This window comes from Protopterus annectens, chromosome 14.part0 (assembly GCF_019279795.1).
Source record: "Protopterus annectens isolate FY-2018-M chromosome 14.part0, PAN1.0, whole genome shotgun sequence".
Taxonomy (NCBI): Eukaryota; Metazoa; Chordata; order Ceratodontiformes; family Protopteridae; genus Protopterus; species Protopterus annectens.
In genome coordinates, this window is record NC_056748.1 from 216,401,567 (window position 1) to 216,473,655 (window position 72,089).

Consider the following 72,089-nt stretch of genomic DNA (forward strand, 5'->3'; position numbering starts at 1 on the left):
GATGTCCGTTTTTGTGTGGGAACAAAAGTGAAGCCTTTAGAAAATAAATCGAACCAACTCTTGTTGATGCTGACACTAGAATAATTGTAAATGTTAAATCCATTGAATGTCCAGGTGTTGAGAATGTTGGTGATACCATCTTCTAATTCCAACCCTGCCTCGTAGATCTGGAAAGGCCTCCCCTTCCCCTGTAGTTTTTGAATTGTAATAAACCTTCCCTTGTTGCATGAGTCTCTCTGATCTCCTTAATGGGGCATATTCTTCTGGCCCTGGGGCTTGTTCCTGTTGTTCATCAATTTCCACTTCCCCCCATTCACATTCGTGTGTCTCTTGCCTCCCCTGGTTCACATAACTATTTCTGTAAGTAGTTCTTGGTTTGGGGTAGTGTGTTTTGTTTTTGTACTCATCTTGGTCCCTTTTGATTTTCCCTATTTTCCTAGTCTGAACCTCCTTGCATTTAGCATCTACTTTGTGAAACACATTTTGGTATTTTAATTTATTGGCTTCAATAGAATACAACAAATCGTTTGTAATAGCTTTGTTGGTTTTTTCAATGTCTAATTGTAGCTTTTCCATAACCCTTTCATTATTATTAATAATAGCTTTCATTATATTCATGCCACAGTTATCAAAAATAGAAATGAGCTCGTTACAAAATTCAGACCCATCAACAACATTGTTAGGGTATTTGCAGACCCTTAAACCCTTTGGTACAATGCTCAAGGAAATACAGTACTTTAAATAATCATTGTCAATTTCTAAAGTTTTGTATTTAATCAAAAGAATTCTAAATCATTAAGTAGTGTAGAAAAATTAGAGTTAGTTTGCACAGTTGGACTGCGTGCTAAATCAAAGCTATATTTAGCTTTAAAACAGTCTGAAAACAGTTTCTGTGTACCTGTGGAAGCGTTAGATATGTCCGTGCACTCTTGGTGCCGTTTCCTCTGACTTTTCGGTCTCACCGATATATCATCACCGCCATTACTGTTAGCGTTCCCTTGATCAATCGTGATGTGTGGGAACCCATCCAGACTGTTTCCACTGTCTAAATCCTCTCTGTTTGAAAAATTGTTTCCTTCTTCATCGCGAATATTACAGTCTGTCACAGTCTGCTTCCGATTCACTTCCTGGTTCCCCGGGAGTTGTGAAAGCATTGCAATGGAGGCAAATGACTGGCTGAGCGGTGTCAGCAAGGCAACCAACCGCGTGAGTTGCCCGATCAACTTCCTTAGTTCCCCAGTCTCGGAGCTCCTAGGAGCTAGATCTGTGCTCGGCAGTGGCTCCATAACACAAACCAATAAAAATAGTGAGCCAAACAGCCAAATAAACTGAGAAAAGTAGAATGAAGTATCCACCAAGCACAAATAAATCGATGCTCAAAGGAAAAATGCTTTAATAAGCACTGTAAAAACACTCCAATACAAAGACCGGGTCTAGAAATACAAAAGCAATAACGCATTATCCACTATCACGTTTATTAAGCCAACTTCATCAGTTAAACATCCATCTTTAAAAGTTAAATGCTTTTATATGTTTTTCAAATTACATCACAGTACTGAAAGCCAATCATGTTGGACCATTTACTAAGGTTAATTGTTGGAACTGATTGGTTCATACAGTCTTCACAAGCCAAAGTTAAAACCACATCTCTGAATAAAATAAATCCACACTTTAATTACAATAATAATTTAAAACTTCTTTAAAAGTTGATTAAAAACATTATTTTGTAACACCATTTAAAATAATTTAAAATGCTTTCTACATTAAATGTGAATGAAGCATGTGAATCTGGGTTTAAAATGACACCATCTTGTGGCCATAGTGTATAATTACAACTGAACCAACAGCTGGTAATATAAAATCCTGAGAAGGGTATGTTTCTTGTAATTCGCAACAAAAGAACATAACAAAAAGTTTTTGAACATTGTTTTAGCTCTTTGTATTAGAGTTTTGCAGCTCTCAACTTCAATACTGGAGCTAATGATACCATGTCATTCAGCCCTAAGTTACGGTTAGCATCTAAAAAGTTGCCAATACAGTTCCTTGTATTCAATAAGTGTTTCCCACATCCCACCTCTTGGGTTAGTGGGGACAACTTCAAGTATAAAAAGAATAACCTGATGTGTTACATTTGGCTGAATGCTTGCTAAGTGCGTTTTTCTCATTCATCACCTTGACATCGTATAAGTGCTCATATATTCTCTGTCTGAGCTTTCTTCGCTCTTCCCTACGTAGAAGGAGGGACATTTTTACAAACAGCCAGATATATGATGCCTTTGGTGTCACAGTTAGCAAATGTATTCAATTGCAAGGTCATATTTCTTGCTTCTAAAAAATTGTTTCACCACAATGCAAATGTGTGCAGTATTTACATCTCCCACATTTGTATAATCCTTTCTTGGTTCTATTGCTACTGTTCTGTGTGTTGACATTTGTCCTTCCTTCCAAGTAGTTTTTGATGCTCTTCCCTTTCCGATAGACATGGGACAACTCTTTATCGAAAATATGTTCAAGGTCTGAAAATTTCGAAAAACTATGCCATTCCCTTGAAAAAATGTTCCTAACAAAGGCTGATTGTTCATTGAAGGTTGTAATTAACCCTGTTTCTTTTGCCCCAAAATTACTTGCTTGTCCTTTATTGTGGGTTAATTGTTCTTCTTCACCTAAAATAGGTGCAAATACATCTGTTCTTTTTGTGTTGACTTCTTCTAGTATTTTGTTGAACATTTCCAAAGGATACCCTCTCTGGGTAAAAAGGCCCCTTAAGAAGTTGGTTTCTTCAGAGAAGACTTTGCTGTTGGTTCAGTTGTAATTATACACTATGGCCACAAGATGGTGTCATTTTTAAACCCAGATTCACATGCTTCATTCACATTTAATGTAGAAAGCATTTTAAATTATTTTAAATGGTGTTACAAAATAATGTTTTTAATCAACTTTTTAAAGAAGTTTTTAAATTATTATTGTAATTAAAGTGTGGATTTATTTTATTCAGAGATGTGGTTTTAACTTTGGCTTGTGAAGACTGTATGAACCAATCAGTTCCAACAATTAACCTTAGTAAATGGTCCAACATGATTGGCTTTCAGTACTGTGATGTAATTTGAAAAACATATAAAAGCATTTAACTTTTAAAGATGGATGTTTAACTGATGAAGTTGGCGACGAAAACGTGATAGTGGATACGTTATTGCTTTTGTATTTCTAGACCCGGTCTTTGTATTGGAGTGTTTTTTACAGTGCTTATTAAAGCATTTTTTCCTTTGAGCATCGATTTATTTGTGCTTGGTGGATACTTCAAAATTAAAAAAAATGAAAATTTTTCACTAGCAGAACTACTGATATAGCTGAATGAACTATTCTTACCAATTACTTTTCCTTGGTTTGCACTGAGTTACGTATAGATTCTTCAGCCTTGTCATAAGTCTGACCATCAAATTCTACATGATAGAGCTACCATAGCTACCATTCTTGTGTAGTCAACACTTCATATGAAGTAATACTTTCATGGCTGAAATGTAAAAATCAATTGCTAATCTCAATGGAAGTTTCTTTAATATTAAAGGCACTGGACATTAGGTGACCTTTTATCAGTGAATATCAGACAGGCCACTTCTATAACTAATTTCAAGACCTTGTTAGACAACGGAGAGGGAGAAAGGGCCTATAGGCTGTCTTTAATTGGATGCAGATTCCTCTATTTTCTATAACTGGTGCTCACATCGATTAATACAACTAGATTATAACTCTGAGATAATGCATGTTGACTGCTCAGACCATTATTGCTCACCTCAGGATTCCGAGTGTTCAAATAAAGTATACAATATTATGGTGCAGGTTTGCTCTTAAACCAGTTTTTCAAAATGTCTTATCTTGCATTCTAATGAATTGCCTAAGTTATGCTTTGCAACTTCTGTTTTGTCTGTTGGACATGGAAGTTACTCTATAGGAGCTTAGATACGTTTAATGAATCGAGTGTTGTTCAGTCGCAGTAAATTAATGTCCTTCTGAAAGTCCAGTATGACAGACAGCATTGCAAAGTCTTCTACTAGTTTGAGTGAAGGTAACACAGCCTTTGGTGCAGATCCTTTTAGAAATATAAGCACTGATTTGTAACTGCCATTGTTCGACAGGATCTCTTGATCTTTATGATAGCAGATAATGAGTTTCTTTATCCAGAGCACATGCTGAATTTAGTTTATACAAGGTTACTGGAGCATTTGTTGCAGAACTTTGTCCTTCTCTGGTAAATGCTAAGGCCACTGAATGTGACCATTTATTCAGTGAGACTGCAGTGATATTACTGTCTGCTTCTGTGACTTCATTGAATAGTTGTCTTCTTGGATATCCAAATATGTAGATTTATCAGCTAGTTACAGTGAATTAATTATGTCGAATATATCTGCTCTGACACTGTAATTCTGAATGTTTTGGTAAATAAGCTGCAGTGATTCAGAATATGGAAGTTCTGTTAGTGATTTGATAAAGAGTACTGTGCTTAGAAAAATACATATTCTTTACATGGAACTGAGAAATGTATGCTTCTTTATGTTGAGAGGGTTTTTTCTTTTTAGTGGGTTTAGTATCACATGCTTTTGAAATTGCTTTATATTGAGCCTGTCTGTCCTTTTCAAAAAGATTTAATGAAACAGAAACAAAGCTGGAATAATGTTTTCCATTAATAATCCATTTTATATATCAAGCATTGTATCATTTCAAATGTACAACAAAAGGACATAAACTGATAAGCCATGCTGACTTGTGTTTTAGAAAATTGTGAGTTGTACACCTTTAATAACTTAGGTAATTTATTTTGCTATTTAGGTATTGAAGTTCAAAAGCATTTTTTTTTTTGCTGAGGTAATCCATTGCATGATGCTGGAAAAAAAATGTCAGAGCAAAGTCTGTTGTGCTTGCATTTTCAACCTACAGCTTACAGTAGTGAAGAAGCAGAAAGTTGCAGCTTAATACAGACTTTATAACACTGTATTTTTTCAAAAAAAAAGTTTTAACGGTTTCTTAAAGTCAACGCTGGAATGCAAAATATTAAGCGCATGATATGAAAAAGCAGCAAGCATGGTGATGGTAGCACAGTTCTGTCATAAAATTGAAACAACAGTGTATTCTTCTAGTGGAAAGTGTTTTTGTCAATGAAACTAGCTAAATTGGTTTGCAGATGAACTAAATAACTGGAGAGTGTAAAATGAGTCTCAATGTGTTGTGCTTCTATAAAATGTTAAATACCAATGCAAAAACTAGCTGGTTTCAAGTAATGCATTCTGAGGGCTATTATTAAGTTAATCCAGTCCCATCAGTTTTCTTCCTCAGAAATTAAATGGTTTCTGAATTTTGCCAAATTAAGGTGAAGACAATGTTTAGTTTTGAACAGTTACTTAGAAATATGTTGTTATAGCTTCGTCTGTGTTCTGACAGATTTACAGATTTGGTTTGAATTGTCAAGCATGAAATAATACAAATGAGAAAGTGAAATAAAAATTTTTAAAATAAAATGCATTTTGAATTTCAAGCCATTTTAGTCTTCTAAGAAGGCAAACAAACAGATCCTACTTCAACAATTCCCCCATCTGGAATGTCATGAGGGATCCCCTCCTCCTCCTGATGGTGGTTCTTTTGACAGACTGCACCTCCAGGTAGATAAAGGATAAATCTCGTTGCTAACAATAAAAAAAGGGATAATAGCCAGAAGAAGATAGGAAGGGAGCATCAAAATGAACTTTAGTCTAAACAGCTTAGACGCAAAGGTGACAGCTTAGATTCAGTTTGATGAAATGCAGATCGCTGTAACATGAAACAGACAAGTTTGGAAAGAAGTAATGTGAAGCTTCAAGCATCAAGATCAATGACGCAGAATAAGAAACACACGAGATCATGATTACTGAAGGAATTATCCACCAATAGTAGGATAGCATCTAAAGCTAACATAATGCTGTATCGTGTGAAATAAAGTCTAAAGAGAAAAAGTTGTAATCAGTCACTTGTGAGACCTCATCATGGGTTGTTTGCCTAGTTCTTGAGACTATACAGAGACACACAGGTCTAGAAGACAAAAGAAGCAAAGCTTTACAAAAAGGAAGAATAGATGTAAAGGGGGCTCAACTTGACAGGATTCAAGAATAACATAAAAGTAGACTCTACAGCTACTGTAATATTTCAGGGTTTATTAATTTCAGACCATAAACAAAACTCTAGTGCACAGACACACACAAGCATACTCATGTGTGCAAGTGTTTAAGCGTATGTATTCATTAGCTCAATCAAAATAAATAAAATATTAATAAGTTTATAAAACTAAATGATTCTAAGTCCAGTTAGTATTTTCTGTATCAAATAACATTACATTCACCATGTATATTGCCTCATTCTGTTGTCAATAACTTTTTGTAAAAGACAGAATTCGACTTACATTCCTACATATGTGAATTCAAGTAAAAAACATATATGTTGGCAAACAAATTACTTTTGCATCTAGGAAATGTGATACTGCACTACTGATCCCATTCAGAAGTATATAGCCTGTAGTGTTCATGTATATAGACACATACACCTGTCATTTATTTAAAAGTATAAAAAAGGTTTGAAAAGATGTTATAAACACTCATGTTAATGCTGCAAGTGTACAGTTTAATTAAATAATTCATTTAATGATATAAACATTCATACTGTTAATATGCAGTTAATTACATATCAACAAATATTTCAGGCAGGCAATAATCCTACCACTGAACCACCAGGGAGTTAGGCGATACAGTGGTGTCATGGATAGCAATATCACTTCAGAAAAAGAAGTTCCTGGATTTGATTCTTGGCATGCCCTCCCTGTGTTTGAGCTGGCTTTCTGTAGGTGGTCTGGTTTCCTCCCACTATTCAAATACATGCAGTAGGTGGATTGGACACTCTAAATTGGCCAAAGGTGTGATGAATGTGTGATTGTAGAACTACGACAGCAGGGCTAGCCACCCATCAGTGTAAACCTTGGTTCTAGGTGATTATCACTGTTGAAGTGACACCCTGACCCCATGTGAAAAAAAGGGTTTTGGATGCATGGATAAAAATACCACAGGTTCCATGGGAAAAAAAATCCTTTTTTTGTGGAGAATGCAGCAGAAATAATGAATACTTCATAAAAATAACTCTTCTCTTCTCTTTTGAAGGTGCTAAGTTATAACTGCATCCCAAGTACAAAATTAGGCACACATTCTCCCTGACTATATAGCACTGGAAATTTATAAATAGGCACAATATAAGACCTATGATTTTTGGTTCTCTGCTATAGTGTTTCATGATCTCTGCTCAATGTTTGGAAGCTAGCATGTTAAAAGCCATGTATCTGCTACCATTAGTTACATTGTTCAATAAATCAACACTTTAACACTACTAATTTTTAAATAAACATTATTATTTCTAACAAAATGATTCACACTCAAATACAAACTATCATATGAGCAATTTCTGCTCAAAGGCACAGATATACTGTTTGTGTTCATATTCTCATAAACCATATATGCAGTAATGGTTACCTTTTTGGCATGAATAAATCAACCATAAAGAAATTAATTATTTATGTTAGGTAACTGATTACAACTAGCATATAGAAGGACATGTGTCAAGATATGTATTTCATTTGTTTGTATTTTAGTCACATATTCTGAATTCCTGTTAAGGTTGCATATGTCCAATAGCTTAAAAATTATCGGCCATACATTTTGCATTAATACAGAAATCATTTTGCTAAAAAATATATAGGAAGTTATTAATCTGAATTATACCATGATCCCCCCAAAACGTGCACGCTGATTGGCCAGCGTGCCCGTTGTAAATCGAGTTATACTAATGGAAAAGGTCCGTCGCCGGACTTTTTCCATTAGTATAACTTGTTTTTTTTAAACACTGTCTCGCTATGTTAAATGGGTTTAACATAGCGAGACAGCTTTAAAATAAGCAACGGAGATCTCCGTTGCTTATTTTAAAGCTGTCTCGCTATGTTAAACCCATTTAACACAGCGAGGCAGTGTTAACCGGAGAAAGCAAGATCTCCGTTGCTTTTATGTCTCGCTATGTTAAATGAGTTTAACATGCGAGACAGTTTTAAAATAGCAACGGAGATGTCCGTTGCTTATTTTAAAACTGTCTCGCTATGTTAAACTCATTTAACATAGCGAGACATAAAAGCAACGGAGATCTTGCTTTCTCCGTTGCTTTTTACAACTCTGATGTACCGCGCAGCGCAGTACATCAGAACTGCCGGATGCCAGACATCTGCGGAAGGGCAGTAAACAGGCATTATACTATGCCATTATTTAAGAAAAGTAACAGTTTCTTTTCTTAAATAATGTCATATAATAGCAATAACCACTTCTGGTGTGGTAATGCTAAATTTACCCACGGTTGGCTTTGTTTGGTCCGGGCCCTCGGGACCAAACCACGCCAACCGTGGGTAAATTTAGCATTACCCACACCCAGGCGTGGGTTATTGCTATAATAAATGTTCTTGCCTTTCAAAAAGCCATGGTAAAACAGAAACAGAAAATTAATTTTCTCTGAAAACATTTTGAAAAATATATTAGCATTCAAACTGATTCTTAAGCATGATGGTATACAAGCCAATGTACCATCCATACCTTTCTATTAATATAAATGTAAATAAATACATACTTTTGATGGAGCTTTTCTCCCTGGGCCTCTTCTGAAAATGTGCTTTGCCCATTTGGACTATCCTGGTAAACAAAGACAAATAAATACATTATGGTTAAAAAGAAAACAAAACGCTATATATACTATAGCTTTGTATGTATGTACACATCTATCTGTCTATCTATATATAGTTACAGAGGGATTCACTTTATAATCTTGAAATACTGAAATATCGAATTTCATTATCTTGAAATCATAAAGCCGAATCCACAAAATACTGACAACCCAAAACCGCAAAATTTTAAATCCCAAACATTCAGCATACACCACACCACACATACACCACAATACCCACAGTACAAAACAAAGAAACACACAAAAACATAACACCACACATCCACAAACCTACCCTACAAATAAGCAGGCACCCCTGCACCCCCCATGTATGGGGTGCAACCTCCACTTATATATATTAACTCTGAGATCGCACAAACAGAAAAAGAAAGTAAACTCACACCCAGACATTCTACAGTCCCTCGCATACACACACACACACACACACACACACACACACACACACACACACACACACACACACACACACACACACACACACACACACACACACACACATATACAAACATCAACACATCCAACACTTACACAATCATACTTTCACCTGCCTACCGTAACCCACATGTGCAACTTACAAACACACTCACATACACTCAAACTCCCACCCAAAACCATTACAAAACACTCACTTACCTTAAATTCCTCCTAAATCCACACATGACATCGGACACCAGATATTCAAATTCGCGATTATGCATTTTCACTATTTTAAAAATTTGCCTTTATGTTCTCAAAAGACTGAAGTTCGAGCTTTCACCATTTCGAGATTATAAAGGGGAACCTCATGGAAATAGAGTCAGTTATATGACATAGGCTCTTTGTTTGTGAACATTCACTTTTGCCAATGTCTGCCTTGCCAAAAAAGGTATGTGGGTATCTGTTAGTGTAGGGAGTGTGTGTGTGTGTGTGTGTGTGTGTGTGTGTGTGTGTGTGTGTGTGTGTGTGTGTGTGTGTGTGTGCATGCAAGCTCGTGCACATGCAAGCACATGTATGTGTGTGTTTGCAGATTAGGGTTAGGGATAAGGTTAGGTAAGAAGATAGCATTGTGTAGGTGGGTTTGGTGTGTGTGTGTGTGTGTGTGTGTGTGTGTGTGTGTGTGTGTGTGTGTGTGTGCACTTGCGTGTGTAGGTGCACGTGTGTATACATGCATGCATGCGCACATGCTCACACACAAGTGTTTGTTGCTTAAATTTAGAAGTAGGGTAGTTTAGGGCATAACTTTATTGCTTTGTGAGAGTGTGTGTGTGTGTGTGTGTGTGTGTGTGTGTGTGTGTGTGTGTGTGTGTGTGTGTGTGTGTGTGTGTGTGTGTGTTTGCGTGTGTGTGTGTGTGAAGGGGGTCTATGTCTGAGTGTCTTGATTAGTAAGTGACACTGTTAGGAAAAGTGTTTTTCCTAACGTAATGTGCAAGGTTAGGGTTAGGAATAACATATATGAGTAAATTGCTATGGGGTGGGGGAAATGAAGCATAATAGCCTTATGCCGTAGTGCAAATCTTTAGCGCTAACACTTGAAGTGCTTAAGAGATGTTAAATTAAACAGTATTTTAAATTATTACTAATGCTTCTAGTAGTAGCAGTAATAGGTTGGCATAATGTTTAAGGTGTTTGTCTCACAAACAAAAGGTACAGAGCTTGATTCTCATGAAGGGGAATTGGCTAGGCTTACAATGGACCACAAGCACAGTTAGCCTAGTACTTATGTATGAACCTATAAGCAGCGTTCACCCATTACATTCTGGAGAATTAATTCACAAACTTCTATAGAAAACAGTCTCATCAGTCCTACAGGTGAAGACCTACACATACATAGAACTAAGTTTAAAGTATTCACTATTGTAAAAAAATATTGACTTAAGATGGTGTTTTCTATACACTGACACACCCCTTGCTTATGTTCTATAGCATTATGGTAGGCTACACAGTCTCATAGACAGCTTGATTGTGGCATCTCAGTAAGCTATGTTTCAGGAATGATGCCTATGTCAATTTAATTTGCACATAGCTATTTCAAAGAGTTCTGTTTTCTTACTTGCACTTCTGGCATTACACTGAGAGTATTTTAACTTTTTGTCCTTACAATGTTTCCTCATACTACAGTGAGCTGGATTTCTTAAAAAAAAAAAAGATTTGGTCAGTCTTTAGTGCCAATTCATTTATTGCCTATGTGGGTTAAGTTGAGCTAGTGCTTTTCAGAATATTCATAACTTCCTGTTATATATTCCCTTGAGGTGATATGCTAGTTCTCTGTTGGACCAAACCACAAAAGGAGGGGGAGTATCAATATTCGTCAAAGATACCCACACCTCCAGGTTGGTGGCACCGCACGAAGCATCAGAGACTATCCATGTGCAACTAACTGTGGGTAAAACTGCCTTCCAGTTTATAGCCTGCTACAGACCACCCTCCCAAACACAGGAACCCCACTTGGCCTTCCTGAGAATACTGGAAAATATGAAGGTCTCTCCAAACACCATTATATTGGGCGACTTCAACTACCCAAACATAGACTGGGAGCATTACTCTAGCTCCAACACCCTAGCCCAAAGGTTCCTAGAATTTATAAACTCAAATGCTATGGAACAACTTGTTACCACTCCCACAAGAGGGGAAAACATACTGGACCTGATCATCACCAACATGGGGACACTATGCTCCAGACCAGAAGTGTATCACTCACTGGTAAGATCAGACCATAAACTAATCTCACTGGATATTCATATCCCGACCCCACCCCCTGCCCAGAAAACCACAGTGAAAAACTTCTCTAAAGCAAATTTCACATGCCTCAAAACCGAGGCGAAATCCTTCAAAGCCTCCAGGCCTGTGGAAAATACGGCCCAGACCGCAGAATCCTTTATAAACGCATTCTATGAACACCTTCAGGAATGCATGGATCATGCAATCCCAAATAAAACCAAGACCCAATCCTCCAAAGGCAGACGTCCTGTCTGGTGGACCCCAGCCATAAACAAACTATACAATAGAAGGAGGAAGCTACTACATGATAGAGCAAAATCCCAAAAAGGGAAGGCATCTCTGATCAGTATTAACAAAAAACTACGGGCACTCATAAAATCGTCTAAGGCCAGCTTCGGGAGAAAAATTGCACAGGACACTAAGGATAATCACAAGGCTTTCTTTAGTTATGTTAGGAACCTGGGTGGAAATTCCCAGATATGCTCAGAATTAGTCCAAAATGACAAAAAATACACCAAACCCAAAGACATTGCCAACATCCTAGCTGATAGGTTCAGCGCAAACTTCTCCCCCCCCCCTCCCCACCAAAAGGGCAAATATCTATCCCAGCAGAGTGCTGCCCCTCTGACATCTCAGATGCTCAGGTAAGAGCCGCCCTCTCCAAAGCAAAAAACACAGCATCAATGGGACCAGACGGAGTCCCGGGCTGCATCCTACATGAACTCCAAGAAGAGCTAAACCCAAACATAAAACTACTGTTCAATCTCACCCTTACTACAGGATATGTACCCAAAGAGTGGTGTACAGCAACAGTGGACCCTCTCCACAAAGGTGGTGCCTCAATGGATCCTGGAAACTATCGCCCCATAAGCCTGACTAGCTTGGTCTGCAAAGCTATGGAAAGGATCATCATAGATCTCATAAATAAAGATATTGGGGACCTTCAGACACTGGATCCTACCCAGTTTGGCTTTGTTAAGGGCAGATCCTGCCTCTTAAACCTGGTCGATTTCTTTGAAACAATCACCAAGGCCATTGACGAGGGGAATGTGGTCCACACAGCCTACCTGGACCTCGCAAAAGCCTTCGATACAATACCCCACTCGGGCATTATAGATAAGCTCACCAGCTTAAATATAAACCCCTATGTTACTAGATGGGTTGCAAACTGGCTCAAGGATAGAACCCACATGGTTAGAATTGCTGGAGCCATGTCAGACTCCAAACCAGTTACAAGTGGCATCCCACAAGGCTCAGTCCTGGGCCCTCTCTTGTTCGGTATATATTTCTCGGTGGTACAGGCCAACACGGAAGGATTGTGGCTGACCAAGTTCGCAGATGACTGCAAACTGGGCGCCATAATCAACTCTCCAGCCGACACAAGCATCCTCCAAAAGGGCCTCATAGAAACAGACAACTGGTGCCAGAGCCATGGCCTCAAGCTAAACACCAAAAAGTGTATAGTCATCCCCTTTGGCAAAAACAAAGTGCCCACAAATTACCACATAGGTGGTAATCCATTAAGTACAGAAGAAGTCATTAGGGACCTGGGGACCCAAGTTGATAGCAATCTCTCATTTGACAACCACGTGGCCAAAGTGGTTAGAAAAACATTTTATATAGCCCACCTAATCATGAAGGGATTCACATCTAGATCAGGGGAGGTCATCGTACCTCTTTACTCATCCCTCATCAGGCCCATAATTGAGTACAATGCCCCTTTTGGGATGTACCTTACCAGACACCTGCAGCAACTGGAAAGACCCCAAAAGTACCTCACCAAGAGGATCAAAGGGCTCAAACAGATGCCATATGCTGCCCGGTTAAAGACACTCCAGCTCTATTCAGTGGCATACCGCCTGCTCAGAGGCGATCTGTGTCTGACGTATAAAGCCATGTCCAACCCGGAATTAATGGACATGCTGCACCTCAGAAAATCCAAATCCCATCGAGCTACGTGCTCGAGAGACTTGAACCTCAGCACTGAAATAAATAGGACATGCTGGAGGAACAGATTCATAACCCAGAGGCTCCCTTCACTCTGGAATAAAATCCCAGTCCGGGTTAGGCAGAGTCCCACATTGACTCTCTTCAAGAGGAATCTTGATGAGTGGATGGGAGATCGTAGGTTTACCCCGGCTATCACTTCTGTGTCACTGTTAGACAGAGGCACAGTATACTAACCTCAAAAAAGGCATAGTAAAATTAATTTAAAATGGGTGGCGAAAGCCAAACACACTCTGGCTAGGCTTATAAATGCCCTAGGGCAGATAGCCTAGTATGAACCTACGAACCTATATACCTTATATCACCTAATCTTACTAAGTTTTTCACTTGCTACTTTTGCTAGACAATTATTATCTGCATTCAAACTGGAACCTTAGTTTGAGAGACAGCCTTACAGAACTATCTGCAAATATATAGAGCTGAGTATATTTTTCTGTATTATTCTGTATTATAGAGCTAAATAGTTTTTTTAGATATCTGTTGTCTTACTGCTCTGCAAATATATAGAGCACATTATATATTTTTTGGCTTTATAATTTGCACATTCCTCACATCTGTGTTGAAACTGTTTTTCCCCACCCCCCTCATTGCCTACCTTGTCTTCAGCTATATAATTGAGCTAGTGTTGTGTGTCCTGTTAATTAACAATCTGCATTCAAACTGGAACCTTTGTTTGAGAGACAGCCTTACAGAACTATCTGCAAATATATAGAGCTGAGTATATTTTTCTGTATTATTCTGTATTATAGAGCTAAATTGTTTGCTTAGATATCTGTTGTCTTACTGCTCTGCAAATATATAGAGAACAGTATATATTTTTTGCTTTATAATTTGCACATTCCTCACATCTGTGTTGAAACTGTTTTTCCCTACCCCCCTCATTTCCTGCCTTGTCTTCAGCTATATAATTGAGCTAGTGTTGTGTGTCCTGTTAATTAACAATCTACATTCAAACTGGAACCTTAGTTTGAGAGACAGACTTACAGAACTATCTGCAAATATATAGAGCTGAGTATATTTTTCTGTATTATTCTGTATTATAGAGATAAATTGTTTGTTTAGATATCTGTTGTCTTACTGCTCTGCAAATATATAGAGAACAGTATATATTTTCTGGCTTTATAATTTGCACATTCCTCACATCTGTGTTGAAACTGTTTTTCCCCACCCCCCCCCTCATTTCCTGCCTTGTCTTCAGCTATATAATTGAGTTAGTGTTGTGTGTCCTGTTAATTAACAATCTGCATTCAAACTGGAACCTTAGTTTTAGAAACAGCCTTACAGAACTATCTGCAAATATATAGAGCTGAGTATATTTTTCTTTATTATTCTGTATTATAGAGCTAAATTGTTTGCTTAGATATCTGTTGTCTTACTGCTCTGCAAATATATAGAGAACGGTATATATTTTTTGGCTTTATAATTTGCACATTCCTCACATCTGTGTTGAAACTGTTTTTTCCCCACCCCCCCCTCATTTCCTGCCTTGTCTTCAGCTATATAATTGAGCTAGTGTTGTGTGTCCTGTTAATTAACAATCTGCATTCAAACTGGAACCTTAGTTTGAGGGACAGCCTTACAGAACTATCTGCAAATATATAGAGCTGGGTATATTTTTCTGTATTATTCTGTATTATAGAGCTAAATTGTTTGCTTAGATATCTGTTGTCTTACTGCTCTGCAAATATATAGAGAACAGTATATATTTTTTGGCTTTATAATTTGCACATTCCTCACATCTGTGTTGAAACTGTTTTCTCCACCCCCCTCATTTCCTCCCTTGTCTTCAGCTATATAATTGAGCTAGTGTTGTGTGTCCTGTTAATTAACAATCTGCATTCAAACTGGAACCTTAGTTTGAGAGACAGCCTTACAGAACTATCTGCAAATATATAGAGCTGAGTATATTTTTCTGTATTATTCTATATTATAGAGCTAAATTGTTTGCTTAGATATCTGTTGTCTTACTGCTCTGCAAATATATAGAGAACAGTATATATTTTTTGGCTTTATAATTTGCACATTCCTCACATCTGTGTTGAAACTGTTTTCCCCACCCCTCCCAGTTCTTGGTTGTAGTTTAAATTTGGTGGCTTTTGCAGTGCCCGCCCCACTGTAGATTTGATCTAAGACACTCCCCCAGGCCCATCTCTTTACCATATTCTACCTAATAAACCCTTTCTGCACTTGCTTTTAGTCCTTTTTAATTTAATTACATTTGTTCACACTGTGGGTGGACTAATATTGCTACATATTCAAGTGTGCCAGCTTGCACTGCATGAGAATTGTATTTACTACTGCTTTTGCTACTTTTCTGAAAAAAAAAATTCATCTGCTTTTACTGTACTTGTGTTTCTTCCTACTTTATTTTGCTTTTGCGTCATCTTAAAAGTACTCAATTGTATTTATTACTGCTTGGTGTAACTCATTCTAAGCCTTTTCGTTTAAACACTTGGGCTTCAGACCACTTGTTTTACATTAAGAGGGTTTGTGGTCTGCACTGTAGTCGCAGAACAGGCAGCTTACATCCTTCTAAGTTGGGAACTGCTAATTGAGGGCACAGTGTCTGTTATTCTAAAAGTGTATTAATTCTGTTTTAAGCACTTGGGCTTTCAGGCTAGTTATTTTATATTAAGGGGGTTCGTGGTCTGCACTCTTGTGGGAGGAGAGGCTGGACTCTGCCCTTCTGAGCTGGGAATTTCTGGTTAAAGGCTTATAGTGCATGCATATCTGAACTGCTTCTTACTGAAATTGGTACACCTTGTTTGCTTTAGCATAGACTAGATCCAGGCCTGCTGAATCTAGCTTTGTTTGTATAACATGAGCACTAATCCAGGCATTATTTAAAGTATTAAATTGTATTTATTACTGCTTGGTAGTAACTTTATTAAAGTGTAGCTATCATTCTAAGTCTTTTGGATTAAGCACTTGGGCTTCAGACCAGTTGTTTTACATTAGGAAGGTTTGTGACATGCACTGTGGTAGCAAGACAGGTAGCTTTCATCCTTCTAAGTTGGGAACTGCTGATTGAGAGCTCAGTGTCTGTTATTCTTAAAGTGTATTAGTTCTGGTTTATGCACTTGGGCTTCAGGCCAGTTATTTTACATTAAAGGAGTACTGCACCCACAGACTCAAAAAACATGTTTAAAACATAATGGCATGATGTTTCCTACACTTTAACAGCACTCTGGGATTATTTACAGGATTTTAAATATTTTTATATCTAATTCCAGACTCTGACCACCTGGAGGCTGGCATATTGACATGGTGTGGATAAATCAGGTTGCCATCCAGTATCCCAGAAATCATTGTTTGGCTCAAAAATGTTACATCATGCAGGCCTCCATTTGCCTAAAGTTCCTGTCATTTCATAGATGTTGCATGCATACAAAGTACTGAGTAAAACAGAAAATTGTAACATTCCCTGCTGCTGAATGACTACTTAAAGCAGAAATAGTGCAAATGCCACAGAACACACTCAAAGTGCTGTTTACTGCTGCCTTTTTTTTCTAATTTAGTTTAAAATGGCACTAATTTGTGAGACAATGAATTCCAGTCCATTTACTTCTCCCCTCCCCCATAACACTTAGCTTCCCTAGCTGTCAAAGTCCTGAGGGTAATTTGACCTGGTAATTCTATTGATTGGCAGATCTCAGCAGGGTGCTTGACTCATGTAATTTAATCTTTGCTCTAGCATTTCCGTTGTTAGAGGGGACATTTTTTTGCTGCACTATAGCCATGGCCTTACTTGACTACAATCACATCCAGTAAGGTCTTGCACCAAGGAGCTAAAGAATAAAACATTTATACTATTAACCAGTTTAGATCTTTATTAATTTAAGTGTTAAGGTATCACTTCATGCTTCCACCTTGTTAAAAATTGAGATTTACATGTGCAAAGTGTGTTGTTGTACAGTGTTTGCCTTCAAATGTTTTTTCTCCACTGGTTGGTTTGCAAAAAAAAAAAAAAACATTTTGCAGTGTCCCTGGATTTGTCTTTGTACATACAAACCACGTTGCTATATTTTCCCCTTCCTTTTTCTTGTGTCCAAAAGTCACTTATAACAAAGTATATTTTTTATTGATTTTTTTTTTAAATAAAGGACATCAAGGTTAACTTACCTTGAATCAGATAATGGATGCCACTGCAAAGAATCACTGTTGAAATATTTGTGCATGGACAAAATCCCTTACTAAATCTATTTGCCAGCCTCCAGTTCAATTGGTGCTATGGCTTTAATATACTGGTGTGTTTGCTCATGCCTTCCAAATATCTCCACCATTACATACCAGTTTTGCAGTGTAGTAACCACCCGACATGCACATACACCTTTAGCCATCAATATGCAGCTACTGCTGTTTATGTGAGTATGTGAATTCATTTTAAGACTTAAGGTGTGGAAGCTGCACTGAAAAATTCTAGGTGCTTGTTCAGGTTTCACATGGTACTTGCTTAGAGCTACTCTTATGATAAGCCACTATGAATATGTTGCACTGCCACCTCTGATACCAGGGTAATCTTTTAATCTTTCTATTCCCACACTGCACACTGGCAGTATCTGGTGCAAATACAACAGAGAAGTATGCAAGCGATACACAACCTAAGCATCATTTGCCATGCAGAATGTACAAGTATGCATACCAAATTTCTGTGTTTCCAAACATCGGTGTTACTACACTACTACTGAATAAAATGAACATATTGAAATGTAACATGACCTGTTACCAGATGTAATTAAGATTTTTTCCTGTTTAAACAAATTTCCACGATTCTCTGGCTGTTTGGTTTGATTCACTTTACTGGCTACCTGTAGAGGTTTGCTCTTTCTTAGCAAGTTGCAGTAAATATTTTGTTATCCAGTTGTTTACCTGGTTAGTTTGACTGGGCATACTATGAACGTTTCCAGTGGCATCCCGGAGTAAAAGCTCAAAATGGTGCCATCTCAATGGTCTGACCTTGTACTGTAGTCCCTTAACTGCTGCCTTGCATATCTTGCATAAGGCAGATCTGAATTATCCATTGCAATGTCCAATTCAGTGTTTCATCTACAGATTGTGTGCCTACTGCCTTTGATGAATACATTGCCTAGGTTACAGTAAAAAAATAACATTGCAATAGGCAATGGATGGCAAACCAAAGAAACTAAGACAGTCACGACTACAACACCCAATATTAGAGTACAACTTATGATTTCCTATCCATCTACAGGTTGCGGTTGTAGAACCCACAGCCATATGCATAAAAAGCAAATATACTCACCGATGTGCTGCTACCACTGCTTTTAAGTGCTGTAGCACAATCACTGATGACCATATGCTAAACAAAACAATTACACATTGAAAACAGATTTCACATCAAGACAGTGACAAAAATAATGGCAATGCAAATACAATCAGAAGGAATTCAGAAGAAACTGCACAACCTACAAGCTCTGTAGAGAATACAGAAACATCGGATTTGTGACATTACACAGACATGGTTTAAAGCCACAGAATGTACTGTCAGTGCAAGGCTAAATTGCCTTGCACACATGTAGACCATGAGGCACAAGAGAATGGGACACAAGGTGGAAATGTGTCTCAGTCTTGATTAGCAGTAAGTATTCTTCGATATTTTTCAAACTGGATGACACCCAGGCATTTACCCACATGCAAATAACTTGAGAGTGTCCCTTACCATATCTGAGCAAGCTACAGGTCATCATCTGTGGCACAAGAAATCACAGCTCAATATAGGAATGAATGCTGATTATCATCTGCTGTTAAAATCAAGTAAAAACACTAACACCCTATGCAAAAACTCAGAATAAGTTTTGCAAGGATCTGCCAATGCACACATAATAATATGCTGATTATTAGTCAGAGAAAATCAAATGTAATGTTCTTTGGCACCCCGTAATAGCTTGCTAAAACTCTGCACCTGACAATAACTGACACATCAGGCAATATGCTGCCTGTAGTAACAGAGCAAAAAATATCCAGGATCACATTGGACCCTACTCTCTAATTAACAAACCATACAGATAATATTAGCAGAACCTTAAATAACTAAATTTATGCTACAAGCTCTCATACCTTCTCACCTCCAGCATGTGCACAACCAAAGCTATAAACATACTTATCCCAAAAACTGAGCATGGGCTCCCTTTAATAGCTCTTCACTCTACCACAAATACAAATAACACTTGTACTGTTACTTTTACAAAGATCTGTAGATTTGAATTACTTGCAGGACCAAATATGCATCTTTGCTATTTCCGCCAATGCTTCAGGTAGCTACCCATCAATGAAAGAACAACCTTTCTACTTGGTTCAAAGATATAGAAATTATTAAAATGGGACTTTGTCTACCTCTAAAATCCAAACTACATACTAACCAAACTCTTATCTGAGAGACAGTCAGGAAGATGGCTTAATACTTATCAGACCATGTTTCAAGACAACCACAGGAAAACATGCATTCTCAAAGCTGGATTCAGCAGGCTGGTATAATCTCCCAGGAGTAGCTAGGGAGCAAAGCAATCTGGAAGCATTCAATACTAAATTAATAGAACTGCTGTGGGATACCAGATGCCTGTGCTATTGTGACAATGGCTAGTCAGTTCTTGATGTTGGAGTGAATGGCTAGCCATTGCATACCATGCCTATGCCAAAACACACCTACACTATGACTGTAGTATTGATATATGTATGGTAAATAAAGCAATCCTGAGGGAAAGCACTTTGGATGACATTATCATTATGTTGAATGGTGCTACTGTTTTTAGCAAAATGGATGTGAAGGCAGGTTACTACCAAATGGAGGTGAATCCTAAGAACAGAATAACAAATACATTTTTAATCACAAAGGTCTTAGAAGATACAGGAGTTTAATTTGAGTTGTAAGATCGTTTGCAGAAATTTTCAGATGTATAATATATTTTATCCCAGGCATTCTGAATGTTAACATTTTCTTTGACAATGCAGCCTGTGGCAAAACACAGAAACAATGATTCTATAAGCCAAGTTTTACAAATATGCAAATAATTTTGACATTAAAGTGAAATGCAAATTTAATACATAATTTCTCAAGTTTTATGGTAATATATGTTCAAGGAAGAAAGGGTCACCAAATCTAAATAAAGTTAAGGCAATATACAACATGTCACCATACTGAAATGCAAAAGTAGTAAGATGTTTCCCAGGCATGATAAATTACAATCCCTTGTATGGGTAGCTCTTTAAATCATAACTGCCTTTCTAAGGGTTTTAAGATTAGTAATTTAAAAAGTGTTAGTATGCCGCGGTGGTACGGCGGTAGCATTGTTACCTCACAGCAAGAGGGGCGCCCGTTCGATTCTCGGCTTGGCTTGGGACTGCCTTCTGTGGAGTCTGCATGTCCTCCCCGGTTGGGTAGCGTTTGACAGACATGCGTGTAAATGGTGCCTTCGTTGAAGATTGGGCGTTGAGCTGACACCTTGGCATTTTGTAAAAATCTACTGCCAATCATTAGCAGACCTGAGTTGCACTGTGTCGACCCCTTACCCTTTTCAGCTTAAAAGCGAAAGACAAACAACAACATGTAAATAAAAAGTGTTAATATGGTGCCTTTTATTTTTTATTAACAGGAGTTTCTTACTTTACTGGTCACTCTCTCTCACACACACAGGCACTTCAAAGTCATACACACACTCCATGCATTCCTTTACTGTTCGCTCTCACACACACGCAGGCACTTCAAAAGTCATACACACTCTCCATGTATTCCTTTACTGATCACTCTCTCATCACACACGCAGGCACTTTTACATTCATACACACACTCTCCATGCATTCCCTTACTGTTCGTTCTGTCATACACACACGCAGGCACTCCTACATTCATACACACACACACACACACACACACACACACACACACACACACACACACACACACACACACACACACTTCATTCTCTCCCCACGCACTTGCAATCACTGCCCAAACAACACAAGAATCAAACCCACTACCCTTATGTCTGCAGAGAGACATATTTTAGATAAAAAAAATTCGTAGGTGGCAAATAACTGATGGAAGAAGAACAGCAACATAATCGAGTGTTTGTCAGTGTTAGCGTGCAGCTACGATTTAACAAGCCATTACTTTACACACGCTAAGCTGTTTAGCGAGTATAAAATAAGAAAAAAAAGTAAACAGCTAAGTGAGTATAAAATAATGGCTTGGAAGTTCGTAATCGCACAGTCATGCACACACAAAACTTCAGACATCACAGGGCCATAAAGAAAAACGGTTGCTATTGGCAACCAAGACCACATGGAACAGCTGGCAAAGGAATGCCACAGGAATAGAAATTACATAAAAAAAAAAGAAGTACAGGGCATTAAAGGAGTAAAACAGTGCCAATTTGCAGATTGAAGTGGGACTAATGCATCAGACAATGGACAGCAAGTTTTTTTCAATACACCTTCTCACTGAACAGATTACAAGACGGCACAACCACTACCCATATTGAACAGGAAATCTTTAAGGTAGTCAGTGGTACTGCTTTTAGGAAAGTTAGAGAAAATAACTTCAGAAAGAAGACAACTTTATAGTAATAATTGCCACTGGCAACCAACACCATGCGGGACAGCTGGAATGCTGCAGCAAAGGCAAATAAATATAAAAAAAGTACAGTACTAAAGTGCCACAGTTCAATACCAAGTGCATACATGTATCCACAACAGTTGTTTGGTCAGCAGGACCTAAACAGGCAATGTTTAAACATTTTTGGATGCATGTGTGAACTTATGCAGCACAGCGACCGAAAAGCCAGGAGAAATGAAGATGCCACATTAAAGAGATACTGATACTTTGCTGTCAAATAATGTATTTCTACAAAAAATGTCATACTCACCAGTATAAATCCACGAGGAAAGCTGATGCAGAAAGAGACTGACACAAGGTTCCAATAGGGAAATACAGCGTACTGGAAACACAATGCTAAAAAGAAGTACCCTACCTCCTGCACTTGTATTTGAGCACTCAGGCTGGGGGAAGGACAAGGGAGCTATGACGTCACAGAATGGGTGGGTCTTATTATTTTAGTTAGAATAAGATGACGGCTGTGGTGATGTCACTTTGGGGGAGGGAACTGATTAAAAAAAAAAAAAAAAGTACCTGCACTGCCTGGCCTCAATGATGTCAGTAATTGGGCGACTCCAGCAAGCTTTATTCAAACGTGAGAGAATCATTTTGTAAGTGAAACCATCACAATATGAGAAGGTAGGCTTCTGTTACAGAAGTAATGGGAATTATAAAAATTGTAAATGCTTTATTGTTGTTGCTTTACAGAGGACAATGTAAATAGGGAGGAAAAGGGCCGTGAAGTTGAGGAATACATTACAGAAACCTGTTGTACTCCTTTAAGAAGGTTTGTGGTCTGCACTCTTGTGGGAGGAGAGGCTGGACTCTGCCCTTCTGAGCTGGGAATTTCTGGTTAAAGGTTTATAGTGCCTGCATATTTGAACTGTTTCTTACTGAAATTGGTACACCTTGTTTGCTGTAGCATAGACTAGATCCAGGACTGCTGAATCTAGCTTTGTTTGTATGCTTGTTTGTTTGCTTGTTATTTCCCTGGAACGCTAATTCCACCTAAAACACGGCTTCTCAGCGCTTCTGTGGATCCCTAGTGATATCTGCATTGCTTGTTGTACTTATTTCCTTGTGTCACTTGAAAGAAATTTACTGTTTGTCATTTTTGCATTTAAGTTACCTGTAACACATTGCACTTAAGTTACCTGGCACTTGCTCACTAAAGCAATTATATAAGTCAGCACTTGTAACCCCCCATTGCACATTCAATATGCCCTTTACCTGGAACTTGCTTACAAGCTCAGACAAAAATAATGGGAATGCAAATACAATCAGAAGGAATTCAAAAGAAACTGCACAACCTATAAGCTCTGTAGAGAATACAGAAACATCGGATTTGTGACATTACACAGACATGGTTTAAAGCCACAGAATATACTCTGTCAGTGCAAGGCTAAATTGCCTTGCACACATGTAGACCATGAGGCACAAGAGAATGGGACACAAGGTGGAAATGTGTCTCAGTCTTGATTAGCAGTAAGTATTCTTCGATATTTTTCAAACCGGATGACACCCAGGCATTTACCCACATGCAAATAACTTGAGAGTGTCCCTTACCATATCCGAGCAAGCTACAGGTCATCATCTGTGGCAGAAGAAATCACAGCTCAATATAGGAATGAATGCTGATTATCATCTGCTGTTAAAATCAAGTAAAAACATTAACACCCTATGCAAAAACTCAGAATAAGTTTTGCAAGGATCTGCCAATGCACACATAATAATATGCTGATTATTAGTCAGATAAAATTAAATGTAATGTTCTTTGGCACCCCATAATAGCTTGCTAAAACTCTGCACCTGACAATAACTGACACATCAGGCAATATGCTGCCTGTAGTAACAGAGCAAAAAATAACCAGGATCACATTGGACCCTACTCTCTAATTAACAAACCATACAGATAATATTAGCGGAACCTTAAATAACTAAATTTATGCTACAAGCTCTCATGCCTTCTCACCTCCAGCATGTGCACAACCAAAGCTATAAACATACTCTATCCCAAAACTGAGCATCGGCTCCCTTTAATAGCTCTTCACTCTACCACAAATACAAATAACACTTGTACTGTTACTTTTACAAAGATCTGTAGATTTGAATTACTTGCAGAACCAAATATGCATCTTTGCTATTTCCGCCAATGCTTCAGGTAGCTACCCATCAATGAAAGAACAACCTTTCTACTTGGTTCAAAGATATAGAAATTATTAAATGGGACTTTGTCTATCTCTAAAATCCAAACTACATACTAACCAAACTCTTATCTGAGAGACAGTCAGGAAGATGGCTTAATACTTATCAAACCATGTTTCAGACAACCACAGGAAAACATGCATTCTCAAAGCTGGATTCAGCAGGCTGGTATAATCTTCCAGGAGTAGCTAGGGAGCAAAGCAATCTGGAAGCATTCAATACTAAATTAATAGAACTGCTGTGGGATACCAGATGCCTGTGCTATTGTGACAATGGCTAGTCAGTTCTTGATGTTGGAGTGAATGGCTAGCCATTGCATACCATGCCTATGCCAAAACACACCTACACTATGACTGTAGTATTGATATATGTATGGTAAATAAAGCAATCCTGAGGGAAAGCACTTTGGATGACATTATCATTATGTTGAATGGTGCTACTGTTTTTAGCAAAATGGATGTGAAGGCAGGTTACTACCAAATGGAGGTGAATCCTAAGAACAGAATAACAAATACATTTTTAATCACAGAGGTGTTAGAAGATACAGGAGTTTAATTTGAGTTGTAAGATCGGTTGCAGAAATTTTCAAATGTATAATATATTTTATCCCAGGCATTCTGAATGTTAACATTTTCTTTGACAATGCAGCCTGTGGCAAAACACAGAAACAATGATTCTATAAGCCAAGTTTTACAAATATGCAAATCATTTTGACATTAAAGTGAAATGCAAATTTAATACATAATTTCTCAAGTTTAATGGTAATATATGTTCAAGGAAGGAAGGGTCACCAAATCTAAATAAAGTTAAGGCAATATACAACATGTCACCATACTGAAACGCAAAAGTAGTAAGATGTTTCCCAGGCATGGTAAATTACAATCCCTTGTATGGGTAACTCTTTAAATCATAACTGCCTTTCTAAGGGTTTTAAGATTAGTAATTTAAAAAGTGTTAGTATGCCGCGGTGGTACGGCGGTAGCGTTGTTACCTCACAGCAAGAGGTTCTCCCGTTCGATTCTCGGCTTGGCTTGGGACTGCCTTCTGTGTGGAGTCTGCATGTCCTCCCCGCGGTTGGGTAGCGTTTGACAGACATGCGTGCGTAAATGGTGCCTTCGTTGAAGATTGGGCGTTGAGCTGACACCTTGGCATTTTGTAAAAATCTACTGCCAATCATTAGCAGACCGGAGTTCCACTGTGGCGACCCCTTACCCTTTTCAGCTTAAAAAGCCGAAAGACAAACAACAACATGTAAATAAAAAGTGTTAATATGGTGCCTTTTATTTTTATTAACAGGAGTTTCTTACTTTACTGGTCACTCTCTCTCACACACACAGGCACTTCAAAAGTCATACACACACTCTCCATGCATTCCTTTACTGTTCGCTCTCTCACACACACGCAGGCACTTCAAAAGTCATACACACACTCTCCATGCATTCCTTTACTGATCACTCTCTCATCACACACGCAGGCACCTTTACATTCATACACACACTCTCCATGCATTCCCTTACTGTTTGTTCTGTCATACACACACGCAGGCACTCCTACATTCATACACACACACACACACACACACACACACACACACACACACACACACACACACACACACACACACACTTCATTCTCTCCCCACACACTTGCAATCACTGCCCAAACAACACAAGAATCAAACCCACTATCCTTATGTCTGCAGAGAGACATATTTTAGATAAAAAAAATTTGTAAGTGGCAAATAACCGATGGGAGAAGAACAGCAACATAATTGAGTGTTTGTCAGTGTTAGCGTGCAATTACGATCTAACAAGCCATTACTTTACACATGCTAAGCTGGTTTAGCGAGTATAAAATAAGAAAAAAAAGTAAACAGCTAAGCAAGTGTAAAATAATGGCTTGGAAGTTCGTAATCGCACAGTCATGCACACACAAAACTTCAGACATCACAGGGCCATAAAGAAAAACGGTTGCTATTGGCTACCAAGACCACATGGAACAGCTGGCAAAGGAATGCCACAGGAATGGAAATTACATAAAAAAAGAAGTACAGGGCATTAAAGGAGTAAAACAGTGCCAATTTGCAGATTGAAGTGGGACTAATGCATCAGACAATGGACAGCAAGTTTTTTTCAATACACCTTCTCACTGAACAGATTACAAGACGGCACAACCACTACCCATATTGAACAGGAAATCTTTAAGGTAGTCAGTGGTACTGCTCTTTAGGAAAGTTAGAGAAAATAACTTCAGAAAGAAGACAACTTTATAGTAATAATTGCCACTGGCAACCAACACCACGCGGAACAGCTGGAATGCTGCAGCAAAGGCAAATAAACATAAAAAAGTACAGTACTAAAGTGCCACAGTTCAATACCAAGTGCATACATGTATCCACAACAGTTGTTTGGTCAGCAGGACCAAAACAGGCAATGTTTAAACATTTTTGGATGCATGTGTGAACTTATGCAACACAGCGACCGAAAAGCCAGGAGAAATGAAGATGCCACATTAAAGAGATACTTATACTTTGCTGTCAAACAATGTATTTCTACAAAAAATGTCATACTCACCAGTATAAATCCACGAGGAAAGCTGATGCAGAAAGAGACTGACACAAGGTTCCAATAGGGAAATACAGCGTACTGGAAACACAATGCTAAAAAGAAGTACCCTACCTCCTGCACTTGTATTTGAGCACTCAGGCTGGGGGAAGGACAAGGGAGCTATGACGTCACAGAATGGGTGGGTCTTATTATTTTAGTTAGAATAAGATGACGGCTGTGGTGATGTCACTTTGGGGAGGAAACTGATTAAAAAAAAAAAAAAAAGTACCTGCACTGCCTGGCCTCAATGATGTCAGTAATTGGGCGACTCCAGCAAGCTTTATTCAAACGTGAGAGAATCATTTTGTAAGTGAAACCATCACAATATGAGAAGGTAGGCTTCTGTTACAGAAGTAATGGGAATTATAAAAATTGTAAATGCTTTATTGTTGTTGCTTTACAGAGGACAATGTAAATAGGGAGGAAAAGGGCCGTGAAGTTGAGGAATACATTACAGAAACCTGTTGTACTCCTTTAAGAAGGTTTGTGGTCTGCACTCTTGTGGGAGGAGAGGCTGGACTCTGCCCTTCTGAGCTGGGAATTTCTGGTTAAAGGTTTATAGTGCCTGCATATTTGAACTGTTTCTTACTGAAATTGGTACACCTTGTTTGCTGTAGCATAGACTAGATCCAGGACTGCTGAATCTAGCTTTGTTTGTATGCTTGTTTGTTTGCTTGTTATTTCCCTGGAACGCTAATTCCACCTAAAACACGGCTTCTCAGCGCTTCTGTGGATCCCTAGTGATATCTGCATTGCTTGTTGTACTTATTTCCTTGTGTCACTTGAAAGAAATTTACTGTTTGTCATTTTTGCATTTAAGTTACCTGTAACACATTGCACTTAAGTTACCTGGCACTTGCTCACTAAAGCAATTATATAAGTCAGCACTAAAAATTAAAAGCACTACACCCTCACTCCCCATTGGCCCTTGTTTTCAATTATAAAGGAATTCCCAATATTATTCTAGCATGTCCAAAGGTCAGTTGTCAATCTCCTCTCGGTCCAGCTGGTGAATCTGGGAATCTTGAGGCAATGTTACAACTGCCTCATGTACACAGAAAACCCTCTCCTCCTCCCAACAAATTCCAACACATGTGAGAGATGCAACCATATAGCCAAACTGGAGGCTAAGCTCTCTCAACTCAGTACTGGCATAACCAGTCAGGAGGAGAAGGAAACCACACTCACTACAATTCCAGTCTCACATAGACCTACCATGACAGCAAACCAAACACATAATCACACAAAAACATACTCGGAGGCTCTAAATAAAGATCTGCCTAAGCAGCAGAGACCTCCAAAGCAGACACCCAAGCAACCGCTACCCCAAAACAAAACACATGCAACACATATCTCACAAAGCCAGTGTGCCAAACAGTCACAGCCCTTAAGGCTAAACAACACACCTGATACACTTGTAATAGGTGACTCTATCATCAGGCACAATGACGTCCTGCTCACCAGGCTGAACAAGGAGAAGGTCACAGTGAGCAGCCTGTCGGGTGCTAGGATCCGCCACATAACACAAGCACTCAGGTCAGTCCAAGGCAATTACAAATATGACTCAGTCATTGTCCATGCTGGTGTGAATGACCTGAGACGTACCTCCCTGGACTACACGAAAAGAGACATAGAGGAACTCTCTGAGCATGTAGCCCAGGCCGGTATGACCCTGACCTTGAGTAGCATCTTAACCTCACCAAGAATGATGCCACAATATGAAGACAAGATGATCAATTTCAACAATTGGCTTGAGTACTTGTGTCATTCAAAGGGGATCCAATGCCTGTCAGCCTGGGATGATATCCTCGACAAGCCACGATACTTCACTAGGGACAGCTTGCACCTGTCACCCCTGGGCTTTCGGATATTGGCAAAGGCTCTTGCTACCCCCATAGTGCCTTTTTTAGGCAAGGCTCAAAAGACAAACCCACCTCCATAGGTATCACAAGGGATAAGAAACTAAGAGTAATGCTACTCAACGCCAGAAGTCTAAACCTCAAGATGCACACACTCGAAACTCTCCTTAGCATGGAGAACATCGTTATCTGTGCAGTAACAGAAACCTGGTTCAGGGCTCCCAAGAGCACCCCAGCACTACCAGGTTATACCTCACACCATGCTTTTCGGCCCCAAAACTTGGACCGAACCACAAAAGGAGGGGGAGTATCAATATTCATCAAAGATACCCACACCTCCAGGTTGGTGGCAAAGCACAAAGCATCAGAGACTATCCCTGTGCAACTAACAGTGGATAAAACTGCCTTCCAGTTTATAGCCTGCTACAGACCACCCTCCCAAACCCAGGAACCCCACTTGGCCTTTCTGAGAACACTGGAAAATATGATGGTCTCTCCAAACACCATTATATTGGGCGACTTCAACTACCCAAACATAGACTGGGAGCATTACTCTAGCTCCAACACCCTAGCCCAAAGGTTCCTAGAATTCATAAACTAAAATGCTATGGAACAGCTTGCTACCACTCCCACAAGAGGGGAAAACATACTGGACCTGATCATCACCAACATGGGGACTCTATGCTCCAGACCAGAAGTGTATACCCTCACTGGTAAGATCAGACCATAAACTGATCTTACTGGATATTCACATCCCGACCCCACCCCCTGCCCTGAAAACCACAGTGAAAAACTTCTATAAAGCAAATTTCACACTCCTCAAAACCGAGGTGGAATCCTTCAAAGCCCCCGGGCCTGTGGAAACTACGGCCCTGACCGCAGAATCCTTTATAAATGCATTCTATGAACACCTTCAGGAATGCATGGATCATTGAATCCCAAATAAAACCAAGACCCAATCCTCCAAAGACAGACGTCCTGTCTGGTGGACCCCAGCCATAAACAAACTATACAATAGAAGGAGGAAGCTACTACATGATAGAGCAAAATCCCAAAAAGGGAAGGCATCTCTGATCAGTATTAGCAAAAAACTAAGGGCACTCATAAAATCGTCTAAGACCAGCTTCGGGAGAAAAATTGCACAGGACAGTAAGGATAATTACAAGGCTTTCTTTAGTTATGTTAGGAACCTGGGTGGGAATTCCCAGATATGCTCAGAATTAGTCCAAAATGACAAAAAATACACCGAACCCACAGACATTGCCAGCATCCTAGCTGACAGGTTCAGCGTAAACTTCTCCCCCCCATCCCCACCAAAAAGGCAAATATCTATCCCAGCAGAGTGCTGCCCGCCTGACATCTCAGATGCTCAGGTAAGAGCCGCCCTCTCCAAAGCAAAAAACACAGCATCAATGGGACCAGATGGTGTCCAAGGCTGCGTCCTACATGAACTCCAAGAAGAGCTAAACCCAAACATAAAATTACTGTTCAGTCTCAGCCTTACTACAGGATATGTACCCAAAGAGTGGCATACAGCAACAGTGGTCCCTCTCCACAAAGGTGGTGCCTTAACGGACCCTGGAAACTATCGCCCCATAAGCCTGACTAGCTTGGTCTGCAAAGCTATGGAAAGGATCATCATGGACCTCATAAATAAAGATACTGGGGACCTACAGACACTGGATCCTACCCAGTTTGGCTTTGTTAAGGGCAGATCCTGCCTCTTAAACCTGGTCGACTTCTTTGAAACAGTCACCAAGGCCATTGACGAAGGGAAGGTGGTTCACACAGCCTACCTGGACCTCGCAAAAGCCTTCGATACAATACCCCACTCGGGCATTATAGATAAGCTCACCAGCTTAAATATAAACCCCTATGTCACTAGATGGGTTGCAAACTGGCTCGAGGACAGAACCCACATGGTTAAATTGCTGGAGCCATGTCAGACTCCAAACCAGTTACAAGTGGTGTCCCACAAGGCTCAGTCCTGGGACCTCTCTTGTTCAGTATATATTTTTTGGAGGTACAGGCCAACACAGAAGGACTGTGGCTGACCAAGTTCACAGATGACTGCAAACTGGGTGCCATAATCAACTCTCCAGCCGACACAAGCATCCCCCAAAAGGGCCTCATAGAAACAGACAACTGGTGCCAGAGCCATCGCCTCAAGCTAAACGCCAAAAAGTGTATAGTCATCCCTTTTGGCAAAAACAAAGTGCCCACAAATTACCACATAGGTGGTAATCCATTAAGTACAGAAGAAGTAATTAGGGACCTGGGGACCCAAGTTGATAGCAATCTCTCATTTGACAACCACGTGGCCAAAGTGGTTAGAAAAACATTTTATATAGCCCACCTAATCATGAAGGGATTCACATCTAGATTAGGGGAGGTCATCGTGCCTCTTTACTCATCCCTCATCAGGCCTGTAATTGAGTACAATGCCCCTTTTGGGATGTACCTTACCAAACACCTGCAGCAACTGGAAAGACCCCAAAAGTACCTCACCAAGAGGATCAAAGGGCTCAAACAGATGCCATATGCTGAAGAAAACTCCAGGCAAACAAACTGTTAAAACTGAAACACTTAGGCAGCAAAATAAGGAAGGCATGAACAAGTAGTAGTTTAAATTAAGCGCTTTTCGTTTATGGTATACACAAACTTCTTCAGACAAATTACAATTTGCAATACTCCTCTTAATTGTAAAACAAATTGTAATTTGTCTGAAGAAGTTTGTGTATACCATAAACGAAAAGTGCTTAATTTAAACTACTACTTGTTCATGCCTTCCTTATTTTGCTGCCTAAGTGTTTCAGATGCCATATGCTGCCCGGTTAAAGAAACTCCAGCTCTACTCAGTGGCATACCACCTGCTCAGAGGCAACCTGTGCCTGATGTATAAAGCCATGTCCACCCAGGAATTAAGGGACATGCTGCACCTCAAAAAGTCCAAATCCCATCGAGCTACATGCTCTGGAGACTTGAACCTCAGCACTGAAATAAATAGGACATGCTGGAGGGACAGATTCATAACCCAGAGGCTCCCTTCACTCTGGAATAAAATCCAAGTCCAGGTTAGGCAGAGTCCCTCATTGACTCTCTTCAAGAGGAATCTTGATGAGTGGATGGGAGATCGTAGGTTTACCCCGGGTATCACTTCTGTGTCACTGTTAGATGGAGGCACAGTATACTAACCTCGAAAAAGGGCATAGCAAAATTAATTTAAAATTGGTGGCGAAAGCCAAACATACACTGGCTAGGCTTATAAATGCCCTAGGGCAGATAGCCTAGTATGAACCTTTGAACCTATGAACCTATGTAGAGAGGCAAAATGTCATTAAAGGTCACCTCTCCTCCACTTTTACTATAAATATCCATTATCAAAATCATTTCCTGTAACAGATTTTCAGCTGGAGTTTTTGTCACATGATTATGCACGCTAAATATGAGATGGTTCATAGGTTCATGGGATGTTACTAGGTTATTGACCCAAGGGTCTTTACAAGCCCAGCCTTTAAACCCCAATATAATACTAGATGAGAGATATCACCTATACTCAAGTTTTTTCTAGTAAGGACTACCCATGTCCAGGACAGAAGCTGGGGCAATCCCCAGCAGAAATTTGCAGTTTCCCATCCAGTCATCCAGGTTGTGCTTAAACAGTCATGGAGGTGCTCTGCTTGATATGGATTGGAAGCCTATTCCAGAGGAGTGGTGACATCTGAGAGATGTAGCAGGTCCTGTTTATGCCCCAGGCTAGATTGAGATCCCTGGAATGGGTGACTCTAGCCCCATTTGACTTATGGATGTGCAGCATTTCCATTTGATTTAGGTCAGCGATAGCCCTGTAAGCCAGACACAAGTTGCCTCTGAGTAGTCAATATGCTGCTGAGTACAGTGGTAGTGATTTCAGTCTGTCCATATAAAACGTGTGGTACAGACCCTGAATTTTCTTAGTTAGAAATCGTTGAGGTCTCTCAAGTTCCTGCAGATGTCTGGTATGGTACATGCCAAAGGGAGCATTATATTGAATGATAAACCTGATGAAGTAAGAGTACAGGGGAGTTATAACTTCTTTTCCTCTTGAGGTGATACCTTCGCTAATCAGGTGAATGCCGTAGAATGCCTTCCTCACCACATGTGGTCAACACTGAGGTCACAGTCAACTTGCGTTCCAGGGTCTCTCACTACTGAATTGGTACTTAGGGTATTATTGTTTATTTGTACTTTATATTCTTAGCCAATATGTGTTTTATACCTACCTTACCTGATGAGTGTCAGCAACTATACATGAAGGGAACAATTCTTCACTTTGTCCCTGTCCATTTGGGCAAGATAGTTCTAAGTTCCATTAACTCTGAATTCTGAATAAATTAAACTCACTGACCCTCTGAAGTTTCTTTACTTTTAGTTTCATTAATTTGTTAAGCATCCTTCACACTTTTAGCAGATAGGAATACATTCCATTAGTTACTCTCCTCAAAGATACTCATAGAATTTTGATGTACATTTATGTATATATATCAGCTAAATTCCCTTCTGCAGTTCTTTTGTAGCTGTTTCCCTTTAACATTATTACTAACTTCCTTCTCACCTTCCTGAACACTGCTGCCTTCCTCCCATTCTCAGTCAACTAAACCATTCTTTCTGTATCCTTCTAGCTTATGTATTATAATATCCTCTTCCAAACTTATTCCATTGAATTCCTCTGTTTGTAGCTGGCAATTAACATTTCTATGTACCACATCTATAAATTCTGTCATGCCCAGGTCATGACTGCCACTGGACTTTTCACACAGTATTGCCCTAAAGGTCAGCTGTACAATAATTGCTTAAATACTCCATTATAGGCATCATCACTTCAGTGGAACAACTGATGTACTCAGGTGTGTTTTATTTCACTTTAGCCTGGTTACAATAAGAATCAGATGTCCCTGTAGTGCTTTGAAACCTGCTCACAGTAGCAAGACTGGGAAGGGTGCAACAGTTTCCCCCCTGTTCTTAGGAAGCCTGAATAATGATAATAGTGCAAGAAAAAAAAGACTGACAGAATATAAGTTTAAAACAAAATAAAAGTGTAAGCAGATTGTCCAGTCTTTTATTTCAAATAAAACTGTATATTCACTTAGCCAGTTTGCAGGGAAGCCATAAACATGGCACCTATATATAAAAATAGAAAAGCCGCAAGGATAGGAACCACACTGTAACATCTCACAAGAAGCATAACTTACAAAGCACATTTTTTTCACTGCAGAAACTTTATAAAACTTTGTTTACATATGTTTGCCAGCAATCAGTAACAATTATAACAGAATAACAAAAAGTCAATTTTGAAAATGCAGAACTACCTTAACTAACTGTGTCAGCAACAATTTATGACAATTTGCCACCATAGCCAGAAAAATACAATCCTATGCTTCGCTGGCTTCTTTCCTGTAGGCTTCTATCAATTCATTTTAATAACCAGAAAGATTTCAACCTAGTCTTGTCACTTTGTTGCATGTCAGTTTCCTTTTTTTGTTCTGAATAGTGGGATTAGATCCTTAGACAGAGTGAGAGAGAGGGAGCAAGTTTAAATGAAGATTGCAGTAACCTTGCAACACAACAGGAGCAGCTGCCAATGAGCTGTGTGTAGTAACACAAAATGGTCCTTTAACTGGGAGATTATGATTACCACCTTCTCACATCAGTGTGGTGTCTTTATGTCTGGAAGTGCACATATGCCTTTCTTTTCCTATAATGTCAATCTCATCTTTTTTTGTTTGTCTAGTTTTGTTTTTTAACTCATTTCATGGCTGGGGTTTGTCAGATTGAAATGCTTAAGTTCCAAGGGTCTTTTACAGTTGATTTTTTTTCTCTTGGAAAATAAGGCATTGGCTATGTATTTTAGGTTTTACTATTTTTAGATAGGATGAGGTAACGTTTGGGGGTACCAAATGAAGGATAAAAGTATATCATTTTTCATTTCTGATCGAGCCTACCAAGGTGGTTTTTATTTTATTTTATTTTTATTTATTTTCCATTTGTTTACCGGGTTAGTCTGACTGGACATAAGGTGAACATTTTCAGCAGAGGCCTGGGGAGAAAAGCTCCAGATATATAGTAAAAAAATTATAAAAAAATAATAATTATATAAACATAGCTATTTTGTATAAAGAGCATAGAACATGTAAAATGAGTAAAATCAGAGTTTTACAAATGTTCCATGATACAGTGGTTAGAATATTGAGAAATAAATTAAACAAGATATTATGCAACAAATATACAATTGCTTGAACATAAATTCAAAAAGAAGTTTCCATTGACAAACAGGGTCATAAACTAGAAATCATAACTATAAAGATGGCCTAAACACCTGGTTCACAGTACTATGCACTAAGTGAAACTACACAGTACACCTGTGATCTAGGGATATTGAAAGTCAGGAACAGGTGAAATTAGTCTGGTTCTGTACAGGAACATATCCAAGTTTTGAATAGGAGATCTTTTAATAGGGATTTGAAAGTATGTTTACTATTTAGACATCTAATGTCAGGTGGTAGAGAGTTCCAGGCCTTAGCAACTGCATATGAATAAAGAGATAGGCCTGAGCTATGTAAGCAATTGGTAACAGTCAATAGGGCAGTATTGGAAAATCTTAGTTAAAGTGCAGTATTATGGAAGGTGAGCAGACCAGAGAGGACAGGTATTTTATTTGGCTGGTATAGCAGTTGATGGGTGGGGAGAAGTTGATTGTATTTTAGTAGGTTAGGGAGTTCTAACCATCCTAGCTGTCTTAGGGAGAGGCAATGGTGAGAACAAAACTTAGCACTGGTTGCAATTTTGAGATTTTATTATAGCAGGTAGATAGTTTCAGAAGGTCAGATTTGTTTAGGTTAGTTAGAACTGAGGAAGCATATAGTAAGGTGAAGAGTAGATGGGTACGAGAGATAGTGATTTGGGATTCCTGTGTGAGGAAGCTCTTGCAGCGGTAGAGTGAACCTAGTTTTTTATGAACTTTGGCATTTGTTAGTGCTATATGTTTGTCAAATTTTAGGTTTTGGTGAATAGTTACACCTAGTAGCTTGGCTTGAGTTACTGGTGTGATGAGAGTATTGTTGGAGGATGTTATTGAGAATGGCAAGGTAGGGTGAAAGTTTTGGATGGGTGGAAGATCATGAGTTGAGTCTTAAATGGGTTTAGTATGAGTTGATAGGAATTTAGCTCTTTTTCTATAGTAGTGAAGGCTTCCTGGGTTTTATCTTGGAGTAAATGTAGAGAGGGGGCTGAGCAAAAAAGGGTTGTGTCATCAGCATACTGTACTATATTAGTTTGTTGGGTAGCCAAGGGGAGGTTATTGGGAAAGATGGAAAATAGTAAGGGACCACCTTGTCCCACTGGGAGGAGAGGGGAGAGAGAGTTATACCATTTAACAGCTTGTTGCCAGAGGGACAGACAATTTTTAAACCACAGTAGAGAGGTTTGTGCTGGAAAGATTGGATTGATTGATATAAGATGAACAACACAGAGCTTTGCATTATGGTATGTAAGTTACAGTTGATTATTTTTTTTCTCTTGGAAAATAAGGCATTGGCTGTGTATTTTGGGTTTTACTATTTTTAGGATGAGATAACTTTTGGGAGGTTCCAAATGAAGGATAAAAGTATATCATTTTAAAAAAGGAATGTTTCTGATTTAGCCTGCCAAGGTGGTTTGTGCTGGAAAGATTGGATTGACTGATATAAGATGAACAACACAGTGCATTGCATTATGGTATGTAAAGAACACAAAAGCCACCATATTGTGACAGTGTAAACATAATACTAGACATAGTCCTTCACGTTCATCATCCCATATACTATTTCAAATAAAACTATTTTCCATTTCCACAAATGGAGTATGAATAAGGCAATATGGTGTGCCACATAAAAGAATAGTAATGCCATGCATATTTTAATAATGTTAATCCTTCCTAATAGTGAAAGATGGGCCTTATAGCTAATTACTAGCATCACAGATAGATTGCAGTGTAATTAAACACCAGATAAACAGCAGAAGTGGAGCACCAGGAGAAGGGACGTTCGACTCCTTTATTTTTTTAATCTCTTTCTCGGCTGCAGTATTAAAAAAGAATAATTCTGACTTGATATAATTAACTTTAAGAGCAGACATAATACCATACTCCCAAAGTTCTTTCTGAATTTCTAGTAAAGCATTCATTGCTTCACTAGTTTGTGTGAAATTGTCAACTGCAAAGAGCAAAGTCTTTGTTCTCACTGATGCTGGTTTCCTGCTTTCATTTGTGCCAAGGAAGACAGGCACCTGGAAACCCATTCAATGGCTAAAGAAAGAGTGCAGGGGAAAAGCAGACATTCATGTTTTGTACCTCTTCTTAAACAAAAAGATGGAAACATCTATGAGCTAGCTAGTATGATGGTTATGAAGTTATCACATTCAGTGATTATAGCCTGTATAAATTTTGAAGGAAGCAAACATTGTGCATCACAACCCACAGGACTTTCTAGAGCATGGAGTCAAAAGTCTTCTCAAAGTCTACAGAGACTTCTGCTGCTGGTTAGGATAGTGACTCACAGCCTGTGACCATCACCTATGCATGAACTAAAACTCCTGCTCAAACGTCATAGACCTATATATGAATAACTGAATGCAGCCATTGACACAAAACTCTAGAGTAAAGTTTTTCATCAAGATTTATCAAAGATTTTTGAAGGTAGTTCTCTAAATGTTCATAAGTTCGTAAGTATATACTAGGCTAACCACCATTAGGGCCCTTATAAGCCTAGCTATGTAACCTGAATGTAACCCATAAATTCAATTTACACAGGGGGTGATTTACTGACTGTCTGTGTCCCTCAGATACATAGGAACCAGGCCAGGGGTGAACCAATTACCCATCCACTGGTCAAAGTTGCTGCACTTCAATAGGGATAGGGAGGAACCCTGCTTCTCGTGATTAGAGAGCATGTTCCAGAGAATGGGAATTCTCTGAGAAACATATCTGTCTCTCTAATACATCCTATTTTTATTGCATGCAAAATTTTGCTTCTGTTTGTTTTGCAGATGTGTAAAAGGTTCATAAAAACTGGGTCCAGGGATGCCTTGTATGCCAGGCAAGGATCACCTCTCAGAAGTCTGCATGATACCGAGTGAAGAGACAGGGCTTTGAGACAATCAGCACAGGATGTTGTGTTTACTCCTTGTATTCTTTTTGTAACAAACCTTTGCAGACATTCCAGTTGCTAAGTGTGTTTGGTGAGGTACATACTGAAGGGGGCATTATACTCTATGGTGGGTCTGATGATCTCTAGGGACCTAGATGCCATCAGTGGTGAGAGGTCTGGGCAGATAGGTGGACAGTAATCTTTACTTCAATCACCATATCTCCACAATAGTAAGAAGGGCATTTTATATTGCTCATCTCATAAGTAAGGGCATTGCTTTCAGAAAAAAAGAGGTTATAACCCCCTGTACTCTTCCCTCATCTGGCCAATAATAGAGTACAATCCTCCCTTTGGTATGTTCCTTTCCAGCAATTGGAGAGACCACAGAGGTTACTTACAAAGAAAATTCAGGATCTTCAAGATCTGTCTTATATGGACAGACTGAAATCATTGTCACTTTACTCTGTGTCGTACACACTGCTCAGAGGCAACCTGTGCCTTGCATATAGAGCAATCTCTGACCCAGCTTTAATGGAAATGCTGCACATTCACAAGTTGAATGGCACACAGGTCACTCGCTCAAAGGAAATGATATGTGACATCAACAGAACTTGCTGGAGAGACAAATTTGTCTCACAAAGGTTGCCCCACCTTTGGAACAAGCTTCCTATTCATGTTAAGCAAAGCCCCTTGTTGGCTCTATTTAAGCTCAATTTGGATGATTGGATGGGTAACCAGAAATCCACCATGGGGTTTCCACCTATGTCCCTCTTGGATAGGAGCAATAAGTGTTGATTTTAGTATCTGCTTGAACCAGACACCCTTAGGGACATGGGTTGAATTTGGCAAAGCTTGTAAGAGCCCTGGGGCCTTTACCCTAGTATGATCCTATATTCTTTCTTATAAGTTGAGCAACATAGAAGGATTTTTTTATTACCTAGGACACATGTTGGTCATGTGTCTCAGCTTTCCCTTGTTTAGAAAGAGCAATATTGCTTAAAACAATGTTCAGAGATGGGAAGCTAGCTGGTATAGCTCTATAGATATGTCATTACGATGTGGTGCTTTTCTTTTACTTATGCTTTAAATGTTCTCCCTTAGCTTATGTTGTGTAAATAGTACCCATCAAGTGAATATTTTGCATTTTATTTAACTATTTAATAGTTAAAGATCACAGAAAACTTACCTGGGATTCATTAACAGTCATGTAGGCACTGCACTAAGCCTCCAAGATGTAACCATGTCAGTGTGATGAGCAGCAGAGCTAATTAAATTTGCATGCTGCTCACCAGGCCTACATGTTTGTAAGCACCTTTTCATATCCAACATTAGATTTTGCAGCCGTGGAATGGTGCTTGCATGCACAAGCACAGAATATAAACAAAACGTCTTGCATATAGGCAAAACTCAGACACAAGCACTTGCTGTAGCCCAGAAATATTAAGGGCAATTAGAGTGAAGGAATGAAGATGGAGGGGAAGTGAAATGGAGGAACTGTACACAAATAACAACTGTGTTATACTAAATTATTAATTAATATGGAAGTAAAAATGTGTAAAGTGTACTCATATACCACAGGCAAGTGTAATAAAGTGTCTAATTTCAGATATAAATCCTGCAATAATGACATAATAGTAATTAATATCAATGACAATACTGCAGTTATACACATAAATAAAAATGTACATGCTAACAAGGGATGTGATAGGGATATAAAATGGAAGTGTAACAAAGGATGTGATAGGGATATAAAATGGAAGTGTAACAAAGGATGTCATAGGGATATAAAATGGAAGTGTAACAAAGGATGTCATAGGGATATAAAATGGAAGTGTAACAAAGGAGAGTGAAAATGTGGTTTATATGTTAATTAAATGAGTTGAGAAGATCGCAAGGGCAGGTGATACATTATGGGAAGAATGCATAGACTGCAGTTATTCCATATAAAATGTTTATACAGGGAATTTATATATGTAAGCCAACACCACTTCTATATTCTTATACCTCAGCATGTATACACAGGACCCAAAGGACCTTATAGCAGTAACATCAGAAATGGAAATGTTTTTGCAAAAAAATGACAGTGGCACTCACACAAAAGGGGTTTATCACCTATGAACATGCAATAGACAAGTTGTATAGTAATGTAAATGCTAAATGATAGTCTAATAATACATAACGTACATACGTGACAAATGTTAGGACAAATCAGATGACATGTCAAGACTTCCGGTTTTCCATTGCTGATTTGCAGACATCTCAGACATCATTAAACTGTGCGTGCTCACATGGAATTACTGGGAACCGTAACATAACAGCAATTCAACAGGAGCAACACACTAGAAACTATTGTAACAGGACTAGTCACATTTTCTGATAGCCTGGCTTCATGCCATACAGTAAGAAATGTCTGTGGAATCCATCATCTGCTATTAAGCTATGTAGTGTGATGAAAACAATTGCAGTAATAAAGGAAGGTCTAGAAGAAGACATGCAATACGCAGCATATTTATTTTGGCAATAGCTAATGCATATGAGCAATGAATGACATAATACACATGTGCATCATGTCATTTTCAAAAACATGTCAGGGCAGATATGACAAAGATGCATAAAATCATGGTTGCAACAGAAAAATGCATATTGGTCATATCCTGAGGAACACTTTTGAAGAGCTTACAGCACTTTCCTATCATAAGGTATATGGATCACCTAACTTGTAGGACAAGGCCTGTAAAAGGTGACCCTCTGTGTGTGTGCTATAACTACTATATGTGTGTAAGCCACTGTTGTCTGACAGACAGATCTTACCAGATTCAAACCCCTGCCTGTTATTTAAGGCACTCTCCAAACCTCTGTTTTGACTGCCTGCACCACATCAGATAGCAATGGAGGCCGTCACAAATATCTGAACTGAATATATACATTAAGAAAAGAGTTACAAATAGAATATGAATAATCACATTTAGTCAGAAAGGTGGAAAGAAGCTACACAGTTACTGCCCACACAATAGTGAGCTGTACAATCTCAATGCTTCTTTGACAAGGAAGCTGTTTCCATCATGTAATATGCACACTGTCCAAAAACTAACCACAGTCTATCTGTGTAGATATACTACTGAAGCCAGTACTCAATGCACATGCCAGATGAGCACTCTCAGCATGACATGGCACACCACTGACCAACATAAAATTATTAACAATAACTAGAAACAATGGTATTTATGTAAAGTCAGTACATTCATATAAGGCTGCCCTTTCAGAAATTGAACAGCATGCTGTGTAACTCTACCGACTAAAGACATGGGGATCAACCAAAAGTGCCACAGTGGATGTTTTAATACATCTATAACACTCCACCTATGCTAACTTATTACACCAGATACATGTGTTGCAAACAATGTCTATATGTATGCCATCTATACAGCACATTATCTGCAACCAGTGCCATAGGAGAATACTGAGTACAAGTGAGACATACAACATCTATGAAGGAATGACATTAGCAGTGTATTGTCAAGTAGATATGTCTGGTAAAATGACTTTTACAGCCATCTGGGATTGTGGAACTTGCCACTACAAATTTGTGTAAACCAATCCTTAATTCATTTGCAGTTACACATACACTTGTTGAAGTTAAGCATTGTTGTATTTGATCCTCATACATATCTATTTACAAATTCTAGAGATTAGGCTAAGAAATGCAAGCACCACAGGAGAAGTCTGACATTTCTATTGCAACAGTTCACTTGCAAAATAATGACCTCATCACTGAGTTGCACCAGGGGTGTAGGCCGCAAATATCCTTTTATAATTCTGTGCTCTTATTCTTGCCCCACAAAACACCTGCTATTTGAAAAAAAAGGAAACATCCCCCAAATTAACAAATGTTTGTATCACTTTCCCTCCAAAAACACAAAATATATATTTTTTCAGTGTATGACACACTTATAGAAAACATTAATTTAGATGGATGTGGACAGAGTGTGGGCCAAAACAGCCACGTTTTCTTTAAGTAATATATAGTAAATTTTACTCAGTAGACTACAGACAGTATTGCTACCTTAACCCTAGTGTTGCAAAGAGGTTATGCTTGTGAAAGGAGGGATTGGGGTATGATGGAGTCATCTAGCAGTTTAAAATGTTTATCCAGAGTAGAAGTTGAGTGAGTGCATTCTCACCTAACTGTAAACACCCTCTTTCATGCACACACATGTCCCCTGTAATGGACATCAATCATCCTACCTTTCTAGTTACACAATGTAAAAAGCACTGCATTGACTGCAAGCACTACAGGAGAAGGCCGACTCTTAAAGGCTGAATGTGTACTTTTGTCAGGATTACCTCATCAGTGTGTTTCATAGAGAATGTTTAAGTAAAAAGTGGGATGAGAGAGCTGTGTACACATTTAAATGAATTCTCTTCAAGGGAAGTGGATACAGCATCAAGTATCACATATAATTTCTCACACACAAACACACAAATTCATTCACGTTTTCCATGTTAGGCATCAAATCTCCTATCTATATAGTTACACAATCTAACAACCAGTGTAATAGTTGCAAGTTATACAGGAACAGTTCATAGGTTGGTACTAGGCTATTGGCCCTAGGGTCTATACAAGCCTAGCCATAACAATTCCCTGGCTATTTCTTCCCACACTATTTACTTCCCTGGACCCATGTCTAGCAGGGTGACTGATGTGATCCCCAGGGTGAATTTTCTTTCTCCTATCCAATCATCAATGTTACTTTTGAAGAAGGCCAAAGAGGCACTCTGCTTGACATGTATGGGAAGTCTATTCCAGAATCTCGAGAGTCCCTGGGTCAGGAACCTATCCCTCCAGCATGTTTTGTTTATTGTAATGACAAGATTTAGATCCCTGGAGCGTGTGGCTCTGAGGGACTGGGATTTCTTTAAGTGTAGCATGTCCAACAGCTCTGGGTTTGACATGGCCTTGTATGCTAAGCAGAGATCACCTTGGAGTAGACAATATGCGACAGAGTATAGCTGGAGTTTTTTAAGGCAGTCAGCATAGAGCATCAGCTTTAGGCCTGTGATTCTTTTAGTGAGGTATTTCTGCGGCCTTTCCAGTTGTTGCAGATGTCTTGAGAGGTACATACCAAATGGGGCATTGTATTCTATAATGGGTCTAATGAGGGATGATTACAGTGGGACAATGACCTCCTTTTTTCTGGATGACAGCCCTTAGTGATGAGGTGTGCCACATAGAAGGATTTCCTGACTGTTGTGGTGATGTGGTTATTGAAGGTGAGACCACTGTCCACCTGTGTCCCTAAGTCTCTTATCACACTTTCAGTGTTTGGTGTACTGCCACCTATGTGAAAATTCATGGGTACATGTTTGTTCCCAAAGGGGATAACTATACATTTCTTGGCATTCAGCTTGAGCCCATGGCTCTGGCACCAATCATCTGATTCTGTAAGGCCCTTTTGTAGAGTATCCACATCATCTGAGGATTCAATAATGGCTCCCAGCTTGCAGTCATCTGCGAACTTTGTTAGCTAGAGTCCCTTAGTGTTGGCCTGTACTTCAGAGAAGTAGATGCCAAACAAGAGAGGTCCCAGGACTGAACCCTGAGATACTCCACTTGTCACTTGTCTGGAGCTGGATTTGGAGTCAGCTACTTTTACAGTGTGGGTTCTGTCAGTAAGCCAGTTGGCAGCCTATCGAGTGATGTAGGGATTAATGCCCAGCTTAGGAAGTTTATCTGTGATTCCAGAGTGGGGGATGGTGTCAAAGGCCTTGGCGAGGTCCAGATAGGCTGTGTGGACTGCCTTACCCTCATCCACGGCTCTGGAGACTGATTTGAAGAATTCAATAAGGTTCAGGAGACAAGATCGGCCCTTCATGAACCCAAACTGGATGGGGTCCAGTGTTTTAAGATTGCCATTGTCTTTGTTTATAAGTCCCATGATAATACATTCCATGGCCTTGCAGATCAGGCTCATCAGACTGATGGGGCAGTAGTTCCCGGGATCCAAGGTGGATCCCCCCTTGTGGAGTGGGATAACTGTAGCTGTGCGCCACTCAGTGGGCACGAAGCCTGAGGTGAGGGTATGATTAAACATGACACTTAAGTGAAGTGCCAGTTCATTTTGTAGTTCATGTAGTACACAGCCCAGGATGTCATCTGGTCCCATGGATACTGTATTCTTAGCTTTGGAGAGTGTGTTTTTTACCTGTGTGGCTGTTATTACCAGAATTTGGCAATCTTCCAGTATTGAGATGGGCCATTTAGGGGGTGAGAGGGGGGTGAAGTTGGCACTGAATCGATCTGCCAGGATGTTGGCAATATCCTTGGGATTAGTATATTTAATGCCATTCAGTTGTAGCTCAGAGCAGATCTGAGCATTGCTATTTAGATTCTAGACATAGTTATAGAATGCCTTGTGGTTGTCTTTGGAATGTTTGGCAATTTTATTTTTGTAACTAGCTTTGGAGGATTTTATGAGGGACCTCAGCTTCCTACTGAGGCTGGTAAGGGAGTTTTTTGCATCCTGGGATTTTCCTCTTTTCTGCAACAGTTTTTTCCTTTTGTTGGAAAGTTTGTTTATGGCAGGGGACCACCAGATCGGCTTCCTTTTTTTGGAGGAGGGCATCTTGGTTCTATTTGGGATGGCATGATTCATGCATGAGTGGATGTGCTCGTACAGTGCCTTAGTGAAGGGCTCAGCAGTCAAGCTCTCAGTTTCCGTCTGCATGAGTGTCTGATGCTAGTACTCTGAAATTGGATATTTGAACTACTTTTAAATCCAATGTTTGGAACAGATGGCATTGTGCATCACAGGCTGTACAACAAATGAATATCATGCACAGGACAATGTAACATCACTATGATTGTCACGTTTAATGACATACTTCTCTACTAAAATTTATATACTGTCTTTAATGTACATTGTGTTACTGTGAGGGACACTGACATGTTTCACATTATGGGATGTCATAGATATTCACTGCTGCACACCAGTGAATTATCAATCAAATTTCCCTGTGACTTCATGTCGGGAAGTTTGCACTCATGTATTGTCTCACACTTGCACTATATGCATTGCCAAGGCAAACACTGAAGTAATACATAGGATAGTGCACTGCAAAATAACAGTGTTGGATTATGTGACAATATGTTAACCCAATGTGTGACACAGTTGCAATTGTAAATATTGTACAGCAGACATACATTAAACAACCAAATTAATTGAGTCAACATCATTCTGAAATCAAGATCAGCTGTTGACAAAAGTAATAAAGACAAACAAATATTATGCAACCTAAAACAAGAATTATTTGCTTTTCCTTTTTCTTTATTTTCACTCTTTGAGTGCAGCACTGCTGAGCTGAATTGATCTGCTGATGGCAAAGTGTGAATGCATGGATAAATAATATATGGAGGTTTTGAACTCAGTCTGTGTTGCTCTGTGCTGACTTTCACACAGTGTATTAGAGAGATATCCAATATATGTGGCACAAGGTGTAACTGAAGTGAATTGCGAGAAATAAAGCACATGAAACATTGTTCAAATCCTGTTTAGAGATTGCATTGCAATTACTCACATTATGTAATGTTTTATTGTTTTCTTCATTTTAATTTGCATTTTCTCTTCACTTTGCAGCATGCAAACATGGTTCAGTACCTAGGGGAAAATGTGAAACATTTAGTTTAGGCTGCCTTATGTAGTACAAACCTCCTGGCAATGGCACACTTTCCTCAACACTCTAGACAATACTGACTGGAAAAATTCCACCTGCCACATACCTGTCTCTGTGCACAAGATGTAAGTGCAGTGAGTTTAGATAAAAAACACAGCAGATTAAGGGTTCAAATCTAGCTAAAAGATGTTTTACAATGGGTGAAAGATGCCTATTTGTCAAAACATTTTCCAAACATACATCCTATGATATTTCTATCTTGAGAGTGTATCCCTGTTTAGTGGGGTTGTGTGGGTTTCTCATGGGTGTCATGAGCCAGAGCTTCAGTGCATAATCTGCATCCTCCACTAGAAGACCTTGAGGAATGTCACGCCTAGCAAACCTGGTGTACATTGTGTGAGTCATGGAAACTGCCTGGGTTACCTGCACAGACACTGTAGATAATCCCTTGGCATTGCACACAACCTGATAGTTTAAAGAGCGAAAAACTTTTATGTTGATGTACCTTCTTCCTTTATTTCTATATTTGTGCAATCTATGGCCTCCAACACTTCAAGGAAGTGTGCTACTGCATAGAATTCCTGTATGGATCTTGGTCTCTCCTGTGGGGTTTGTGGGAAGCAGACATTGCAGTTAAAAACTGATGTAATATTCTAGAGGCTGATGTCTGTGACACCCCTGATATATCATCTGTTGGACTCTAGGACATACCAGTCGCTAGTATATGTAATGCTAACCATATCTTTGTTTCCACTGGGATGGGTTGTCTATAATTTCCATAGGGCATGAGGTGGGGGTGGTAGAGGTTTCATATTTCCTCCAGAGTTTCCTACTCCACCCTGCATCTCTCCACAATTTCTGTGTCCTTCAGTCCATGATAAGTCAAACAGGGTTTAAATATTATTCATCTTCTTGCCGGAGGTCTAACAGCAGCACCTGATGTAAAGCCTGTTGCACATACTGCATGACATTAGCAGCAGCAACCGCTAAGAATGCTTTTTGTCTAAGTGTAATCATGCCTGTATTCCAAAGAGCTGAAGAGTTTTGGTGTATGAGACAAATGCCTACACTGCGTGTACACAATTGCTTTATAGCCTCCTGAATAGCTCCATCACGTTGGATTGGTTAATTAGAATGTATTTTGTCTCTTCATGCCCTCATTAGCATACTCTGCCATTTTTCCTTGTTTGACAGCTCTACATGTCATGTACAGCTGCTTAATGAATACCAAATAGCATACAATCATGTTGGCAACTTGGCACACTGCCAATACAATAGCTGTACTTTGTGTAGCTCTAAATGATTCTAGACCTTGCTTTGTTCACTGTTGTAGTTATAGCTGTTATAGTAATTGCCTTAAATGCTTCTACATGCTTGAGGAATCTCTTGCTGCTTAACCAGATTTTATTGTTTTTTTTTTTTTTTTTTTTGGATATGGTATGCATCATTTCCTGCACTCCTCTTTAACTTGGAAGATAAATTACTTGTGCATTTATTTATTTACTTACTTATTCCTATTTGTTAAACAGGGTAGACAAACTGCAAACAAAAGTTGCAATTCAGTGGCTACCCAGGGAGAAAAGATGTAGACAGAGTAAAGAACTTACACATAGGATTTGAAAAGAGAAGACATTCTTAAAGCATACACATGGAAATAAAATGTGTATAGTAGTACACAGAGGAAAAACATAAACCTTTTCATATTTATTTATTTATACATGCGTATATAAACTGTCTGCCATGGCTATTCATGGGTGTAAATCAGCAAACAGGCAACGATAATAACAAGATTATGTGGAGTTTTTACATTTTCAACATCAATAAATGAGGTTTGGAACAGACCAATTTGTCCTGGGACATCTTCAAGTCGGGCTAGATAAATAGAGTAGCAGGGATTAAGAGGATAGGGTTAAATGGGAAGGAGGCATGATTGGAAGGAAATGAGGTAAGGGTAGGGAGAGGATTAAAGGTTTTTAGGCAAGTGTAACTGGAGGAGGAGTCACATTTTCAGCATGAACTTGCTACCCTCCCTCCCCTTTTTATTAGTGGGGATTGCAGTCATTTTCATTTCAGGTAGGGAGAAGAAGAGGGGAGGCTTGCCCTCTTCTGTTCCCCCTCTGGTGTTGGATGTTCAATTCAATAAGTTGGGAAGGAAAGTGAGTGGTTGTGCTGCTTGATAAGTAAATAAGCAAGGGGATGTAGCTGCTTATTTGGTTGGAGGTAATTTAATAAATGGTAACTGAAGTGAGTGGTGGTATGCTGCTTCATAAGTAAGCGAGTGGAGGTATGGACGCTGCTTACTGATCAGGATGAGTGGGGTCACGCTGTCCTACATGAATTTTACATGGATGTTATTTTCACTTATATCATGCTTTGGTTGAAATTAATAAATATTGGTTAACAATCATGTTTATGAAAGTTTAATAAAGATTGTCAAATGTCATTCGGTGTGATGTGTTTATTGAAGGAGACTGGGACAACTTACCTATTTGTTAGTTAATAGAAGTGGAAAAATGTAGGGGATGTTGGAAAAAGTGCAAAAATAGAGCAGTTAGGAGTATAAAGCAGAAGTGTTGAGTTAAAATAGAGCAATGAAGGTTTGAGAATGTTAGTTTGTTCATTTTAAAAGTGAGGGAGTGGAAATGTATTGCAGGGTATAAAAGCACTAATGGTGACAGAATTATGGTTACAAAGGGTCAGAATTTATTCTTATTTGAGATTGTGTTGTTCTGGGTTTGGATGTCAGCAGTGAATACATAGACAACATGTATTTTTAAATAGCTGTATAGTTGTTGTGTAAAATAACTGATAAAAGATTCATTTTCTGTGATGTACAGTTGTTGTATAAAATAACTAATGAAAAGATGTATTTTCTAATTTCTAAAGGCAAAGTGTTCCAGAGTTTTCTTGCTAAAGTAATTGCAATATTTGGCTATGCAAGTAAAAGTAAGTGTTTTTTTTTTGTTTTGTTTTGTTTTGTTTTTAAGATCTTAATGACCTGGAGGGATTGTAATTTCGGGCACAGCCTTGTATGGATGGGTAGTTGTCTGTGTTGTGAATTATATTGTGAATACATTTAAACTATATGAGAAGGTGATAATTCAGCAGGTATATCCAATCTAGTTTGCTTAAAACTAATGAGTGATGTGCTCTGTTTGGAAGACTGCTGCAGATTTTGCTATATTATTGTAGCTTTGTTCTATTTAATGGATATAGGACTGATGTTAAGCACAACATATTAAGATTAAAGGATCGATGTAAGTATGAATGATCGAGTTATTGTCTCAGCTTCATAACCCTTGAGAAAATGTTTAGTTTGATATAGACTCCCTGCATTTTTGTGTGTTTTCAACATGACACTATCAATGCATTGGCTAAATCTAAGCTGCAACTCTATGGCAATATATATTAGTTTTGTCTGACATCTGCATTCAGTAGAGATATTTATGACTAAAGAGAATTTGAAAGAGGAGACTTGATGTCAGGCATATTGCTTTGTGCCTACTCCTTTATGGCAATCTGCTGTCAGTAAAGTTTTTTTTCTATTAATAGTTAGTGTACTATTTTAAACATTCTTTTCCTAATAATTATATTTTTGTACATCTTTGAATTTCCTTTTTTTATAGTCTGTAAGAGCTTCTTACACTTTGTTATGACCTGCCAAATACTTCATTCAAACTTTCCATAACTAATGAATTCCCTGCCTGATGCAAACTCTGAAGTTCTATTTAAATAAATCCCATGGATGAAAGGCATGAACTCAAGAGAATTCCTAATTAAAAACGAATTAATAAATTTGGATACTGATGACCTTGTTTCAGTATCTTTAACAAATAACAGACATACCGTTTACATTTTAGGCGTTCTTTAAGACGAGGTTAGATCAAATGTTATGGCAATGGCGGAATGATGTTTAGACATCCAAAGAATGATTGCTCGGTTACAAAGTACACTATTCCTACTGAAAGTAAGAAATAATCTAGTCTGCTAGCCAAAATCTAATTTTGTGTGAAATGTGAAACCTAGCTAATCTGGCTAAAGCAAATGTATGTGTCTGCACAGTTTCTACTAGGGGAAAAGCAAAACATAGTTGCTTGGGATGTTATTCGTCCATCACAAATCCTCAAAAGCTGATCATTACATCAAAAGTAAGTGAACGTAAATATAATACATCCACAGTCACACAAAACTGGGGAAAAACCAAATAAATTCCCTTCAAAAATGTACAGGGTCTCAGGAATTCACTTATTTCATTCTAACATGACCATGCAAATGGTTTCTGAGATTTAGTGGATTAGTGACACACAAGAAAATTGGTTAGTAACCCTAATCTGTTAATTTTTTCCATTAATATGTTTTGTAATGTCCCATTTCTTTACTTTTCTGGGCCTGTTCTGTCAAATAAACAACAATGCAATCATCTACATTTAACAGTGTTTGTCCCATTAACATACTAAAAAGTCTGCCCTTTTCCATGTTCTGAAATAAATTAGAAAAGCATTTATTTGGTTCATATCCAGAGCATAAAACTGTTCAGTCCTGGAGTTTGGTGAATTTCGTCGAAAACCAGAGACTGCGGTCACAAGACTAATGTTTGTCTTATTAACATTGCTCGGCTATGGTTGGATATGTTGGCAAATTATAAAAGATTCTTGTGCCAGAGATTCAATAAACACTGCATTCTGACATGCTATACTTTATTCTTCCGTGTCAGTTTTATTATTAACCAAACATCTCTTTAATATATGTTTTTTAAAGGTGGCATTGCAGCACCTAAGATTTAATGGCTTAGTGTTTATCATTCTTAAATAAGAAAAAGGAAAAGCTAGCTAGTAAACCTTGAGTACTATAACCATTATTAATAATTGAAGTGTACTCTCCTGTCCACAACTACTCACAACTACTGTATGTATAACATCAGTTCTGTAAGGGAAAGGCTATGGCACTCAGAAGAGGATGACCGTATCTGTAATTTTAGTAATAACCACAAAACAAACTCAAAACTTGTAAAAAACAAAAGGAAGAGATGCTGGCAGAGTCCGGCTCTATTATTTATTTAAACATTAAGTGCTTTCATCCGTGGTAATTAGGACTTCATCAGAATGAACAACAAACCCAGCCCGATACATTTTATAGCACAAATTACATCATGTGACACATCAATTAAATAATCACCTTACCACAATTATAAAACAATGTATTTCCCCTCAAGCTAAACACACACCATTAAAAACTCTCCCCGGGATTCATGAAGCTTGCGCCAGGTGCACGCATAGCGTAGGCGTTATAACGCCAAATATGGCCGCCGAGCGATTCAAGTACGATCCAATTCCACGTGCACTACTGGCATACACCAGATCTGTGCAGCCCCCGGCGTAGGTATGCAAATCACCCCATGTGCAGTGTTGCACCATGCAAATGAAGGCATATAGCGATTCATGAAGTGGTGCAGGCGTAGCGTAAGCCCACAGAAATGTAAACCAAAAAACACGGTTTACATTTTCTCAAACAGAACATCGGAGCTATGGAAGAGGGCCAGACCCAGGTATCACAACGTTAACATATGCCAATGGCGAAATACACAGCCAATGGCATAAGAAAAGATGCACAACACGTAAATAACAACATTTAATGTCATGTCCACAGTAACGCACAGCAGAACCGCAGGGCATGTATGCGGAAGCTGTAACATAAAGAAATAATATAAAAATGTCATAAAATCGCAACGTAATAGAAATCAGGTTTACAGCATAACACACAATGGTAGGCATGGAACACCACAACCAAGGTGCAAGGGTTGCTAAGGGCTTGCGATAGTGTTCAGCGCGGTAACTATGAATTAGTAGTCAATGCCATGCAAATGAGGCAGATAATACTGAATCGCAAATGTCCCGCCAGAGGAAGGTTGTACCATACGGTGCAGCGGTATAACACTGAGGAGTGGCTCAGAGGAGATACATGACATCAGCAGAGGGGTGTGCCACCGTAGCACTAAGCACATTGGAGCATTGCAAATCTGGCCTGTCCATTGCTAAGCAAAGCTGCAGGATAGGGGTGGGGAGGAATCGTTTAGCTGAGAGCACACATGGTGGCCAAAAGCGCATGTGTATGAGGATGAAAACGTGCCCGAAACCCAGTAATCGGACGCACGTGCCGCAAACAATAGCAGAAACAGGAAGGTCAGGGGAAGAAAAGAAGGAAATGCGGAAGTAGGGTAATTGGAGTACTAATGAGCAATCAACACCAATCAACCCACGAAGGCCAATCGACGGCAGCTGACAAGTCCGCTTGCAGAAACCTGCAAAACACGATAGGGGAGGCATGTGAATGCAAAGAAAGGAGGGGAGGTATTGGATTGCAAAGATAGGAGACCTGACACAGCAGAGCAAAGCAAACCGACAGCAGACTGGCAGTAGCACACAACGCAAGATACACCAGGTCCAGGAAAGTACAAATGAAAGTAGGCTGCAGGATGCACACCAGAAAATGGTAGGTGCAACGCGCAGAAATGTAAAGGGAAGGTCAAGAGGTAATCCACGGCAGGCAAATGTAATTCAACACCAAAGGCACCATAATAGTAGTTCCGGCAGTAAAACACATAACATAACCTGTAGCTACGAACATACATACACACCCTATGACATCATCGGTGTTCACAGCACAATAGTATAAAGTGTGAAAGCACCCAACACACACCTGTGTATTCCCAAACACCGCACCATAGGTGCAAACACACGGGGAACTTTTAAAATGTACATGTTGGGAGCTGCCATAGCTGTGATTCATCAGCATGTGTTAGAGACTGACGATGTTGTGGAGGATGATGCCGACAACCACCGCAGGCCTCGGAGGAGAAGGAGAGTGTTCAGACCAAGGGTAACCTACCAGGGGCTACATGACCTGGAGATAGTAGAGCATTATAGGGTGGACAGGGACATCTTACAGCAAATAGTGGAGCTGTGCCGGCCATGCCTGAGAACCAGAAACAACAGAGGGGAACCCATACCAGTGGACACAAAGGTATGTGTAAGCCTGCGAATACTGGCCACAGGTACCTTTCAAAGGCCAACTGGAGATATAATGGGTATCTCACAGGCATCAGCATCCAGGGTACTACACCAGTTCCTGGATGCCATGTTACCACATGCCAATGAGCAGATATACTTCCCCAGAACTCAGGAGGAGTTGGCCAGCAATATGCGCCACTTCCACCATGTGGCACAATACCCGGAGGTACTGGGTGCGATAGACTGCACGCACATACAAATCAAGTCACCACCCGGTGAGCAGGGTAGGTGCTACATAAACCGCAAGGGATTCCACTCCATCAACTGCCAGGTCGTGTGCAATGCCCAGGGCATTATCATGGATGTGTGTGCTGGCAGCCCTGGAAGCTACCATGACTCCCATATCTGGCATGCCTCACAGCTGTATCAGGTATTTGTCAGGGGGGACATCCCACATGGCCATCTCGTGGGGATGCTGGCTATGCACTGGAGCCGTGGATGATGACTCCCATCAGAAATGCACACACACCCATGCAAGAACGCCATAATGAGGCACACACAAACCAGAATCATCATAGAGCATGTGTTCGGGATGCTGAAATCACGGTTCCGGTGCTTGGATACATCTGGTGGAGCCTTGCAGTACTCTCCAGGCACATGTGCCCACATCGTCATAGTATGTGCCATGCTACATAATATGACCCTGCGGAAGCAGCTGCAGCAGGGACAAAATGGTGAAGGCCCTCATAGCCCACTGCAATTGCCAAGGCCAGTACAGGCACAGAGGGATTCAGACCATGAACACACTGTGCCAGCCCCAGTAGGCAGATGGAGGTGTGCCCAATATGCCTACGCCTTGGCAAAGAGGGAACATATAGCACAAACTTTGACCATGTAGGCCCCTACGGACTGACACCTCTCCACCTGCACACACAGTAAAATGGATGGCACACAAACATGACCACCTGTAAATTGTAATGTATAGGTGGCCCAATGTGTGACTCCTACATAGGCAGCCCTCAAACATTGTAAACACAACAGCCAGTGGAACACGGAATGCCAACACCTGAACAGTACATGAGTCTTACAGCATATGGTGGTGCTGTGTGCCTGTCACGTTCCCCGCCAGATATATATATATATATATATATAGATATATATATATATATATATATATATATATATATATATATATATATATATATATATATGTACACATATGCATATATATAATACAGATAGAAAGGGCAATAGAGGGATATATGGTGATATAGATGGATTCAGCGATATCTGCAAATATAATAGATAGTCCAATGACATTCATAACATCTTGGAGGTACAAATAAATAGGATACCACCAACCATGGAATGTGTAACATACCGACATGCGTAACCACGAGGCTGAAAGACTGACAGAACACAGTACCAGAACAGTACATCCGCGAGTAATAGTATGATGATATGAAGGGACAGTTAGTCACCGCTGCCAGTGTCGCGATCCACGTAGGTACTGTGTTCAACTGTGTCTGTGAGTGCCGTAGTCTGTGTAAGTGTGCATTGAGGGTGCCGTGTGCATTTCTGTGTGACTGTAATGTTTGTGTGTGTCCGCAGCATGTGTATGTTGGTGCCAAGTCAGAGGCAGATCAGTATGGTAGGTGTGGGTATAGCTAGCCGTAGGCATATGGTTACTACCTGTACCACAGTAGGAGGGACAGCCCCACCCTGGGCAGGTGTGTCCTGACATAAAACAGTACAAAGGGCAAATGTCCGAGATGGTAGGACATAAATATGTCCCATATATAATGTAACAGTCGTATTTAATAGTTATGCCTGTATGTAAGAAACTTAAATGTTACATGCAATATGATAAGTAGCCAAAGTCACACAACAATAGGTATGTAGTGAGGATAAAAGTATGTGCTACCTGTGTACTGACCGTGGCTACGTGTTGGCCTGTAAACACCGCTTTGTGTCCCGCAAGTGTCCAACAATGACCATATGAAAAGGTGGCAACCCATGGCAAACAGGCTCTTTTAACACAACCACAATGACTGCAAATATCTGGGACAGGAATACAAGGGATAGCTGTCACTTACACATATCCCCTGATATATTGCTGCAATTACGGAGGTATACAAGTAGCAAGCCCACCTGCAGACGATATAGAAACCAATTAACAATGGCCCAACGTACAATCCCATAACATAAGTCTACTAACTGTTAGCTCTCTAATTAGGGATGGAGCCCGCACACATATATACGGATTATGTAGAAATGCAAGGCCCACAAACCGTATATGTTACGTACAACCATCGACATCCCCCACACTAGAAACTAAAGCAATACAAACTGTAATAGCAGCACAAACATCCAGTCAGTCAATTACATCTGTAGAACCCTCAACATACCTTGTGAGAGACACAATTAAAGGTGACATGCAAAATTGCAGGCATTGTATAATGGAACAAACAGCCATGTTACAGGTTTTGATTGTAATACTCTGTTATCAGACGTCGGGATGACAGGTACACCCACAAGTTGAACCAAATACTCTACCTGTCACACACAATCCACGGGGGACATGAATCCAAACTATACTTGTCTCCATGCATAGCAGTTGCAGTTACACATAACAAAACACAATACAGACCGTCTCCCTGAAGGCAGGGCAAATAGGCAATGCCCAAGTGGAGAATCCAATTATACCCCACTGTCGCCGCGTAATTGGCGAATGGAGTAGCTGCACAGCTGATATGCAAGTAATTAGTCACTCAGGAACACCAATTGGTGGGAAGAATCCACATGTTGCAGGTATCGACGTATATAAGGATGACTTGCCAGACATTCAAACCATATGCTCATACCGAATAACAGTTGAAACACTGTGAGAGAGATAGAAACGAAACGCCGTAACGACAACAAGGTATGTAGAACGCCCGATATGTAAGGTTATGTATAGCATGATCTGTATTAATTATTTTTACTGTATGTATAGCCTGTTTTGCATTAAGTAAACATGTCCGCAATGCATAAAGTGGGGAAAGGTATTTATGTAGTGATGTCTTGCTGAGCATACTAACGCTTGTAGAATCTGTGCGTCCAGCAGTGGGACACAAGGTACACAGCACAGACACCACAAGGGATGCTACATGAGGCCATTAAACAGAACAATGCCTTACAACCCACCGTCAGTGGTAGGGTATATCCAACAAGGACGTGCCATAGCAGGGGATAGTATATGTTGATATACTGTCACAGCACGCATGTGTATGGGCATATAATGTTAATGACATATGTAAGGTGGTCCAGCTGAGCATGTATGCTTTGCATTATGGGATACTATGTGAAATATGTGTAATGTATAGTATTATAGGTAGATATGACAGATATTCTACACAGCATAACAGGCATATCATGCATACCACAGGTATCATCTATTGGTATGTACAATAACAGGATACATATGGCCTGTAGGTATGGGACATAGTAATAGCATGATAGCTAATCTAAATGGAAGGGCTACCAAGTAACCATGCACAAAGGACATGTAATAGCTGCACAGGTGCATAGTGGGGTACTATGCAGTCTGGCAAGTCCATGTGTAAGCACAACTACAGTGTTCACACTAGTGGCACCTCTCCAGGGTAGTGTCCTGTGAAGAGCAGAGCCAGGTGTGACCTGCACCACTGCACAGTACAGCCACTGCAGTGATCCCAGGCCTACATGTGTCTCCCAACCACCAAGGGAGGTATCACATGAGCAGTGCTACTGAGTGTCCCTGCATGATGTACATAGGACTTATGTTCCACAGCATGGTGAGTGTCCGGTTTGGGAATGTAACCCAGAAGCACATCGCACTCATTGTGGCATGTGTGCACATATCCATGAGCATGTTGCTCACAGTGGCCTCTGCTTATGTTGCATATGAGGAGTATATCCATCAATAATGTTGTGGACATGGGCCCTGTCTGATCAGCAGAGGTCACCCCTGAGTATGTAGTATGCAATTGTGTACAGATGTGGTGTCCGTAGTGCAGCCGCATATTTAAACCGTTGGAGCTCAGTAAACGTCATGGCATGTTAATGTTGTGGCATGTAAAGCTGTAGCTGTTGTGTAAGGTACACCCTAAATGGGGTGGTGTACCCATGAATGTGTGTAGATGTCCTGAGTTCAGAGGTACAATGGGTGCCTATGTACCAGTTACACACCCAGTACAGATAGGTGTGGCCATGTAGAAGGATATCCATGCCACAGTGGCACACGGTAACCACAGGAGTGGGTGCGACATATGTGTGTACTGCAAACATGTACAATGTGATATGTATGTAGGGGACTACCATCCATGTGATAGTCAGTGGGTGAATGGTGTAATGCAAAGGTGATGTGCATGCACCTTGTGTCATGCAGCTTGATGCCATGATAGTCAGATTATGTATCTGTCACAGCGACACCCATATGGTTGGAGTCAGTATCAGCTGGTGGAGCAATCATGGTGCTTGGTATGTAGGGGTTTGAAAGCTAGGCAGGAAAGTCCCCTGTGCCAGCCTGTTCTGCAGGGAAGCATATACTGAACATGAGGGGCCCTATGACTGAGGACCGTGGTATGCCAAATGTACCTGACATGTAGTAGGTACTATGGTATGCTGGCCTCACTGTGTGTCCTGTCCATGAGCCACATAGCATAACATACTGAGACACAGGGTACGATGTGCAGGTGGATGTGTATGTTGTCAATACCAGAATGGGGAATGGTGCTGAAAGGCAATGAGAGGACAATGTAGGATGTGTGGACTCCCGTACCATCATCAACTGCCCTGGTAACTGTATGAAAGGAGTCCACCATGTGTAGGGGCCATGCACTGGCCTTAACAAGCCCAACCCGGGTGGCAGCAAAGGACGGGAGCCCAACAATGTCTCTGAGAATGACGTCCTTGATGATGTTCCCCATAGCCATGCAGAACAGTCCAGTCAGGTGTGTAGGACTATAGTCCCACTCGTGCAATGTGGTGCCACCTGTGTGTAGTGTGATAAATGCTGCTGTGTGCCATTCAGGGGCTACAATGTCTGAAACAAGGCTATCACTGAATATGGTGGCCTAGTGGGGAGACATGTAATTCAGAGGTTGGTGGACATCACAGCCTGGGACGTTGGAAGGTGACATGGGGCCAGTGTCCCAGGACATATAGAGTGTAGGTCAGTACTGTGTAGGTGTGACCACAGGGACACCACAATGTTCATGTATGGATTGCGGCCCTGTAGTGAGTGAGAGGGTGTACTGTCAGCATTGAATCCATCCTCCAGCATGTTGCCAACAATACCTGGGTCTGCAATGTTCCTGAGTGACTGTTGTATGTGACAGCAGATGTGGGTGTTGCCATCGAATACTGACATACCACCATAATGCCTGGTGGTACACCCCAGACTGTGTGGCAGTCATGTTTACATAGCTAGTCTTGGAGTTTGTGATGAGGGACCCTGTGGCCCCACCACGGCTGACCAGTGAGCCACCCCACACATGGGAATGTACACCACTGTACAACAGCCTACACCTGTTGTTGTACATCATATGTCCATGGAACATGACCACCAGAGTGGCGTCTGTTATCTGGTGTGTACCATCATGGCTCTGTGTGGAATAGCATGATCCATGCAGTTGTGTACATGCTATTTAAGTGCACTGGGGTATGTGTCAGCATTTGTATGTGCATTGTCCATCTGCACGGGTGTCATGATGTTAACAACCGCTGTCAGCAGACGTCTGTAGTAGGTGTTGTAGTACACATGTACTGTGTATGCTGTGATGGGTGTGTTGCCGGGATGTGGCTAACAAGGTCGATTAGCATATGTTCGGAATCCACCAATGAGGGATAACCCCAGGTGTGTAACACCAGTCACATGGTGGTAGTGTTCATGCCAAGGGTAATGTAGGTCTTGGAGGTGGTGTGTATGGGTTGATCCAGCAGAGCAGAGGGTATGACTCATGGATGTGTTGGTACATGAGTGGCTATCCCAGTGAAGTGTGGGGTAGTGTCAGTCACACATCAGTAGTAGCTGAGGCCCACTGTCCACTATACCAACATAGAAGGTATGTTACCCATGGGGTATGATGTTGACTCTGTCGCTTGTTACAATGTGTATAGCGGTCCCGGACACAGTTAGTTGCACGTGGAGCACCTCTGATGCATTGTGCTAAGCAACTTGCCAGGATGTGTGCAAAACATAGTGGGATATGGGAACCCCTCAGCTGTGGGTGTGCCGGTCCAGGTATGTGCCTGAAAGGTATGGTCTGTCTATTACCTGTCATTGCAGGTGTGCTCTGCAGAGCCTAGAGGCAGGTCACAGTCACTGCAGAGATGTTTGAGTGGTGCATTATAAGGTGTGCCTTGCCTGCGTGCGTCACAGAGGAAGATGCAAGCAATGTGTCACATGACCCCATGTCGCGCCTGCCAGTTACCGCCCTGCCGGTGACAGTTATTGGAAACTGTGCAAGACAGGCAGTATAGAAACAGCAAGAGCCTTACATGTGGGCTGTACTCCCAGGGCTGACAGGTGCAAGTCACCTGTGCCACAGCATTGTGTTTGACCAGGACAGTCATAGCGGACAGATACCACATGCCTGTGGAATGACAATAGGAGCATAGGCAACTGTTGAAGTGACACAGTCGGTCATTGTACAGTGGTATCATGTCCGGACGAATGCAAAATGCACCCCAGGTCTAGGCCCACACCCTCAGGGCTATAAGACTGTTGAGCTATTGCATGTCCCTGCACACGTAGTCTGTGAAGTGGCATCACAGGGCCATCACACTAACATGGCAAATGACAGACATATCGTACCTGGTGAGGTGTGGCATGGGTGCATAGGTTATGTTGCAGAAGCAGTTACCCGACAGCAAGATGTAAGCGACTAATGCCTTGTGTAGCCTGCTGTGTGGAACTGCAGTGTGACACCCTACAGAGTCAGCTATGACTGGTGTGTTGTGAATGTTATACCTCACTATTGGCTGTATGTGGTGGGCACACATGAGTCTGTGGGCTATAAGCTGGTGATGTTGTCTGCCATGATGGGGGCTACCTCTGGTGCCTACAGTGAGTATGGAGACGTACTGCACAGGTTGTCCTTGTAGGTGTGTCCAGTGGTGTAGATCATGTGAGACTATGTGATGGGTGGGGTGTGTTGCGGATGTTACACATCCCCAAATGACTGTCAGGTGCAGTCAGGGTTGGCGACAGCATTACCCCCAGCCATAGCTGTCAGCCCCCTGTCCCCAAACAGACGAACATTAGCCCTCATACCGTGTGACAAATGGGCAAAATGTGGAACACTTACAACTGGCTTACTAACAGCGTCAACTAGGAAGGGCATATGATGGCTAAAATAGGCTGGTCTTACGTATAAAACAGATATTCCAATGAATTAATGTGATTCCCATCTATTTAGCCATGGCTAGCAGGTAAACTATGTACAACAATGAATGTGTGACAGACCCTTCCAATGTGGAACCATGAGGAACATGCACCTTTTAGAACCCCAAATGAGGTACGTTCCCCGTAATGAGGTACACCTGAGAGCTATGGGCCCAGCACGGCTGCAGACGTGCATCCCCCACAGGCTGTAGTGCTGTATGTTGGGAGGTGAGCATTGAATGTGTACATGAGACAATTGCTCTATTGCCACATGTACGACATATCCCTCATATAGACAGGCAGTAGCACTGGTATGTGACAGTTGGACATGCCTGTATATACAACCATGTCCCACAGGATATGTGCGTTACGTGTGTACAACAGCTGTCGTACCTTAAGCAAGCTGGGAAGTGTAGGACAGCCAGTGTACCTGTGGGACATGGTGTGGAATGGGCGCTATAGTAATCAGTAGCTCATGACATGCTCACATATTCTGGACAAGTGCCTAGCATGACCATACAATACAGATAGGGTGTTGGATAATATCAACACACAAGTGGTGATGACAGTCATTTAGGGTGGCACCGCACAATAACCCTGCTGAGTATGGTGTGCATGTCCATGAAAGCACTGTAGATGTTAGCAGTACAGATGTACAACACAGCACGGATATTTGATTACAAATACCTTTGCATGTCACAGGAGTGTTCCACCAGTGGCCTGTTGACAGACTCACAACTACAAAAGGTGCAAGAGTGACATGTGCACAGCACATCAGTGCCAGATACAGTAGAACAGGGTTAATGTGTTGTACCCCACTGTCATTGTAGCCCATACCACACAGACAAATGTTAGGCATCTGTGTATGTAAGGCTGTGAATGGCCATGACCTATCAGTATAGCTGTGTCAGTATTGTGAACAACATACAGAATGGGCTGTGTGGGTGAGGTGTGTGACATATGTGCACAGTCTGATGGATGATACCAGCAGTGTCACCACTAGGTGAACATCCCTGTACCCATAAACTACTACCTAGGCTGTGGCAACATTATGGACACTGTGTAAGGGATGGTGCTGTGCAGTGCACCCCCCGACATGGTGATGTCTCCAGGCCCCTTAGGTAGTCATATGAGGTACCCATGTCATGTCAGGGTGCCATCCATGAGCACGGAGATCACTGGACAGGCATATACAGCACTGTGGTGACCAATATTGGATCACATACCACCTGTAAGGGGTAATGGCTATGCATGGATGTGCGATACCAGCCTTCACAATCCACACCTCCACTATGCAGCATGCTGTCTACCTTGCAGAAGGACATTTGCTACACCATGATGATGGACATGCTACATGTCCATATCCTGATCTATATGACATATGTCATGGACAGCCACCATCCTAATACTAGGATCGCCACAGGCTGGACAGATCCCTGTGCCATATATGTGACATACTCCCACCATATCATGCAACCCTGTCCATCAAAGCTGCACATGTCATCCCAGTCATACATGGTGTGATGGCCGCATGGTAGATGTACTATCAACTGACTGGATCAGTAATGTGGCACCGATGCACCTTGCGGTGGCACAATGGCTGTCTGTTACAGCATGGTAACCGTGCCCGCACATGCTATGGTTGATGACCATCCCTGCGAATGTCGTCTGACTATCCATTGTCCCATGTCTATCACATGTGTAATACAGGCGATCCGTGGCAGGATGTTGAACAGTTGTACAGTGCTGTGTAGATGTATATGGCAAAACACATGCATGTACAGGTGTCCATGCGTATGTGTGCATTGTCACTGCTCAAGTCCATTACAGCTGTGTCTGTGTTGACATGTGACATATACACAGCATCCAGGTCAACAGTAGTACGGTGGACACATCGAGGCATGTGCAGATAGGTAAGAACACAAGAGCAGGCAAATAGACATGCCCACAGCAAGACAGCATTTACATGGAGTATGAACACTGTAATGAGGTGACACACATATATGGTGATGATATCCAATGCATAATGGGTGTGACATGTGTGACACAACCACGTCAGTCATGTCAGTGTCATGATGCTTTGCAAAGATAACTGTGCAGATGCAGTAGATGTCATAGAAATGTATGTGCAGCAGTATCTCTGTACATCTCTGAAACTGTGACCTGTCACCATCATTATGTTTTACAGATAATGCCCCGTCTATGCCTCCCAGCATACACCCACCAGGAGGATGATGTCCTCATCCCACAGCTCCATGACAACTATGACTTGTTGTTCAGCCATGTGCCACAGCATGCCCAGCAGCAGGATGACCTGTGGCAGGATCTACGCAGGAGGGTGAACGATGTGGGTGGCCATAACCGCACCTACCAGCAGGTGCGCAGACACTGCATGGACCTGATACGACATGCAAAACAGCGTGCTACTGCAATCGCCAGGGAACAAGGTGGAACAGGTGGTGGGCCACCAACCCAGCCCCCACTCACACACACCGAGGAGCTACTGGCCAGTCTGGGGACACCCAGGGAACAGCATCCAGAAACACTAGCTGCCATCGTGGAGGTGGGTGTCTCCCAACCAATGAACCTGGAGTTGCCTGGTAAGTCAGTACTGCACATATGGCTATTATATCCCATGTAGTTGCATGTGTCACTGTACATTATGTAAAGTAACAACATATGCCAGGTATGTGGACACACATGCTGCATACTACAGTATGCTATGTTGTGTATGCACACATGTGCATACTATATGCTATTACACAGGTGAATGTGTTCACATGCACAGTGCAACCTGTGGCTGTCATACATTCATGGATAATGGTCATACTGGTGTGTCACCCCTATATAGGTACCTCTGGCGTGCCGCACAGACATGGGTCCGTTGCAGGTGAGACTGTCATCAGTATCAGGCATGTTACAGTGTAGATCTATTTGCCATGTGGCCAGTTAACACTTGCACACCTGATGTTTGTTCCAGTCACGATATGCAGATTGCCCCACCATGCATTCACACACGCCACCCATGTGCGATATATACAAACGTAATGATACACAGACTTGAAACCACAGTACTTGTCATTGCGACATGTGTGGTCAGCTGTGCATACAACGGTGGAGGTGTTCTACAATGGAGGCATATGTAGTATGCATTGGAACAACATGCATGGTATGCACACAGTACCACACAGTGAGCTGTGATATGGGCAGCCCACAAGTGTCACCATTGTGTCATATGCCCCTGCATTGGGTGCACACATTGTGATGTGCCACCTGACATGTCCCAGACATGTAGTGTTCTGTCTGCAATATTGTCACACTATCGCATGACCTATACCCCACATACCAAACATACAACCCGTTGTCTGCATAGCCCTGTGGATTGTGACATATCTGACATGTATGGGTGTATGTCATATGGGACCACACAGACATGTGGAGAAGATGCCCATCACACACATTTGGCCAACACATGTGCACACATGGCCATGGGGGATGGCCAGAGACATGTAGCCACACAGTACTTGGGATGTGTATACACCCTGTTGCACATTGTCCACACATGGTCCAATTATAGCCTTAGTTAACCAATTATACAGTTGATGTGGTACACTGGACAACCTAAAAGCCTGTGCACAACTACTGGAGGTGTCACTGAAGTCTGCCATATACAATCTGTCAAACATCACGACTGTGTTGCAGTTATGGCTATGCAATGTGTACATATTATGCATTCTACAGCAACATACATGCTTCATGTTGCCATGCAATGGCACAGTGTCTGTACTTCACACTGTATAGCAATGTAGATGGCTCACACTACCCTCCCATGCTCATGCACATTTGCTAAACATGCATTCTATCTGTAGGGCATACACACAACACTGCAATGTGAAGCCCATTATGATGCTGTACATGTGTCAGGACACCATTGTGTCAAACATGTATGCATGTTAATGCACATGTCAGCAGATTACATGTCAAGGTCACGTCAGCCATGTGTACTGTTATCCTGTTCTGGGCCACATGGTGTATCACGGAGATGCATGCATACTACCATGATTGTGTGAACTGCATTGCTACTGATATGACACCTGCTTGCTGTAGTGTGCACCCCAGGGAGGTATGCTTACTAACACTATTAATGTCTGAGCTGCATGCCCTCTGCTGTATCGCAAGCATGCTGCATGCCATCTGACAAATCACATGCATGGTGTGTCTGTGTGTGTCTGTGTGTCTGTGTGTGTGTGTGTGTCTGTGTGTGTGTGTGTGTGTGTGTGTGTGTGTGTGTGTGTGTGTGTGTGTGTGTGTGTGTGTGTGTGTGTGTGTGTGTGTGTGTGTGTCTGTGTGTGTGTGTCTGTGTGTGTGTGTGTGTGTGTGTGTGTGTGTGTGTGTCTGTGTCTATTGTACTTTACAGTATTTCTTTGCATTCACAGGTGATGTAGGTGCGTTACCCTCCTGCGGTCCATCTGATGTTAGTGTCCCCACAGATACTAGTGGTGATGAATATATGCATGAGGTACAGGCAGGGTTGTCAGGGGCTGAATCTGTGCCATTGGTTACCATCCCAGCTATGTCCCCCTCTTCCCCGCACACAGTTCTGCTGCCAGCACATACCGCATCACCAGTGGCCATAGAGGAAGGACAGTCAGCATCTGTTGGCGTGGAACAGGAACGTGTGGTGGCTACAGAAGGTGTGTCTACACACCATGGTGTCAGTGTAATGAATGCAGATGTGCCACACAGGCATGTGGCCAGTGCTGCTCGTAGGAGGACCTCTGGCAGACATGCACCTGCAGGACAGAGCGCAGCAGCTGGTATCACCAGACGCATGTTCCAGACTGTAATGGTGGCACAGGCATGTGCTGAACGGCAGAACAGAGAAGGGCAGAGGCTGCAGAGGGCTGCTATCCATACCCTAAATGACAACATCCAGGCATTGGCAAATGCTCAACAGCAGATTGCTAATGTTCTGGATAGGCGACTAGGTGAAATGGTCAGAATCCTTGACCGAGGCATGGCAATCCGCGAACGGGAGCTGTCTGTGCTGGAACACCTGGTAGGAGTGAGGCATATGCCAAGTGGACGTAGGCCAGCAACACCACCTAGTGTAGGTCAACGTGAGCGTGCCACCTCACATGCCCGCTCCCATAGTGCCGGTAGCAGTAGCAGTGCAGCTGGTGCTGTGCTGTCAACACCAGGACACAGCAGGCCACGTGGACGTGGCCCTGGACGGTCTCAGAGGGGACACGGTTCCAGCGGACATGTGTCGTCGGACAGTAGCCACTCTGTACCTCCACCTGTTAGTGCCCATGCAACCCCAGGCAGGCACAGGTCACATGGCTGTGGACGGACATAGTGAGCTGTACAACCTGCACTGTACAATCTGGGGCTGTCAATTATACCCTGTGTAGGCATCACAAATGGCAGAATTGTGTACACACATACACGCACACAGCAAACACAACTGTAGGGCTCCACAACATCCACATGCATTCTGCACAGACATGTCCAGTCAACTCACCGGCCCTTACACACACACACATGATGTTATCCATTGGTGCAGCCTATGCCCCTGGCAAACATATCACCCTGTGCATATGATGAAGCCTGTGCCACATCCCTGTCATCCACACCATCAGTGCAGGGTTATGCACAAATATTCTGATGCACAAGATGAACAGCATAGTGAGAGGTGTATGTAATACCTGTGTATGCATAGTGAGGGATGTGTATGTTGCAGTGGTTGTGTGTGAATGCTGAGTTGTGTATGTGACATAGGTTGTGTACTGTCGACATGCACCAGTCATACCATGTAGTGCAGGTGCAGCATGCATTGTGATGTGTTCATGGTTTGTGTCTCGGTTACATCTGTAGCACCATGTTGGTTGTGATACCCTGGTTCCCTCCTATGGTGTACTTGCATGTGCCTACAGGTAGCAGTGTTTGCAGTCCCCCACATGTAACTGTGGATTACACACAGGCACGTCTGCCAATATCAGCATGCTACATGTACCCTCATCCTGACTGTTGGACACACCAACATGACACAGATGTCCACACATATACTGCACCTGATGCATGTGGTCGGTGCCACAGGCTACACTGGACAGAGACGTGACATACATAGCAGGACACATTACAGGTATGGTGACATGGTGCAGGGGTTGTACACAGCGGCCTGGCCAATGATGATGTGAGGTGTCACTTGGTAGCTGGAGGCCACACTGTGCAGCAGTAGGATCCTGTAACAGTACGTGAACATGGCCGCATTCACGGGGTGTACACCACTATAACGCACACCCCATAGTGTGCAGCTGGGGACCCTTGCCTGTGTGGTCATCACCCTCACAGTACTATGCACCCACATGACGTGTCACAGAGAAGGGACATGCACAGGTAGCCAGTATGGCTGGGACCTATGGCATCAACAGGGTTGTGCAATGCATCACCATTACGGGTTAGTCACCACATGGGGCTAGTGATAATTTCCCACCGTATATTAGCATACACACTCACACCAAGCACCAGACATACATACAGACACACACACACTGTGGTGACCACACATGTATACGGACAGCCGATGTGTGTGATGCACCTCACCGGCGAACGTCATGCTTCCCACACTGACGTATGTACAGATCTCTACAATGGTGTACAGGGATGTGTAGCAACTGGGACATATTTCCCGTGATATGTGGCATCCCTGGTCACACATTCGGACACACATGGCAGTGCTGGGAATGATACACCTGCCATATGATGGCACATTTGATGGACATGCAGCGGTATTGATTGCATTATGTGTACCAACGCTATATCTGGCAAATGTGCTGCTATATGCACATGGGAGGTTGTAGGTGTTACAGGTGCCATATGACATATAGTTGTTAACACCTGACCGCTGTGTATGCATTATGTCAGCACCGTCACGTAACAGCGACATAGCGTACAGTTAGCACATGGCATGATAGGATGGTGTGTGACACAACTGTGAGCCACCCCCTGCACACATACATCTAGACAGGTGGTTCACCATGTTATGTACACACATCCCTCCATACGTGCTGTTTGTATGTCACCGTATACAGATGTCAATGATGGGTCTGCATTGCATCTGCATGTTGTAGGTAGGTGCAACTATGTTACGGACATCGGCCACTGCACATGCATGTTTGCTGCATGCACAGTACAGATGTCACATATGTCTCCTGTTGCCATGTTTGTATGCATTTCTATTGTTGAACATGTGTGTTGACATACATAACACATGGACTGCGGTATGATATCACGGGTGTCACAGGCGACCAGTACAAGGGTATGTGTCCCGGTCAACACTGCTACCCCCTGTAGTGTGAGCATTCAACAGACATGAGCCCACCTTCACTTCGCGTGTGTAGCATTGATTAGATCAGTGTTATGCACGAGGTACATCAAAGGCCATGTATGTATGTGTTGTGTGTGCAGTCCATGCACACATCCACACAATCACATGTATGACATACCCATACGTGTGTTCATTGGTGTACAGCAACAGTCAGGTGTCACATCTGTGTAAGGGTCATGGTATGTCTTGAGCCGACCTGTTCATGTATACTGGTATCATTGCAATGCATAACACCTGTTGGATCCCTGTTGGTACGTGTGTACTCTGCACAGCTGGTGTACACCGCTGTACAGCCCAGTGGTCATGTGTCACATGGTGTTGTGGGACCGTAAGGCTGTGTAGTGCTGCACCAATGACATGGTGCTGACTTGACAGCTACAGTGTACACTGCAGTGTGTACGTGTGACCTGCACCTGTGACAGCTGTGATGGCAGCTGTGTGTGTACAGGTCACTGCATGTGTGACTGCCCTGTGCGTGAGGGCAGTTATACCTTACCGTGCCCTTCTGTGTGTACACTCCATCTGCACGTGTGACCTGCACCTGTGACAGCTGTGATGGCAGCTGTGTGTGTACAGGTCATTGCATGTGTGACCGCCCTGTGCGTGAGGGCAGTTATACCTTACTGTGCCCTTCTGTGTGTACACTCCATCTGCACGTGTGACCTGCACCTGTGACAGCTGTGATGGCAGCTGTGTGTACAGGTCACTGCATATGTGACCGCCCTGTGCGTGAGGGCAGTTATACCTTACTGTGCCCTTCTGTGTGTACACTCCATCTGCATGCAAGATTGCCCTTTGCAACATTGCCCTTTGCAACTGCTAAGTGTGTGAGCATGCCCAGTATGCCGTTGTGTAGATGGACACACAGTACATTCCACATTGTGCCCTTCCGTGATTAGACTCTGTGTGCATGCAAGATGGCCCTTTGCAACTGCTAAGTGTGTGAGCATGCCCAGTACGCCGTTGTGTAGATGGACACACAGTACATCCCACACTGCGCCCTTCCGTGATTATACTCCGTGTGCATGCAAGATGGCCCTTTGCAACTGCTAAGTGTGTCAGCATGCCCAGTACGCCGTTGTGTAGATGGACACACAGTACATCTCACACTGTGCCCTTCCATGATCAGACTCCGTGTGCATGCAAGATGGCCCTTTGCAACTGCTACATGTGTGAGCATGCCCAGTAAGCCATTGTGTAGATGGACACACAGTACATTCCAAACAGACGTGTGATACTAAGCATGTGGGCAGGGCCATTGACATCCCGTATAGCCATGGTGGTCATCCAGGCACCAGATGTCCAATTTCAATGTCACGATGGATGCCTACATTGAACACACTTGTTGCTCTCTCGAAGGGTGTACTGTCTGTGGCACATCCCATATCTATTTAGTGTTGTTGTGCTCCGTAGATATTTAGTTGGCCCGATGACAGCACTGCCGTGTTTGTGTACATCTACCTTGGGATGGTAATATGCTTTCAGACCACTCACTCTCTAAACATTCCCTATCGGCATCTTTGCCTTTGCGGATGATGTCACCCACCTAGAAGTATGCCTCTGGGAGTGCTGTGTTCAGTAATCTCGGTAGCGCGTTCTGTAAATGTGTAATGCTGTAGTGTGTTAGAGTAGGTAGGTGTATGTTCAACTCCCGGCCCTTCCAAGTGTGTGTGTGTGTGTGTGTGTGTGTGTTTCCAGCTGCCTGGGGACACAGTAATGCTTTAAGATGCATCACAACACATACATTCCCTATCGGCATCTTTGCCTTTGCGGATGATGTCACCCACCTAGAAGTATGCCTCTGGGAGTGCTGTGTTCAGTAATCTTGGTAGCGTTCTGTAAATGCATAATGCTGTAGTGTGTTAGAGTAGGTAGGTGTATGTTCAACTCCTGGCCCTTCCAAGTGTGTGTGTGTGTGTGTGTGTGTGTGTGTGTGTGTGTGTGTGTGTGTGTGTGTGTGTGTGTGTGTGTGTGTGTTTCCAGCTGCCTGGGGACACAGTAATGCTTTTAGATGCCTCACAACACATACATTCCCTATCGGCGTCTTTGCCTTTGTGGATGATGTCACCCACCTAGAAGTATGCCTCTGGGAGTGCTGTGTTCAGTAATCTCGGTAGCATGTTCTGTAAATGTGTAATGCTGTAGTGTGTTAGAGTAGGTAGGTGTATGTTCAACTCCTGGCCCTTCCAAGTGTGTGTGTGTGTGTGTGTGTGTGTGTGTGTGTGTGTGTGTGTGTATGTGTGTGTGTGTAGGTGTGTGTTTCCAGCTGCCTGGGGACACAGTAATGCTTTTAGATGCCTCACAACACATACATTCCCTATCGGTGTCTTTGCCTTTATGGATGATGTCACCCACCTAGAAGTATGCCTCTGGGAGTGCTGTGTTCAGTAATCTTGGTAGCGCATTCTGTAAATGCGTAATGCTGTAGTGTGTTAGAGTAGATAGGTGTATGTTCAACTCCCGGCCCTTCCAAGTGTGTGTGTGTGTGTGTGTGTGTGTGTGTGTGTGTGTGTGTGTGTGTGTGTGTGTGTGTGTGTGTGTGTGTGTAGGTGTGTGTTTCCAGCTGCCTGGGGACACAGTAATGCTTTTAGATGCCTCACAACACATACATTCCCTATCGGTGTCTTTGCCTTTGCGGATGATGTCACCCACCTAGAAGTATACCTCTGGGAGTGCTGTGTTCAGTAATCTTGGTAGCGCATTCTGTAAATGCGTCATGCTGTAGTGTGATAGGGTAGTTAGGTGTAAGTTCGATTCCCAGGCCTGCCAGGTGTGTGTGTGTGTGTGTGTGTGTGTGTGTGTGTGTGTGTGTGTGTGTGCATGCTCCCGTCCGCCTGGGGACTCAGGTTATGCTTTTAGACACTTCGCAACACAGATGTATCCTGCTGACGTCTTTGTCTTTGCGGATGTTGACACACACCTAGTAGAATGCCTGTGTGTCTGCTGTGTTTAGTAATCTCGGTAGCGTGTTCTGTAAATGTGTCATGCTGTAGTGTGATAGGGTAGTCATGTGTAGGTTCGATTACCAGCCCTGCAACATGTGTGTGTGTGTGTGTGTGTGTGTGTCTCTCTCTCTCTCTATATATATATATATATATATATATATATATATATATAAGATCTATTTTCTGCCCATAACTCTGCTCTTGCATGGACAGCTGACTGTTTCATGTATCGCATATTTGCATAGCTTTCACATACCAATGGGGTATGTTGCAAATCCCAACATTGTCCATGCAACGTCCGTGTTACGGGCGGTGTTACACGCCCTTACAGGCGTTTGCTGTATATCTTGGCAGACATCTATCCTTACTGTACTCTCACTGTACTCGTACACGCCGGAGGCTTCATGTATCATGGCCTAGTTTTGATGTGCGTATGTCTATTTGTGTTGTATGCATGGCTGTGGGTATGTCCCACTATCATCATTTGTAAAGGTGACAGCCCTATAGGTTCTTCATGTAGACTGCTGTGTCATTTGACATGTCAGCACATACCTGCGGACAGTACTGCATGTCCTACTGCAGCGCATTTCATACCTTCTGCGTTATCTTGCAGTCAATATTGCTGTTTCCTCTGTTTCTGTTCATACCACTCCACCTCCTAGAGCAAGTTGCTGGACAAGGCCTTATCTGATAATGGGACACATAGGGGCAGTATTGACATGTTGCTCTTACAAACGTAGATAGTTGACACAATAATAGGTTTTGCATTAGTATGGCTTTTCTGTCAGATTTGGTGTCTTAATCACGTTTGTCATTATTTCATATCTTCAGTTATCTTGAAAGTGCCAGACTGTTACTGTTGTTACATGGAACACACCAAACATATGAGGCATAACTCTGCACATTCTGCGTAAATCTGTACAGTTGCGGAGTATGTGTCTGATACAAAATATCAACTTTCTGACACCAATACACACACTGTATGGCGGCATCACAGGCCACATGCCATTACATTTATATTGCAGGACACACCCACCCAGACAGTTGTATTCCTCACACAGGCCAACAGCTGCTTATCCACACTAATTGGTCTATCATGTACCGTATGTGTGCGCCGGTATTTGAGTTTCCGTCAGTGGCAGAGCTCACGTACGTGTCTGGGGGACTGGACATTGTTACAGTGACACTGCATGACACCCTGAGGGACACATTACTTTTGTGTCTATTAACCTTCCACATTGACATTCACAGGGCATACGTTGTCATTCACATTTGTCGGAGTACATGCGTATGACTTGTACATGTTTTCTCATTTGTCCTGATGTCTTTCTTCTCACCTGTCCACCTAGTATCACTAGTTCTGTACATGTATTTTGGACAGGTTACATTCATACCCCTAACCTGTACACATTATGGGTAAACGCCCTGACGTTTGACCTTTGCCCTTGTTACATTTGTCATAGTGATGTGCCTTTCTGGTAAATTGCTGGCAAGGCATTACAAACTGTGCGGTAGATAATAGTGACTGACATTTCCATTACATGATTAGTAACACTCATAACATCTGTATTCATGGGTACGCCAGTATTATCACAATGTTCTGACTTTGTCTGGGGTATATCTAATATAGTCCCTATTTGTATTTCATGTACTATGCTTTAGTGCAGCTGTGTTATTCTGACAGTTTGCCAGTTATGGGTACCATCTTGGTCGTACGCATGTCCATCCATGATAATCA